This window comes from Gopherus flavomarginatus, chromosome 3 (genome assembly GCF_025201925.1).
Source record: "Gopherus flavomarginatus isolate rGopFla2 chromosome 3, rGopFla2.mat.asm, whole genome shotgun sequence".
Classification (NCBI taxonomy): Eukaryota; Metazoa; Chordata; order Testudines; family Testudinidae; genus Gopherus; species Gopherus flavomarginatus.
The window spans coordinates 187462384-187534472 of NC_066619.1; the positions used below are offsets into that span (position 1 = coordinate 187462384).

Here is a 72089-nt window from a genome sequence, read left to right on the forward strand (position 1 = left end):
GATTTAGAAGATTTAGTATAACTGAGGAAATGACTTCTTTCTAAGGTAGGTGGGAAGATAGGAATGAGTTCATTTTTGCTTTACTTGTTAACTGCCAAACAGCCTTCCGTTAACTTTATAACTAGAAGTAATGTCTAACATTGATGCCTTAATACTGGGAGGTGTCCTAAACGACTCAATATCCAAAGAATTATTTTTAAACTTGTAGTGGATTTTAGAAGTTGATGTAACTTCAAGTCCATTAAAATTTTCAGTCATGTTACCTTGTGAATCTGAATAGAACAATTATGAACACACATGCACTTGTAAATGAGTATATAGCAGTGGCCTTCCTAGTAGTTAGAGTAATTTCAATACACAATTGAACCTTTTAGAAGTAACCTATTTTCAAATGAAAATAGGAACTAGCATAATAGGAATTGATGCAAATGAATATTTTAAATAGCATCTTTTCAATGTACTAGTCATACATCTCAGAGCTATGTTTGATCTATGCCTCTTTCTATCCATGAAAATGATGCAAATGTAAATTTGGATTGAAACTGTATATACAAGTAATAGACTTAGAATATTTACTTTCACTTCTTTTTCATTGAATGAAATGTGTGCATATATTTAGCATTCAGTGTGTGTAATTTGTGGTATATCTTTTCAAATTTTATAAAAATATCAAAAAACTCCAATTGTGTTTGTGATCTGTAAAAATGTACATGTATGAACTTTACTTTTATAGGTGAGTGAAGGTATTTGTTATGGAATTTAATCTTGTTAAAATTAGGAATGGCTTGACTCTCCAATTCATAACCAGTTTTCTGCAATTTTAATAGAATCATTTTCATATAATCCTGTTCTTGGTTTAAAACAGAGGCAGGTAAAGAATGCTAACCATGGCCCTAAGCAAAAGACAGTAATCTTCTTTGATATGGATTAGCTTATTTTTCCCTCAGAAACAAATACAACTCCTTCCTGCAACCATCTGTAACCGCAGCGCCATGTCTCTCCCCATAATTCCTTCTGAGTATCCAGTATCTTATTAAATATCCAGCATATACACAGTCACCCGTACTAGATAATTCCCAAAATTGGAAATAATTCTTAGTTTAAAAGTATTGCATATATATTGGTGGAATTCCATGATTTAAAGTTTTTTTTTCCTGGAGAACTGGAGGAAATGTGTGAATAGTAAGAAAGCAATATTGCACAAGTGGATATGATTTTTTTGTAAGTAGCAAGCAACACAACATGATCTTTTGATAATCAGTAATGTGTACACCTACTTTTCTTGAGGTGGAAGATGTAGCTTACTGTCTTCAACATGAGATTGACTGACTGTACCTTGAAGTATGGAGTGTTTATAAAATTCCAAAAAATGTAGGAATCCAAATAGTTAAATTGTTTAGACAAATGTGCCGTGTATCTTTACAAATCCCTCTGTAAATAATCTTAAAATTTAGTATACATACCTGGGATCTTCCAGCTCTTAGAATATTGTGAGTTGAATGAATCATATGTAATTGATGAAAAGCTTCAAACTCTGCCTCTTCATTTGAAAGAAAAGTTTCTCTAACTAATTCAACAGCAATCTGCCTTTCAGCCTAGATGTTATCTTTTGGCTCATGCTGCTTTTTGGGGCTTAATGCTGTAATTAAACTAGTCCAAAATGTCTACTTAGCTCAATTTGCAGCACTTATTTTCAGAAAACTATTCCTGCTTGATTCTGTGCACTGAGTGGAAGCCTTTGAAGTTGTTGCAGCTCTGATGTACAAGATCAATAACTTTTAAAAATCCAGTTTACTATTCAATATTTATGTAGTGACATAAGTTTCACTAGTGCTGTACAGAACTAATTCACAGTCACTGCTCAAAGGCCTTTCATTTATATTAGACAAGTGCAGGAAATGATATCACACAGTAAGGATAAGAGAGAACAAATAAGAAAAAGAAAACAGGAGGGGGAGCATTCATATCTGAATTTTTAAGATTTTTTTTTGTGAACATGGCAACGGTAAAATAGATGTGCAAAATCAGGCAAAGGGGAATAGGTTTTAAAGGGTGGATTTTAAATCCCTTGGATGCATCAACTGGAGTCTTGAGTAGGAGAAGGGGCTATTTTACCTCTGTATTTGGCACTGGTTGCTACCACTGCTGGAATACTGTATCTAATTCTGATGTCCACAACTTAGGAAGGATATTGGTAAATTGGAGCAGATTCAGGGAGAAAAGCCATGAAAATGATGTAAGGATTAAAAAACATGCCTTAGTGATAGACTCAAAGAGCTCAATCTGTTTAGTTTAACAAAGAGCAGGTTAAGAGGTGACCTGATTTCAGTCTAAGTATCTACATGAGGGGACAAATATTTAATGGGCTCTTCAGTCTCGCACAGAAAGGTGTATCATGGTCCAGTGTGACTGGAAGTTGAAGCTAGATACATTCAGACGAAGTAAGGTGTAAATTACAAACAGTAAAAGTAATTAACTATTGGAACAATTTACCAAGGATTGTGATGGATTCTCCATCACTGGCAATTTTTAAATCAAGATTGGATGTTTTTCTAAAAGATGCTCTAGAAATTTATATTGGGGAAGTTCTATAGCCTGTGTTATACAGGTCAGATTAGTTCATCACAATGGTCTCTTCTGTCCTAGGACTCTATTTGAAGAGGAAAAGGAGGTTATTCCAGTCAAAAGGCAGTTTGAAAAGAGCACCAGGATCCAAGTGGGAGGGGATAAAGGAGTATCTAAGCAAGAAGAGTGACTATAAGTCCTGAAGTGGGAAGTTTCTCAAAGAGGTGTGCAAGCATAGTGTTGGAACTTTGAAAATGAAGATGAGGAATTCAAACTTTATGCAGAGAAACAAGGGTTTTGAGGAAGGGGGAAAACTAGAAATCTTTTAGCATCTAGTACAATTGTAGATACATTTGTTTTTCCTTTTGTTGTTACTCAGATTACTTTGACCTGCATCAGTTTCAAGGATCCCATTCCCTGCATAGAATGGAGCTGCAATGGCACGTTGAATAGAATGAGTTGGATAAGCAGTTAAAATGCGGGCAGTCTATAATCAAATGATGGATGCATGGAGTGTACAAGGGCTATTAACTAAATAGTGATTGAATTAATTCAGATGTGTACCCTGGGCCCAAATTCACAGCTGGGGAAAAGAAAACTTTATTCACGTCATTTAGTCCAGCAGTTAATTTGGCCGATCATGGAGAAACTTGTTCTGAAATTTGTTAGAAATGTAAAAAGAAAATTCATAAAAAATCAGCTCATTCCAGTGCCTGCATGAATATTGTTCAGAAGGCATGTAAAACATTTTGGGATGGGAAAGAGACCATAGCATTGTTTGATAAACAAAGGAGACTAATCTTCTGCACAGAGTAAATCTGCAAATCAACCCTCAAGTGTTGTCTTTAAATCTTAATTTGCCCATGTGCCTTGGGTAAGAAATTTTCAGCTGCAATGCCTGTTCGGTCCCCACACACCCTAGCTATTCTCAGGCCCCATACGAAGGGCATAAAGGGCTACGACAGATGAACCATCCCCAGTTCTTTTTCAACCATCTATGCCTGAGACAGAGCATTCAGTAGTGCTCACTTGCTTTGCTAGCTATCTGTTTTAGTTTATTTAATCTTTACTTTAATCTCTAGTAATCCTAACAGACTAGTTTAAAAGTTTTATTTTTAATAGGTTTAGTTTAGTTAAAGGAGGCTTTTAGCCTCCCTCCTTTTCAGGGGAACTCTCCTTTACTGAAGACCTTTTTTCCTTGGGGTATGCCTAAATTTCCAGGATTTAAGCATTGCCTCAGTTGGTAGGAGTCCATCCCAGTTAGTGATGGCCACTTGCACCATATCCACTGTTCAGAGGATACTCGTGTGCTTTCGAAGTGCAAGATTTGCTCAGTATTCAAGAGTCATTACAAGACAAGACAGGGACATATGGAGCAATCCCTCCAACCTGCATTAGATCCAAGCCCAGATACCCCACTGTGTATCAGTTTAAGCGACCACAACACACTATTTCTGCAGTTCTATCGCCTTCCTGACTATTGTGCAAGAGAGATTTGTGGGTGATAGTATCAAATCTTCTGCCAAAAGGCACGCCAAACCAGCTCAGGAAGGACTTGGCCACAAGAAACTTGCGGTATGGGAGAACTTGCTTCTCACAAACAGTACTGCTGATGCTCCAAATCATCTCGGTATTGAAGGTTCATTCACATCTAAATCCCGTGGACACTATTGATCCTGTACTGAGGAAACATCACTGCCACCTCCACTTCTTCAGAGAGTCTTACAGTACCCAGATCTACCAGTCAATCTGTACCAACACACTCTCTATTATTCTCAGTACCACAGGCTTCTGCTGCAGACACTCATTGGGTTTCTGTGTAGATCTGCCAAGTACTGCAGGAATTCAGATTCATGGTACTGTAGTCTTTCATCCCCAGTACCAGCTGGTTCCCATGCGAGCTGTCAGATAATCTGCTCCTCCACCTTTGTCTATGGCCGCCCCCTTTTCTGCATTGTGGAGACAACAGCTCTTCTCATTCAAAATATTCTATCCAAGGTTCTTTTGATCATCTACCTCAGCCTGACTTTCCTGGAGCTTTCTCCTCAAGGGACACTACAAGACACAAGGATAGTAACACTCACAGCTATCATACCATCTCTAGATCCTAGGGATTGGTTCAGAACCCTTAAGCTACAAGATACATATTTTCATATCGTGAGCCATCCTTCTCACAAGAGGTTCCTGTGATCTGTCATCAGTCAAAGGCACTTTCAGTATTGAGTGCTTTCCTTCAGGCTCTCTACTGCCCCAGGGATGTTTGCAAAGGTTATGGCAATTGTCGCCACCCTACTTCATCGCTGGGAAGTCAGTCTTCCCTTACCTCAATGATTGACTGCTTAAAGGATGCTCTTGCACTGAGGTCCATGTTGCCATCAAGAGAGCTTCAACCCTGTTCACCATGCTAGGACTTCAGTTCAACATTGAGAAGTCCTCTCTTATCTGCTCAGCAAATACAACATCTAGATCTTACCTACTGGAAGACAGATTTCTTATTCTGACACATTTGATTACTCATGTCCCATTGAGCCTTGGCAGCTCCTTAAGTCACATGGTGGCATCTGTCTTCATCATGCTACATGCCCACTTGCACTTCTGCTGTTTCCAGGCTTGGATCAGGACATTTATACCCCAACAGACACAGTTTGAAAGTTGCTCTGCATTCCTCAGCCTGTGCTAGTCTCTCTCACCTGGTAGAAAAATCCACAGATCTGCTAAGGGGTCCCCTTCACCTATCCATTCCCTCTCATCCCATAGTTTCAAATTCCTCCCTTCTAGGATGGTGAGCTCCCCTACAGGACCATACTGTTGAGGGCAGATGTTCTGCCCACAATCTACTCTTCATATCAACTTTCTGATGCTCATGGCAATCCGATACGCTTGCTTCTAGATTTATTATAGGGCTATCTATCCTGTTTCCAAATATCAAGGAACTCACCCCCACCTGGGATTTGAACTTAATTGTCACCTCTCTGATGAAGCCTGCCTTTGAAACACTGGCTATGTCTTCACTTTTACACCTATCCCTGAAAACCACTTTCTTTGTGGCTATATCGTTTCTGATTTGAGAGCTAGTAAGTTAAGTACTTTGAGAGCTAACCACCACCCTCTGTGCTCTCTTCTTTAAAGACAAGGTATCCCTCTCCCCACATCCTGGGTTCTTACCTAACATCACATCAAATTTTCGTATCAGACTATCTTCTGGGGTTTCACCCTCAACCTCATCAGTCTGAGGATGCAGTCCTTCACACCTTGGATATTTGGAGGGTTTTAGCCTTCTGTTTGGACAGGAGCTATTTGATTTTTTTTTTTCTGTTGTGGACATGATTAAAGGTACACCTGTGTCCACAGAGTCTAAACGGGTTTCCAGTTGTATTCTGTCCTGCTAAAAAGTTGCTAGTGTCCTACAGCCTGCCAGTGAAAACTGTTACTAACCTTTCTGTAGCTGTTGCTCTTCAAGATGTATTGCACGTGTTAATTCCAGTGTAGGTGTCTGTGCACCCTGAGCACAGTTGGTGGAATTTTTCCCTGAGTGACATCTGTCAGGTCAGCTCCAGCGCTGTCTGGTGCCACATGCTCATAGTGCTGGTATAAACAGCCTTGCCAACACTGTGCCCCCTCAGTCACATGAATGTGCTTGTGTGTAGGCATCAAGTTAAATAGCAAAAGATGCAGTTGCACTGCACATGGCAAGAGTGGTAGCTGTACTGTGTGCAAGAGCCTAGCTGAATTGTTTTTGCCATTGTGCAGGGTTAGACAACACTGATACACTCTACGGCATCCATTCCTGGAGCCAAATTCACAGAAGCACTGGTGCAAGAAATCACAGGGTTTTCCACATGATAGGGTAATGGGCTCCACTGGGGTGTGATTTCTAAAGTCTAACAGACTCCACTAATTAGTCTTATTAAACATTAGTTATGCAGGGTCTATATGGACCAATTAATGTGCAGCATGTAGGTGCTCTTTAGAAATCATACCCCTATAGAGCACATTACCCCCACCATGTAGGGAAGCCTCTACTGTAGACCCTCTGGCATAGGTAGATGTCCTTTGTAACAATTGCAAGTTCTCTCTCCTGTTTCCATTCTGTGTGTGGGGTGATGTGGCTTGATTCATTAGTATGTGCAAAATGAAATGCTGTAAGTGAAACCATACAAACCATTCTATTGTATCCTCTTGTACACCACCAATGTAACTTTTATTTAGATGAAACTTTTTTGGCATGACAAACTGTACAAGCATTGCCAAAGTATTTTAAAAAAAATTGAAGTACCTGTCAGAGGGATGTCTGATCCACCTAGTATTAGGTTACACACTTTGAGCCTACCCAATCTTGTTCCTCTAGGCACAAGTTAATTAAAACCATTTCTGGTGGTTCTCATTCATGTAAGGTAACACAACAGTCTTTATACAGTCAATTATAGACCAATATTTTTGGTGTTTAGTGCCTAAAGCACTGATTAAGGAGTTTTCCTATAATGTAAATATGGATTTGACTAATTTAAATAAGATGTTTAATAGTGCTAATGTACTGTATAAGTCTAGCGCTCTAGTCAAGTGAAAAAGAAATCGAAGAGCCATGAAAGTTACTGTAATACAACTGGTGTTTAACAGCCACTAACTAAAAAAAAAGTTCTCTTTCGTGTGATAAACTAAACTTCTGAAGTTTGTTAGTGTTTAGGCTTGTGGTCAAGTGAGTTTAAAGGGAGAGTTTTTAGGAGCAGAATTCCATAGAAGGGGTTCAGGTATTTGTTTTATCTGCCTGAGTGATGTATTCTCTCAATTGTACAGTAATAAAGTGTGATGTTGGAATTTGCCACACTACCTTTACCTGCATTTTAGACAAATTGATTGTGCTACATCAACAGGCTTCTACAAATGATTTGTAGAGTCGTTAGTGTCTGTACTCAAGGTGCTGGCCATGAACTCCCTTTAACAGCATCTAGTTTTATAACTGTTCTGGTCCTGAAGAGTGCTACAGAGAGCTCTGGATTAATGAACTCTAATCCCCCTTAGAGTAGCCCTACTGAATACTATTTGTGATTAGTGTAAAATATTCTAACTACAACATATTTAACTGAAATCAGTGGATTTAACACACCTTGCTGATTTCTTTCAATGAGACTGCATAATTTTAATTACTAGAGTGGGAAAAGTAACTGGCTTAAAAATGGAAGGCTAAGTGATTATTTCTAATTTCTACAAAGAACAAGTATCTCACAAAAAATGGGAAAGTGAGACTGAAAACATTCACATCCATCCTTAGTACAGGACAACTCTAACCCATGCTGTTGCACAAAAGAATATACCTGTTGGTGTATAAGGTTCTGGTAGACACAGTAAAGTAACAACTGATTAGGGTTTACTTGTTCCAAATGTTGTGTAATCTATTATGTCTCCTTTGTAACTCCTCTCCCCCTTCATAGGCTCTACTACTGCCATATCACTTTAATCAGTAAAGCAAGACAAGCCTTCATAAAATTAAACACCTTTAAGTGGATTGTAGTTTTAGTGCAACCTGACTCTGACTGGATAACAAAGCAGCTATGCAATTACTATGTTGAAAGAATGGATTAAACAATGAAATTTCTTCAACAGTTAGTTCAGTCATTTCAGCTAACAGTGGACAGAGCCTGTTAACTTAGTGTGTATTATACCAATTCCCGGGAATGCTTCATTTGTGTCACTACCTTTATATTCTTGAACCATTATGGTTTACATTTATTTAAACCAAACCTTACCTGAACAAATCTCATTTAAGATTCCTCATGAATGAGGGTGTAACAGAAAAACAACAGACCTAGATAGTTTTATTCAATGGCAGTGCAAAAATATTTAATGTCCTAGGTTTTTTTCCTCTTGTTCTACATGCATATGGCAATCCTGGGCATTCTGTTCCAATGTACTGACTAATAGCTTACATACAATCTGACAGCACATTTGGTATTGTACATGCTTTATTAAAATGGTATTTGTATTTACAGTATCTGCAGAAACAATTCTTCCCATGTCTTGCAGTCAGACACGCACACACCCTCACTACAGCGTTCTGAAGGCTAGGTTCCCAAATATTAGGCAGCTCCTGGGGGCATGGTGGGGTGGTTTATTTAAAAGGAAGCATGAGGGAATGCATTTGGCCATCACAATGCTAATTATGTATATTAACATATGGCAGTAACACTGAGTAGTCCTTTTCCATTCTATATACAGAATGACAGCAAGGTTTGCTAGTCAACAGAACATTTTAATTTCAGTCTCAATGGTGCTTACTGTAACTTTGAAACCACATACTGGGGGCTTTCCCTTAAAACAATTCAAGTCTATGTAAGTGAAATAAGGCACAATTAATATTGATTTGATTTAGGGGAAGGGTAAAAGGCAGGCTTCAGCTGATAGTAGTTGCAAAGAAATTAGTTTTGCCAGATCCTTTTGAGAAAAAGATCATGTCTATGTCCTTCAAATCTGCAATGATGTCTCAAAACTGAAGTTTTTCTGCCAGGGCTACTACTGCCCACATACAAAATAAAATTTGGAAATTCATATTTTAACATTAGTTGCAGTGGCCCAGACTTCTAGTATTGATGTACATGAGTAAATATTTTTAATGCAGAAGGAGAAAACATGTGAAACAAAACAACCTGTCCTTTTCTTAAAAAACTTGCTTAGAGAGCTGTAAGTATGGACTATGTGAATGCTTCATCTTACTTTTAAAAAGTAGGTTGTTTTTTTTTAACCTTTTACATCCCTGGCCCCTCCTCATAAATGAAGCCTTACCACACATTACAAAAACTGCAACAAAAAGTTTTGCAGCACAAATAATGCCTAGTATTCAAATCTTCATTGTTTTTTCTTTGTACAAAATCTGAATTTTTTTTGCAGCAGATGAACTGTACCCAAAGATGCAGGACATTGTGATGGGGGAATAAGAGGTTGCAGTTCTGAAGGCCCCAACTTTGGTTTTTACAAAGTTCAATCCTGTTTAGTGTGATCCTTGATATCCTCCTCATCTGTATATTCTGATGGTTCTTCCCCAGGTTTTAGGAGTCTACCTACGTAGTCATATTTTTCTGGAAAAGACATTTATGTATCAATTACTATCAAACACAGCTACTTCCACTTAATCTCTTCCCTGTAACTAATGTGCATTAGAGATCAGGTGTTCCCCCTTTTTCACGCTAAGGTTCTGATTCCACATCACTGCAGTTAAAGGAATTTAAACACTGACAGCAAGATCAGAGCTTGAAATATCTTTGTAGGGATTTTCCACTTGCCTATTCTTTGACTACAACTGATCCAACAGTTGGTGAAAATTCTATCCTTATACCTTTGCAACCCCATTGATTAGCCTGTTTTTAGTGTGGTTTGAAGAGTGACTAACCTCCTGTGCCTTTTGAAAATAATGCAACTTTTAAGACCAAACAGATCAGTATTACACCCAAGAAAGATTAAATAGAATCTACACTGAACATTTTATGATTATAAGGTGCCATATTCTATATTAGTCAGTAACTCCGAGGCTTGTTACAGCAGTGGAGTGAAATTCTATACTTCAACACATCAAGTCTGAAACATACTTCCTATTTACTATTTATATAAACAAAAGTAATTAAATACACACATTATTGTGGGCACTATTAAAATTCCTTTTAAAGTTAACTCAGTAAGTCAGAATTCCCTTTCCAAGAAGATAAAAATATCGCCACAACTTCTACACAGTGAGCAAGAAACATATTTAAAAAGCCTCCACCCATCTGTCATTGACAGATCCAGTAGTATAAGTAAACAATAACATTTTGCTAGTTTAAAAAGTTACCTTTAAATTGCATTTCCCATTCTCTAACACTTTCCATTTGTACAGCATTTAAGTCCGATAGGTCATCATATTCATCTCTGAGTGCATCTTTATCTAGACAGAAAGTTGCTAGTCCCCTGGAGGCATCTCTGCCAGCAAATATTCCATATGGACCCTCTGAAAATAGAAAACAAAACTGATATTTTCAAAGTTTACAGTGATTGACCTCAACACTTGAGTAACGTGTGTGGCAGAAACAGCAGGGAAAACAAAACTTTACATCATCCCATATTTCTGGAGGAGGAGTTGGGAACAGCAACATTGTAATGTTGAAGCATTTAATGGCACTACATCTCCACAATGGGCATCACTCTAAGACAGACAAGGAAGACTGACAAGAGAAGCAAAGGCAGGAAAAATAAATATTTTACAAGCTACCTGACAAGACCAAATCAAAAGTCAAACTGTCATCCTTATGTGAGAGTCATTTCAAGTCCTCCTGCATTCTGAGGTTGAAGGCACATGAAAACAGAATGAGAAAGGAAAAAAACTTTTCTACTAGGAAATAGTACATACGTACAGAAGAAACCATTTAAGTTTGACTCAGCCCTCAAGTCCTGGCAACATCTTAGAATAGAAATTATTATAGACATGCAACTTAAGTTCCCATATGTTACATCACTGAATTCAATTGTGATACCAAGGGTGGAAGAACAGTTTTTTTAATGTAAAACCGGGGTATTGGTCCAACCATTTCACACAGTTCTTTTAAAGAAATGCTTTATGAACCATCAAATTCAGAGTATTCTTATAAAGTTGCCCTAACACAATGAAATGGGAAATGAAGCAATTACACTGATTTGATTCCAAGTTATTCTATAATGAAGGTCTGGACTGCAAGATGTCTAAGGTTGGTAGTGTAAATCAGTTAACCATTTAGTCCTAACTTGAAGGCTAATAACCAGCTTACTGTACGATGGAGTCAGGGTCAAGGTCACAGCATGTTAGTGTTTAAAAGGGCATACAACTGTTTAATATAGGTAAGAATGCTTGTTTATTTTAAAGTTTACTAGTTTTCTAATCCAGTTTAATTTATAAATTTATATTGTTTACTTTTTCCTTTCTCAGGCAGAGCAATGAAAGCTGATTTAAGTCCATTTTATTTTCAGGTTCTCCATTCTACCACATTTGGGTTTCAAACACCGCAGTAGTGTCTTAAATTTTTTCCCCATTTACAGCTATTTATTCCCAGTCATGGAAGCTGATCTACTGGCCTTATTTGTAAAAACAAATCAAAGTCTGAGACTAAAACTGAGCTGAGAACAATGACAGTTACTTTTCCAAAAACAAAAGTAACAAGTTTTTCCAACTGCCAATTTCGTCTTAGGTTTTATAAGCACACTTGAAGGCAGCAGTTACCTGCCTCTGACCCTTTTATTATTTCTGTGGAGATTACCAGGCACCTTAGTCTCCACACCTATTTCAGAATAACAGACCAACATTCATTAACATCTTGCCTCTACTTTTAATAGTTTATCCAACTGCACATAAGAGGAATTTGACAGGCAAACAGTTACCCAATCTGGAGTTTGACCAGAACAAACATGGATATAACCTTTTCCCTACAGAAAGCTAGTTGATACACTTGCATGAAAGCAGTTAAATCAGGCTCCAGCATAGCAGTGCAGGTAATTACCACTTAGTGCAGTAGATGACCTGAGGAACCATACAACTGTGCTAATGAAACTTCAAACTATCAAATAGAGGGTTACTGTATGGAAAGCAAGTCTGACTCTCTGATGGATTATTTCCGGTTGAGGTTGGTACATAGCTTTCCAGAATTTCTTAACTCATTACACTTTTAAAATTCTGTTTTTGCCCTCATCAATAAAATTCCATTAAAAAGTTTTCTTCACAGAGAGAGAAGTAACCCAAATGTTGCATGATTACATATTTAAAAAAAAAAAAACAAATACAGTTATACAAACACTTTGATGGCAATTTGTTTAGTGTTAAGTGGCCAAGTTCCTCAACCACAACACACTTAACATAACCTTTGGAGCTGTAGAAACCAACAAACAGTTACATACTACAGTTTGAAGCACCAACTCTAATGTGTAGCAAACAAAAAAACCTACAAACCAAAATGTAAAGTTATTCATTCAATATATTTTTCATAGAAGCTAACTGACATTACTTGGTCTAGTATAGCTATGTGGTATACTGAAGAGCTCATCTATTAGTGTACTGTCATATGTAGAATACAAACATTTTTAAGATGTATAAACCAGACTTGCCAGCTTATCCCCTCCACTAAGGTTCTTATATGCACTCATCATGCTGGTTCTGAGCTCCTACCATTCAGTTATGAGCCTGCTAATATGTTAGCAGCAAGTACTGTACAATATACAGTAAAAGCTGTATTATCTGGCACTTCATCAACTAGAAAGTGCTATTAACCGCCATTTCTGATCTGTCCCAATACAAATATTCAATTTAGTAACCAGGACTAGTATACTGCCCAGAAGGTTATGCAGTGGCACATTCTGCATTCTACTTATATACAAAAGAGGCAGAAGACAAACAAGCAAACTGATATCAGGGATTTATTCAGAAAAGCAGCTTCCAGTGTGTTTCATAGGGTTATTACAGATTCAGCCCAATGTCCTACACCTTTGACATCTATGTTAATTGACATTAATAATAATGATCCTGAGGCACTGCAAGATCCTGAAGTGCCTTCTAAATCAAAGATTAAACTATGTTCAGTTGTTTTAGTGTTAAGTGTATTTTTAGTGATATGAGTGTATGCCATGCGCTGCCCATAGTAATATGTAGTGTCATAAAATAACCTAACGTATAGAAAACTTTACCTGTATACACCCAAGTGCTTCAAGAAACCAACTACTCTGCAGCGCAGTACTACTACTGGATTGGTGAATACCTGTGTACTGTACTACAGTATTTTATACTTTATTCATTATATTCTAATACTTTGAAAATTGGTACTCCACTGGTAAATATAACTTAGTTAACCAGAATATTTGATTAACCAGCACCCTCCCATCCCCCCAACATTCCAGATAATGACGTTTTTACTCTACATTGTTAGAAATTTATGCCCGTTCCCAGGCACCAAGAGTGGAGGGGAAAATATGATTGGACTACTCTACCCAATATCTGCCTACAGTTCCAAAAATTGCTGGATGTTTCTGTTAAATAGATCAGCAATAAAACATTCATATTTAAATCACAGGGCTGTTCACACCACTCCGATCTCATTTCTGTCAATCTGAAGACATAGCAGTGACGTCAGTTCATATTCACACTGTTCTCTTCACACACAACAACAAGAAACTTAAATTTATGTGAAAGCTTAGATTCTTCAAAAACTGGTAATGCTGCTAGATAAATGCTGGTACTGCATTACCACATACCAGTTCAAACAAACCTTTCTGCACCAAGGTATTTGAAAGGGGGAACACCACAGCTAGTTAGCTACCAATCATGTAGCTAAAAAAAAACACAAGTGTTTGAACCAGATATTCAGTGTTCTTTCATCTAATACTTCTTTGTGGAAGTATGAGCACTTTGATGGAATACTAAGACTGATTAGAGAGAGACCCAACTAGTTCAGCCCTTATTTAATCTTAACTAATAAATGCTAATAGGCAAATGGCAATAAGTAACTAATCTAAACCCTAAAACATGGGCTTTGAATTGTTTATAATCCCACACTACTAGAACACTGGAGAATAGAAGACAGAAGAAGTTGAATATGAATGGAGGAGTGTGATCATGAAACTCTACATGCAAAGCTCATACTTTATTAAAGTCACATAGCCTATTAAACTAACTCCTGTTATGTATGCAGTACCGTATGTACTGATTGCCTGAAGCTTATGAATCTCAGCACAGAAGTTACTCAGGGAGCTTTGCCTAAACTATTATGACTAACTATACACAAAAAGCATTACAAGCATTTAGTAAGCCAGAATGGGAAAAAACCACCACCAACTTCTTGTATGGTACAAAGGAAAACAGAGTGCTTTTAAAATAAAGATTTCAGTGTGAAATAAAACAATTACTCCAAATACATTCCAGAATCAATGTATTTTAAATTGTTCCCTGGAAAAAACAATTCAACATGCACGATCACCATTTTCTTTTCAACAGTCAATTTAGACTTAACACTGAAACAAATGATTGAAATGGCTAAAAACTGAATGATTAATATTTTGCAGGCTACCCAAGAAGTATGCAGAACTCAATATATCTATTAATAGCCTTTAGCCTATTGCAGCATTTTAAGTATTAGTCTGTAAATAGAGCTGAAGTTATGGTGACTATCTTTTTGGAGTATGACGATTGATAGTAACTTAAAATGCCAAAGCAAAAAGGGGAAGGCCCCATGTCACTGAAGCAGGAGCATTTTCTTTAAAGACAATCATCCTGAAGTCAATCTGCAGTACTTCAATACACCTACTTAGAACATCACCTAGTCCTTGAAGTTCTGAATTAGAGTACAAAAAAAAAAAAAAACCCACACATTAGAAAAACATAAGCGACTATACTACACAAACTTCATTCCTTGTCTCATACGATATGGTGTCATAACTCCCTAGAAAAAGCAATTACTAACTACAGCCTATAGAATGGAATGACATTTCAGATTTTTCTTTCCCAAAGCACTTAAAACGTTTTTCCCTACTGAATGTTTCAATGAATGCATTACCTACTTAAGTAACTTAGGCTTTCAGTATAAAGTCAATGTCTTCTAATGCGAATGTGTGGACTGACGCGTCTAAGCAAAAGTTTCTCAGAAAGGCTTTTCCTCCATGTATCTAGAGTAAAAACTTACCAAGATTTTACAAGCTTTACAGCTGTTTCTTTAAATTAGGAAGTTGTATGGTTCTTTGGAAAGCTCTTTGCCCCATTTCCCTTATCTGTAAAGCAGAGATGATAATCCATCCCTTCTCTCACGCTTTGTCTCTCCTGTCTATTTAGACTGTAAATTATTCAGGGCAGGGGGAAAGGGTTTGAACATCACAAAAGAGGGCTATAAGCAACTAGAGGTTCCATTGGACATACTGTAATATGAACAAACAGAAGAATGTTGAAGGAGCTATTTCCAATACCTAGCTCTTACATAGCACTTTTCATGGAATGTACTTTTCAGTACTATTTCACTGAAATAACTTCCTTGTTTGTGAGAGGGTAACATCAAGCCAACATTGCAAAGGTACGTGTATTTCCACATCATCACCTCCTCCAATCCCAAAAAGGCTTCTCTTAAATACAGTATATTAACAACAACCGTGCTCTATTTCGATACTCAGTAATCCTAAATCAGGAATGATATGAAAAAGAAAGAGTATATAAGGACATTTGTGACATGATCTACACAAAAATATTGAATCAGATTAACCACTGTTGTGTTTCTCATAAACACAAGAGGTACAACACTGAGCATGCTCCAACAGCCAAAAGCTCATTAAGACTTGAGCATCAAATTGGGCACTGAAACTTGACACATACAAAGTGGATGAGTAGCATATTACAACCTGAATATCCTTTCCTGTAAAATATGAACTTGCATACAAAATCCAATTCATTCAAAACATGCTCTCACTCTCTCTCAGAAAGTTATATGCCAATCACAAACCAATCATCTCAGCAAAAGTTTGTATACTACTTTTGAGTCCTTTGCAATGTAATCTGGTATAGAAGAGTACAAAAACATGTGCTTGACATCCTGGTGAAGAGTTGAGTACAAGAAAAAAAAAACACTAAGATTTCCTACAAAAAACAAAGCAAATATAGCTAAGAGTCTTAAGAAGCTAATTTCTAAAAAAACAAAACAAGATAAAGGGTCACAAGTGATGTAGACTATTTTGCAAAGGGCACCTACCTTACTATAAACACTAGGGCCAAAACATTTAAATGTGTTCATTAATTTTAGATGCCCAGCTTGAAATAAGTAGGGCTGAGCACCCATAGCTCCATCTGGACTTATTTTGGATTTGACAGTGTTCAGCACCTCTGAAAATAATCAGCACTCAAAATCAATCATATTTTCTTTTATATTTGGGCCTACTGCCAATATGACCCCAGGAACATTGGCCATATTTGAACAACTCACAGTTGTAACTAGTTTTAATCTTTTCATCTTGTGAATTAACTGTATAACAACTTGTACATGGAAAGCAGACAAGACACCAGCAATGCTGGGCATTTGGTCCAAAAATAATTGGTAAAATTAGTCAAATATTGTTAAATAAGTGAAAAATAGTCATATTTTAAAGCACTAGTTATTAGAATAACAGTAACAAAAAAGAGCAACAGTTTATCGTATGCAATGGGCTTAGCCTTACATAATTATACCCAATTATGAAAAAGTTACACTGAGTTATTTTAACTCAGAAAAATGTGAAAATTAAATGGAGTTCTAAAAACAAAAGAAATATTGTTTTTGGCAGTATTAGGTTAGCATTTAAATATGAATGTTATTCAAGACTGAACAGTTACAGAAGTAAAACAAAACAGAAATAAACTAAACAGCAAAACAAAAGAAAAGTCATTTTTAAATACACTTATTGTAGGGTAGGCAGCAGAACAAGTCTTAAAGCAACTTAACAGCTGTATATATTTTCTGTTTGGGTTTGGGAGGTTAAATGATTGAACCTTCTTCTCTCTCCCCTGACCTTCCTGAGTTAACTTCTGTATATTTGTCTACTTAGTTTAGATTTTCAGCTCTTCAAGGCAAGTGAGTCAACTCATTTAACATGCTTTATAAGCCAACATGTACGCTGATGGCCTGGTATACAAACAAAGATATACATATGCTTGTTCTAGAACAGTGGTTCCCACAGGTCTAAAGCTCTAAGCCCATGGGTGGAGTTCAGGGTACAGGGGGCATTGCCCCCCGCCCCCAACTTCAGGACCTTACCCAGAGTGGGGCAGCGCAGGAGGCAGTTCCATATGCACCCCTACACGTCCTTCTCTCCCCCAGCCCAGTTAGAGGCTGAAAGTTGGAGTGGGGAAGTGTGGGGCAGCTCCTGTTCTGGCTGGTGCCATGGAGCAGGCAGGTGCGCTATTCCCCCATCTCCTGCTGTTGGTGCCCAGGGATGCAGCTGCTCCTCACCTTCCAGATCCCTTTGATTGCTCATGCAGCTGCCACCCGGGTGGAACCCAGCTCGAGGGCCAGCCAGCAGCAACGATGTTGGGGGGGCGGCTCCCATCACACAACCCCTAGATACCCCTCTCCCTGCACCACCCCTTGCTTCACTGAGCTGCTAGCTAACCCCTGCCTGCACCTTGAGCAGTTTTCAAACTTTTTGAGCTGAGCCCCTCCACTCCGCAGGCACCCACATAATGCTCTCCCTCAGCCCCTCCAAACAACTCCTTCCTCACTATACTGCCAAGCCCCCAAACTCCAAGCATCATGGCTGGACCCCCAAATTTCCCCCACCCCTTATCCTCTGCCCACATGGGCTGAGTGAGGGGGCTGTGTTTTGTGGATGGTGTCTTGGCTCACTGCCACTCCCCCAAGTTGTTCACATCTGGCAAGGGTGTCTAGAATCCTAGCTCCAAACCCCCCTCCCCTAAACCCCTGTGGAGGCAGAAGAGAGGTGAACTGAGTCTGAGGATGTCTCCAAACCAAGGGGTGGGGGGAGGAGAAGGTCTCTAGATCACGACAGGCCATCAAGGGTTACAGATAGGTCCTACGCCCTTGACTTAATGTAACAATGCACTAGACTACTGCTCCTAGACCATTGATGTGGACCAGCCCTTTAGGTGTAACCTTGGATTGTTCCAACTAGCAATACAGGAAGTGGTACAGCTAAGGTATAAACATCCATACCAGCAATTGCTGGAGTGCTGTTACCAATCATCATGGAGGAAGTTACAAGTTGTGTTAAATTTTAATCACAATTTACATTCTTCCATTTTTCTGTGAAGCTTTGTTTAGCTAAAACATTGGTAGCCAAAAATTCCAGATTGAAAATACTCTTGGTATTTAGACGTATACAGCCACTTGAAATAGCCTTATCTAGGACTGAGGCTAAGAAATTTGAGAGGATGGAATTCCTTAATGAAATGCTGACAAGTCAGACGGAAGAATAATCAGGTTGTAAGATAGGCTACCGCATCACTACTACATGTAGAACATGTTATATTTCTTTTAATCAAGAGATGATAATATAGGGTTATAGTAAGGGAGCAAATGAGCAACTGCCAAATAAAATGAATTTAGCTGTCATATTAGAATTTCCTCTATTACAGTTGTAATTTGCTTTTATTCCAAACCAGAATTTGAGGATCCCTCCTAAAAAAGTTTTCCACCTGAACTTTCTCATATAGTGACTATAATAAAGATTTTTGGGGATAAGCTTCAAATTAGACAAAGTCTTGTTGAGATGAGACTTTAAAAACAGCCAATTTCCGTTTTCAAGTTTACCACCACAGATGGACCAAGTGGACTTGTAGGCTCTAAAGTTTTGTTTTGTTTTGTTATTTAGAGCAGTTATGTAACAAACAAAAAAAATCTACATTTGTAAGTTGTACTTTCACAATAAAAAGTTGCTCTACAATACGTGTAAGGTGAATTGAAAAATACTATTTCTTTTTCTTATTTTTACAGTGCAAATATTTGTAATAAAAATTTAAGTGAAATGTGTTATTGAAATCAATATAGTTGAAAATGTAGACAAAATATTTAATAAATTTCAACTGGTATTCTATTATTGTTTAACAGTGTGATTAAAACTGTGATTAATCGCAATTAATAAACAGTCCTACTTTCTTCCTCTCTCTTAATATCTTAGTTGCCAGTCATTACATTTGTAAGTAACTTTTTCTGACAAGTGTGATTAAATTGATGTTTCCTTAAAAAAGTTTTCATGGTGTATTTATATGGCCATAAATAGCTATGCATCTTGTCTTCCTATATTGAAATCTCTTCACTCTGAGTGTTTGAACTTCTATGATTTTCTCTAACCTCATTTATTTAAGATTCAGCATGTGCCAAATGCTCCTGCCTGCCCTCTACCACCTAAAAAGTAGTATGATCACCCACATTCATTTTAGAATCCAGTTTAAAAAAAAAAAAATCACCCTTTTAAATAAATTTACTTAAGAACATAAGAATGGCCATACGGGTCAGACCAAAGATCCATCTAGCCCAGTATCCTGTCTTCTGACAGTGGCTAATGCCAGGTGCTCCAGAGGGAATAACAGAACAGGTCATCATCATGTGATCCATCCCGTCGCCCATTCCCAGCTTCTGGCAAACACAGGCTAGGGACACCATCCCTGCCCATCCTGGTTAATAGCCATTGATGGACCTTTCCATATAGTCTTGGCTTTCACAACATCCTCTGGCAAGGTGTTCCACAGGCTGCCTGTGCATTTTGTGGGGAGGGAAAAAAATAAAAAATACTTCCTTTTGTTTTAAACCTGCTGCCTATTAATTTCATTTGGTAACCCCCCGTTCTTGTGTTACGAGATGGAACAAACAACACTGCCTTATTTACTTTCTCCATACCAGTCATTATTTCATAGCCCTCTATCAAATCATGCCTTTAGTCGTCTCTTTTCCAAGCTGAAAAGTCCCAGTCTGATTGATCTCTTCTCATATGGAAGCTATTCCATACCCCTAATCATTTTTGTTGCCCTTTTCTGAACCTTTTCCAATTCCACTATATCTTTTCTGAGACTGAGAGACCAGATCAGCACATAGTATTCAAGATGTGGGCGTACAATGGATTTATATAGAGGCAATATGATACTTTGTCTTATTATCTATCCTTTTCTTCATGATTCCAACACTGTGTTAGCTTTTTGACTGCCACTGCACATTGAGTGGATGTTTTCAGAGAACTATCCACAATGACTTCAAGATCTCTTTCTTAAGTGGTAACAGCTAATTTAAACCCCATCATTTCATATGTATAGTTGGGATTATGTTTTCCAATCCCAACTATATATATAAAATGTAAACCAAAACAAAAATCCATGACCTTGCTCCAGCCTTCCATAGATCTCTCTCTATTCCCAAACAAATTGAGGGAGTTTGAGAATTAGCCTGTCCTCTTCACATTCAGCAGTGAATACTACTTTCTCTGTAGCTCCTGTTGTCAGGAGCTGGTTTCCTGTATCTCCCAAGTTCAGTTCCAGTGTTAAATGAAAATTTAAACTAGTAGGCAAGACAAGTTAACAGGCATAGGTAAGAAGAAAATTCAGTGGTGTACATAAAATCGATATCTTACTGGTATGGGGGGGGGGGGGGCGTGACCTCCCCATGTGACTCCTCACTGCCCAGCCCAGCGCCCCCACGCTCTCCCTCCCCACATCATCCCATGTTACCAGTGGGGTGGAGAGGAGGGGACCTCTATCCTTCTCCTGCTGTGCCAGAGACTGGGCTGAGGAGGCGAGGCTAGGGGCCAGTGGTACAATCAATAGAGGAGCTGCCAGCGTTCTCATTTCCATGCTGCTCCTCCCAGCAGGGAGAGGAGCAGAACCCTCAGCCCTGCCCCCCGGCCCTCTCCTCCAGCAGGGTTGCTGCTGTGTCTTTCCGGTACACTGTACCGGCTATAAACAGCTTGTTGGTATGGCATACTGGAGTGTACCGGCCTACTTGCACTGCTGAGAGAAATTAACAGAGTATTTTCAGATACAGTTTATAGGAAAGATGCTATACAAAAGAAGTTGCCTCAGTTAAATTTAACTCTTTCCTTGGAAGCATTCTGTTTCTGGCAATGGATATTTTTCTGCTCCAACAAAGTAATAGTTTAAAAAAAAAAAGATGACATGCAAAATTCCAACCTTTTTGTTGCTTTTGATTTTTTTCTTGAACATGACCAACCACAAATTCTAAGATACAAGATGAAATTTTGGAAATTTTATACAAATTGGTAACTTATCAGAGAAGATACTCTAGTGTCAGTCTTAGAATTTCCTGACACTAATTATTTTTAAATTGGCATATTTAAAAAAAGTATATGGAAATGCAATAGTTGGGGTACTTCACCTTATTCAGAACCTAACCCTACCAGTTTGTACACTACCTATGTATGCAATTATTTCAATTAACTGAAATATTAAGTCTTGGACCTTAGTGGTTTGTCCCCTCAAACTCTGACTATAGACTGAAGTCCTAATTTGAGCTGGCAACAAATACCTAAATTAAAATAAGTAATTAGTATGCACAGAATGACAGTGGACAGTAGCAGTTTGTTGCAAGAGGTCAAATGGGATGCTGTGTTTGCCAACAGGAAGCTTATGTTACAGTTGTAACTGTTTGACTAACATTCAATTAGAATAAGTTGGTACACAAGGAAAGTATTTTATGTTGCACAGATTTCAGCAAGTTCCACTGATAGCTTCATGTCAACCTGGGTCTGGTCATTCCACCAGATGCTGAGAGTGCAGTCTGCAAATTCTGATGCTGTTTTCACCTCATTGTACAACACAGTACATAGTCAGAAATACAATACCATCCTCACTGACTCTGTATATCTGATTAGTGAAATACATATCCCTGAAAAGCAAGGTAACTCCCAAGCTTGTGTGGTTAGGCACCTTGAATGGCATAAAAGCCATAATAAATAAATAACAACAGGGCAAAGCTTTTACTCCTGGGGGGAATTCCGCACAATTAAAAATTATGTGCTAAAAAAGTTAAAAATTCTGCACAATTTTTAAAAAAAAAAAGTCTGCAAATTTTATTTGTCAAAATAATCCAATAGAATCACACCAGTTCCAATTGTTTTGGTAAGTTATTTAAACTACAATAGAGAAAAAAAAAGTCACAATAACTGTTCAGCATTTCCCAAACACATGAAAAAGTTAAGTTACAAATACTTGGTAACTAATACCCTGCATTCCAGTTATAATCCTGGATTTTCATTTAAATTACATTACAGAACACCAAACAGGAAAAAAAAATAGAATGTCATTTTAAATTGCTCAGACTTTCACATATGAAAGTCATACAGTTTTGCTAATCATTGTCCTGGACCTATGTGGGTACTCTGGTAAGTGTTTGGTTCTGAATGTCCAGACATTTTATTGACTGCTTGGTAAATGTTGACCATGTGAATTTGCCTTTTAAATGGGTAAGTAAAAATCTAACCCCACTGTGCCACTTTGGCACAGGAAAAAAGTGAGAAAGCACATAGATCTTCCTAACCGATTCCCTTACTGTCATTTATAAGGTTTTATATATCTCTGGCAATGCAGGGGCCTTAAAACTTTTACAGGTTTTTATGCTCCCAGGGGAACTGACTGAGAATGTGAACAGTTAGCTAACAATAGAATAACAATTTTACTATGCACACAGGTTGCTACATTTCTGCCTCAGAGAATGAGATCAATTAACCATCAACAGCAACGTTAACAACGTGGGGGCTTTTTACAAAAGCTATTTTCTTTAACTTAAAAACAAATGATTTTCAGTAATATGATACTAATATTAATAAAGTGTTTTTTTCAATTCTCAAGTAGTTCCATTTTACTAGGCAGGCAGGCAGCTACCTACATTTCTGCCTCAGGGACAGAGCCTTCCTCCTGCATAACAAAAAGACCTACCCTCCTCCACGCCCCTTGAGCCGCAGTATCAAGACAGAGGCGTGTCTTGCTTGTTGGCCAGCCCCTCCCCCTGACAGTGATCAATGCCTCCCCAGCAGGCACACCCACCCAGCTCCCCTTCCCCCGCAGTGATTTGCATCTCTGAAGCTGCTCCAGGGGTTCAGACGCATGTCTCCCCCGCAGATTTCTTTTGCATTTTTCTGCACAGGGGGGGCACAGAAATATGCAGGCCATATGAATTCTGCACCTCCCGCATGAGCACAGAATTCTGTGTACAAGTTTTATTTAGAATAAACTCTATGTAAACAGTACAAGTGTCAGAAATCTCCTGTACAGACAGCTTCGAGACTCGGATGCCATCAGACTGTGACGTTGAGGACAAAAACGCTGCACCGTCCTGCACCAGTGGATGAGAGTGCCTTGGGGAAATCTGTGCTAACGCTATAGTGATAAAAAATGTAATCAATTTTTTTTTTTGCACCAGAGCCACATCAGCAAGGTACTAATATCAGTGGGAGTCAGGTGACTTGGGTTTTACTGACAGCTAATTAATGACAGAGCTGCATGATTGTGCAAATTACTTCTCACCTCAGTTACCCCATATGCAAAAAAGGTGATAATGCTTACCCATATTGGGAAAGTAATCACAGACCTATTGATGAAAAATTACATATACGTGCTAAATATTTGACTTGCTCTACTCTGAAGGTTTCAAGGTACAAGTTACCAGGCTGAAAGCTCTCAGCACTGAAACACCCATTTCAGGGAACATCTTTGTACTAAAACTACATATCAGTAAGGCCTGCCTTTATCTCAGACACACTTTTTTTAGTTTTCACCAAAAAGGTTATTAGCAATTGGATGTCTAACATTGTGAATGCCAGGGAAAACGAGGTAGAATCAGAAAATAAAATAGGGAAAGAACAAATTAAAAATTACTTAGACAAGGAACACATCTTCAAGTCACCCAGGGCCTGATCAAATACATCCTAGAATACTCAAGGAGCTGACTGAGGAGATATCTGAGCCATTAGCCAGATCTTCAAAAAGTCATGGAAGACAGGTGAGATTCTAGAGGACTGGAAAAGGGCAAATATAGTGCCCATCTATAGAAAGGGAAATAAAGATAACCTGGGGAATTACAAACCAGTCAGCTTAACTTCAGTACCTAGAAAGATAATGGAGCAAATAATTTGCAGACACCTAGAAGATATTAAAGTGAAACAGTCAGCATGGATTTGTCACGAACAAATCGTATCAAAACAATATAACAGCTTTCTTAGATAGGCTAACAAGCCTTATGGGGGGAGTGGTAAATGTGGTCTATCTTAACTTTAATAAGGCTTTTGATACTGTCTCAAATGACCTCCTCATAAACAAACTAGGGAAATACAACCTAGATGGAGCTTGGAAAAGGTGGTGCATAACTGGTTGGAAAACCATTCTCAGAGAGTAGTTATCAGTGGTTTACAGTCAAGCTGGAAGGGCATATCAAGTGGGGGGTCCCGCGGGGATCAGTCTGCGGTCCGGTTCTGTTCAATATCATTATCAATTATTTAGATAGTGACATAGAGAGTACACTTATAAAGTTTGCAGAGGATACCAACCTGGGAGGGGTTGCAAGTGCTTTGGAGGATAGAATTAAAATTAAAAGTGATCTGGACAAACTGGAGATATGGTCTGAAGTCAACAGGATAAAATTCAGTAAAGACAAATGCAAAGTACTCCATTTAGGAAGGATCAATCAGTTGCACACATACAAAATGGGAAATGACTTCCTAGGAAGGAGTACTGTACTGCAGAAAGGGATCGGGGTCACAGTGGGTCACAAGCTAATTCTGAGTCAACTGTTTATCACGGTTGTGAAAAAGCAAACGTCATTTTGGGATGTATTAGCAGGAATATTGCAACCAAGACACGAGAAGTAATTCTTCTGCTCTACTCAGGCCTCAGCTGGAGTAGTGTGTCCAGTTCTGGGTGCCACATTTCAGGAAAGATGGACAAAGAGAGGAAATCAGCATGTACCAAACTTTGGTTTCACTGGGAGGGAGTCACTGCAATTTCTGCATTGAAGCTTTTGTCCAGCAGGCGTACAAACAAGATCATAACTTCTCTAGATAGGAGACCTGGAAATCTTAGAACCAGGTGTTTCTGAAGTATTCTGAGCCATCTCACTTAGAGGCCTCAAAAACAATCTGCTTCCAATCACAGACTATATTCAGAACTGGGAAATACCCCAGATCATCTTCCAAAGTCTTTTCAGTCAAATCTACGGAAAAAATAGGAGTACGACAATGCATTCCGACAACCTGTATGTCACTAGAGGCAAAAGAGTACTCAGCATGATTCAACAGATAATCAACACTTTTTAAGGAAACAGATAGGATGATAACCCTTCACAGATAAGCACTGAAGCAACTCCTAAGAGCAATCTTGAAGTTAGACCACCGCCAACAGGACATGGTTCAGAGTGCTAAGGCACGTACTGGAACAGGACAAATTAGTCAAAAGATACAGTACCATCCTAAACAAGACTTGAGTTCACAAATCCAGCAGAGAGCTAGAACTGGCCAAAATGGTGAAGCTTTAACAAGGAAAAGGGTCACAAAAGAATTACAGTAAAATAAAACTGGCGGAACATCTGTGCTCAAGACACACTTATTCAATGAGCCTGAGGCTATGTCTACACTACCACGGTAAGTCAACCTACGCTATGCAACTCCTGCTATGTTAGTAACATAGCTGGAGTCGACATACTGCAGGTTCTACACCGTGGGGGAGGTCAACGAGAAACTTACCTTACTCTTCTCATTGGGGGTAGAGTACAGGAGTCAACTGGAGAGCGATCTGCTGTCGATCTGGCAGGTCTTCACTAGACCTGCTAAATCGACCACAGGTGGATCGACCTCAGAGCCTCGATCCCAGCTGTAATGTAGACCTGCCCTGAGAGTGAAGAAGTTCCAGCTTGTCTTTAACTAGAAGCACAACACTCAAGAGCAGGAACCCAGTCAATATAGTACCTTTAGAGAAAGACAGTTACAACCTTAATTGAGACAAACCAAAGCTGTGACCTTAACTGTTACAAATTTACTGTCTTTCCATAGTATTAAGATGAAAATTCAAGTGAAGCATGACTCCTGTTTTTGTTATTCACAGAAGCACCATCCCAGACCGAATAAAACAAATGCTAGAGAAGCCAGTCAACTCACTTTGAGTGTACTAATTTGACTGAGCATTAAAATAAAGTACAACACCAAGCTTTCACCATCTGCCCCTTCTCAGATATCATTAGGAGCTCCCATGTAAGTGAATTATTGTTTAAGCATAGGAAAAATACACTGCCCCAACCACAATTAAGCCTGTTTCACAAATATGGTAAAATTGATTTATTTACCCTTGAGGTATATAATATTTTAGCAAAAAGAACTGGAGTACTTGTGGCACCTTAGAGACTAACAAATTTATTTGAGCATAAGCTGTCGTGGGCTACAGCCAACTTCTTCGGAGAAGTGCGCTGTAGCCCAAGAAAGCTTATGCTCAAATAAATTTGTTAGTCTCCAAGGTGCCACAAGTACTCCTGTTCTTTTTGCGAATACAGACTAACACGGCTGCTACTCTGAAATGTAGTATTTTAGCTGACTGTAATAAATTATCATTTTGTTCATGAGTAGCACAATCTGAAACTTGCATGCTATGTAAACAGGATACCCTATCAAAACAACAAGTTTAGTGTTCATTATTTCTGTACGTATAATTGGAACAAAGTCTGTTCACCAAAGAAAGATGACCATGTGAATTAACTATCTAAAATTCATTCCTGTAACCTTCAAATCATTTTCACCAGCAGTTAAGTCACCTTTTGACCCACGGTTATGCTCTCAATTTATTCAGTAGAAAAAGAGATAGTTTGACATCCTTTAACTTATCTCTAGTTTGAAAGTGGACTACTACTGTCCCCAGTAGTCTCCCTGAACCAATGCCATTAGAGGTCTGACAACTACCATGATGGACAAAAAAGTGTTCAGCACCATTAGAGAGTGACAGATTTCTGTAACAGTGCTAAAAATGGTTTGGTCCATCTACAATAGGAATTAATCCACTATCAGCACTAGTTCAGGGACAATGGCTGCTGACAAGGGTCAGAAAACAGTTCAATTTCCCAGAAAGATAGGGTTTTACTTCCCCCCACACTATTAATAGAGATTCATGGCCTGGACTAATCATATTACACCTCTACCTCAATATAACGCAGTCCTCAAGAGCCAAAAAAAGTCTCACCGCCTTGTAGGTGAGACCATGTTATATCGGGTTTGGTCCTGTACGGCATACCAGCAAGAGCCAATACACCATGCCGGACTGGACCGGCTTCCCTGGCAGCGATTTAAAGGACCTGGGGCTCCCCGCAACAGCTGGAGCCCCAAACCCTTTAAATCCCCACTAGGGCTCTGGCAGCAGGGCTCAGACCGTGATTTAAAGGGCCCAGGGCACCACACAAATTTGGAAATAACGTGGTAAAGCAGCAGGGCTCGGGTGGTGCTTTAAAGGTCCTGTGGCTTCCCACTGCTTTACCGCATTATATCCAAGTTCCTGTTATATTGGGTCGCATTCTATCAGGATAAAGGTGTACTTATGTTAAACAATTTTAAGATGGAAGATTATCTTAAAATTACTACATGGAGTTATTCTGATCACAGAACACTACCTAACTTTTCAGCATGTAGATTCTATGCCAGGGGTGGCCAAACTTATTGGCCCGAGGGCCACATCGGCGTTGCAAAACTATATGGAGGGCTGGGTAGGGAAGGCTGTGCCTCCCCATACAGCCTGGCCCCCCACCCCCTCCCTGTCCCCCTCAGAACCTCTGACCCATCCAAGCCCCCCGCTCTTGTCCCCTGACGACCCCCTTGCAGGACCCCCACCCCAACCACCCCCAGGTACCCCACCCCCTACTCCCTGTCCCCTGACTGCCCCGACCCTTATCCACACCACTTCTCCCAGACAGCTCCCCCCTCCCTCCTATCCAAGCCCCCTGCTCCCTGACCCTATCCACACCCCCAAGCTCTGATAGCCCCCAACTCCCTGGAGATTCCCACACTTATCCAATACCCCCTGTTCCCAGTCCCCTGACTGCCCCCCCCCGAACCTCCACCCCACCCAACCATCCCGTCCCCCAGAACCTCCCACCCCCTTACTAGCACTGCTCAGAGCAGCAGGAGCTCACAGCCCTGTCGCCTGGCCAGAGCTAGCCACCCTGCTCGGGCTGCCCAACACGAGCAGCAGGCCAAAGCATTCGCAGCATGGGAGGGGCCGAGGGCTAGCCTCCCTAGCCAGGAGCTATGGGGCCAGGCAGGATGGTCCTGTGGGCTGGATGTGGCCCACGGGCCGTAGTTTGCCCACCTCTGTTCTACGCACATATGTGCTATATTTAACTGCCCATGCTGTCAGTTTAAAAAAAACACAAAGAAATACATAAAAATAAATCTATTAAGCTGTGACAAAAACAGAAGAAAGAAAAATAATATATCTATGACATAATGTACTAAGATTTCTTCATTTTGTTTACTGCACATTAGACAGAGGACATCAGGTAGTACAGGCCCAGAATTTGTGAGGATTTTACAATACGCAGTAATAAAAATGTTTTAATATACTTGAAGTATATTAAAGAGGTTTGGATGTATACAATATACAACAGTATTTGCAGCATAGACTTTATATATTACTACTAGCAGATAAGAACCAGAAAGTGAAGCTGACTAGTCCAGTTTCATTATTTGGTCTCAAATTCAAGAGTAGACATCAGGAATGCTGAAAAGGAACATTAGACTTTTAAAATTTGTTTATCAGATTAGTAGTAAAAGAGCTAACAAGGTTTGTTTTCTTAAATAATTACACATTGTTTAACCTGACATTGTCCCTTTTGAAGAAAATGGGCATCTCTCCCATCTCTTCACACGGAGAAAAGAGGTGTCATACCTACTTTAAAAAAATTCTCAAGGTGCTGAGTTGGCCCAGGTTTTCCAACATACCATTGTTTACCGATGATTTTCTTGATTGATTACAACTATACATTCCTTCAGCATAGTTTGAATTGCCTTGTGTACAATGTTAAAAGTTACCCACTTCACTGGCAAAAAAAGGTATGAAAGCACAGGATGTGTTTATAAAACAAGCTTCAATGTAAATATAGAAATTCAACACTAACTTTTTAGGGCGATTTACAGCACTGCAACTTTCTTGCTCGGGGTGTGAAAAAACACATCCCTGAGTGCAGCAAGTTTCAGGGCTGTAAAGTGCCAGTGTATACAGCTGTGCTCCCAGTGCTGGTAGCTACACCTCTCACGGAAGTGGGTTTTTTAGAGCGCTGGGAGAGCTCTCTCCCATGACTACACAATCCACGTTAAAGTGCTGCCGTGGCAGCGTTTTAGCGTTGCCTGTGTAGACTAGCCCTTAGAGACACAAGGTGGGTGAGGTAATATAGGCAGTATTTAGTCCTGCCCTGAGCGTAAGGGACTGGACTCGATGACCTCTCGAGATCCCACTCCTAGGGTATGGCTACATTTGAAATTTCAAAGCGCGCCATGGCAGCGCTTTGAAGTGTGAGTGTGGTCGGAGCGCCAGCGCTGGGAGAGAGCTCTCCCAGCACTCCACAAAAACCACATCCTCTACGGGTGTAGCTTGCAGCGCTGGGAGCCGTGCTCCCAGCGCTGCGGCACTGATTACACTGAGGCTTTACAGCTCTGTATCTTGCAGCGCTCAGGGGGGTGTTTTTTCACACCCCTGAGAGCGAAAGTTGCAGCGCTGTAAAGTGCCAGTGTAGCCAAGGCCCTAGAGTCTATGAATATCTTTTGTTGAAGCAACTTCTGTTGGAGAGAGAAACAAGTATTCAAGGTAGAGTGGCCCCTCATTATCACGTACTACCCCATACTGAAACCCATAGGTGTATCATCATCAACAACTCATACTCCATCCTGAAAGAAATTGTTCCTGAACCCCCTCTTCTGGCCTTTAAACCCCCAACCTTTCCAAGCTCAGCATCAGAGCCAAGCTCCCCACAGAACAGGGCACACCAAATCAAAGCAACATCAGACCCTTCCAGAGCAACAGATTCAAAATCTGAAGAGATATCTTCACTGCTACAATGATCTAAGCCACTCCACCTCCAAGCACACCCTTCAAGAGCCGTGGATCCTACATATGCCTATCACAACATATGGTATACATCATCCAGTGTACTAAATGCCCCCAAAACAACTACGTGGGGGAAAACAAACAATCACTACACTTTCAAGTGAACTCCCACAAGAAAATGATAAAAGATTAAAAATACCCTATCACCTGTGAGTGAACACTTTTCACAAAGCCATCAGTCCTCATCCTCAAAGGAAATCCACAGAACACTTTCAAAAGATAAGCCTGGGAGCTTAAATTCCTAACTCTGTTAGGCCTTGGCTACACTCACACTTTACAGCGCTGCAACTGGGGTGTGAAAAAACACCCCCCTGAGCGCTGCAAGATACAGCGCTGTAAAGCGTCAGTGTAATCAGGGCAGCAGCGCTGGGAGCGCGGCTCCCAGCACTGCATGCTACACCTGTAAGGGATGTGGTTTACATGCAGCGCTGAGAGAGCTCTCTCCCAGCGCTGCCGCTCTGACTACACTCACACTTCAAAGCGCTGCCGCGGCAGCGCTCCCGCAGCGCTGCCGGGGCAGCGCTTTGAAATTCCAAATGTAGCCATACCCTGAGACATAAAAATCATGGATTGACTGGAGACATTGGATTTATGCCTCATTACAATAGTTTGTAACCCACTAATCCCTTCTTTTTGTCACAGAGATGTTAACAGGCCAGTATACTTTGAATGGTCCCTAGAATATGTGCTAACTACTTATGCTAAACAACCTGTTCCACCTTGCATTTAGCTGTCAGGCTCAGAGTATCATTCCCAGAACTGAAGAAGAGTTGTGCGCTCAAAAGCATGTCTCTCTCACCAACAAAAGCTGTTCCAATAAGAGAATATTTAAATAAAGATGATACAAAGAGTTCAAAGTGTCAGTTGTTGGTCATTGGGGGCAACATACAGAGTATAGGGGGACGCTGCTTTTTGGGAATTGGTTAGCACATAACATATACAGTCTGTAAGGTCCCTCAATGCGGGGTGTATGGTGGGAGGGATCAAGAAGCAGTAAGCAAGCAGTGAGGGTACATCGCTCATACAGTGGGTTACACGCAGTCATGGGTATAAGTAAGCGGGCCAGGTAATGGGGACAGGATGACCCTCACATGGTGGAATCTAGTTCGGTGTATTACTTCACCCACCTTGTCTCTCTAAATATCCTGGCACCAACTCAGCTACACCTCTACGTTTAAGTTCATAGGTTTTTTTGCTCCTGAGAAGTAAACTTTACAAGCAATCTCTACCCCCCAGAGATTAAAAGTTTAAACTTTTAAAGGCTACATAAGTAGTGCTGATACCTGAAGTCTCTTACAAGCCAATTATCCTGAGGTTAAGATTTGCAGTGTTAAGAACAGAAGAGGTCATTTGCACCATGAAATAAGTAAATCTTCCATGCGTTTTCCAGCTGTTAAAGCTAGAATGAAGTCAATAAGACACCATCAACTTTCACTTTGACCCACCTTCCATTAGGACAGATTGAGAAACAAAGTACTACACGCCTACACTAAAGTAAACACGAACAGAGACGGTTAGTCCCAGGTCCTCTCAGAATTTCAACTAGCTCACAGACGCCCCTTTACATTTTAGTCAGCTCAGTGTTAACAGCCAGGATTGTAGCTGCAAGGCCAGGAAGGGGGAGAGAGCAGGGTCTGCAAGAACCTTTCACATGTGGGCGTTCCAAAACAGCACTGGGCTATTTTAAAAGCACGCAGCCCACGGGCGGGCGGCTGGCTGAGATGAGAAGCATGAGCTGTAGTTTCAGTTTGGAACAGCGACCCCCCCGGCCCCCATGGATACTCGCACAGCGCCCCCGCTAGCCTCACAGCGAGCAACCTGCCAGCCAAAGACAGCCGAGGGGGAGCACACGGAGCGCCTGCTCCCCGCCGGGAAGGGGAGTTTGGACAGAGCCTGAGCTCCCCCGCTTGAGGGGAGGGATCGTGCTGCGCTTGGGGGCACGATCCCACGCCAGCCGAAGAGCAGCTGTAGGGGGGAGGCGAAGCCGCGCCCGCAGCCCCCGCCGGCTCCTCACCAGGCCCGTAGAACTTGCTGCCTTTGGTCACGTCGAAGACTTTGCCGTTGACGGCCAGCAGGATGCGAGGGGTGCGGGCCCCGTCGTACTCGTGCAGCTGCTCCAACGTGAAGTCCCGCCGCTTCATGCGGGGCAGGGAGGCGGCCTGGCTCTGCTGGGCCGCGCCCCCCGGGCCGCTCCGTTTCCCCCAGCGCAGGTAGAGCCGATAGGCCGCCAGCAGCACCAGCGCCAGCAGCCCCACGTTCAGCAGCATCTCGCCGCCCACAGCCCAGCCTCCCGCCGCGGGCGGCTCCTCTGCGCCCCCGCCCCCCAGGCCGCCACCGCTGCCACCCTCAGTTCTTAGTTTCCCATCTCCATCGTCCGCCATCACTACCAGGCCAGCGCCGGCTCCGCCCAATACGGGCACGAGGGGAGAGCGAGGGGGCGAGGCACATTCTGCCACCTCCTCTGCTCTCTCCGATTGGTCACTGGTAGGACACGTCACCCTCACAAGCTCGCGCCAAACTCACGGTTAAGACTCAGACACGCCCAGTTGCTAAACCGCCGTGGCTCGAGAATCCTGCGCAAGGCGCGAGGACGCGCACGAGGCACGTAGCCGGCCAAGCAGGCGGGCGCGCGCGAGAGAGAGAGAGAGCGGCATTGCTCTGTGCCCGAGCTAAACTCGCACAGCTCGCTGGGGCGCGTGCGAGATTCTGAGCCACTGCGCGAGCCATAGGGCAATCACAGGGGAGCGAGCGAAACGTCGACTTAATGCGCGAGCCGCAGGGGGGTAATAAACTCGCATCCTCGCTCAGAATTTGCCCCCTCCCTGGACTCTTAAGGTGGATTACCTGCTACACTGAGCCCGCCATTTAAGGGTGTATTGCAGTCATTCACTCACCCCATCCGTTATAATAAAGGTGTAGGGTAGCTTTTCTGATCTGGATATCGGCTCCCTAGCCCTAGGGTGGCTTGGTGAATCTCCCTTTGACGGCTCCAGAGGCTGGGCTAATGCTCCAGACTAGCACGCTGCTGAGGGCAGCAAGGTGGTGCAGGGTTTGGGGAGTTTTATATGGCAGCACTAGGTGAGGACTTTGCAAGATGTAGTCATATCTATCTCCACTGTTCTGATGATTAACACTGCCCATAAGACACCTTTCAGGGTCCATGGATCCGACACATGTGGGATACATTGTCCAGTGCACTAAATGCCCCAATAACAACTACGTGGATTAAACCAGGCAATCATTACACTCACATGAACTCACACAGAAAAATGATAAATGACAAAAAACACCATATCGAGTCTGGGTGAACACTCGTAACAAAGCATTCACAGTATATCTGACGTCTCAGTCCCCGTTCTCAAAGGAAACCTGCACAATGCCTTCAAAAGATAAGCCTGTGAGCTTAAATTTATAGCTTTTCTAGACACTAAAAATCATGGCCTGAACAGAGACGCTGGATTTATGGCTTTTTAAAACAATCTATAATTCAACCTTCCCTCCCCACAGATTATTCTTTCCCCCCCTGACTGGAGAGTATCCAGTCATGGGGGAAACTGGCCACTTCACTTTGAATGGCCCCTTGAAATATGTGTTAATTACTTATGCTAACCTATCCCTCTTTCAGAGTAGCAGCCGTGTTAGTCTGTATCCGCAAAAAGAACAGGAGTACTTGTGGCACCTTAGGCCACGTCCAGACTACCCGCCGTATCGGCGGGTTAAAATCGATTGCTCGGGGATCGATATATCGCGTCAATATATCGATCCCTGAGCGCGCTTATATCGATTCTGGAACTCCATCAACCCCAACGGAGTTCCGGAATCGACAGGGAGAGCCGCGAACATCGATCCCGCGCGGTGTGGACGGGTGAGTAATCCAATCTTAGATATTCGACTTCAGCTATGTTATTCACGTAGCTGAAGTTGCGTATCTAAGATCGATTCCCCCCCCCCCCCCCCGTAGTGTGGACCAGCCCTTAGAGACTAAGACATTTATTTCAGCATGAGCTTTCGTGAGCTACAGCTCACTTCTTTGGATGCATAGAATGGAACACATAGACAGGAGATATTTATACATACAGAGAACATGAAAAGGTGGAAGTATGCATCTCAATTGATTAGACTCTTCCTGTTGGTATGCATACTTCCACCTTTTCATGTTCTCTGTATGTATAAATATCTCCTGTCTGTGTGTTCCATTCTATGCATCCAAAGAAGTGAGCTGTAGCTCACGAAAGCTCATGCTGAAATAAATTTCTTAGTCTCTAAGGTGCCACAAGTACTCCTGTTCTATCCCTGTTTAACCTTGTATTGTGACACTCTGAGTACATTTCCCAGACCTGAAGAAGAGCTCACACAAGCGGTCCATTTCCTGGACACTACTGTCACATAAATACTACCCTATGCCGGAAACCTACTGACCGCTATACATACCTACATGCCTCCAGCTTTCACCCAGGACACACCACATGATCCATTGTCTACAGCCAAGCTCTAAGATACAACCGCATTTGTTCCAATCCCTCAGACAGAGACAAGCACCTACAAGATCTCTATCAAGCATTCTTAAAACTACAATACCCACCTGCTAAAGTGAAAAAACAGATTGACAGAGCCAGACGAGTACTCAGAAGTCACCTCCTACAAGACAGGCCCAACAAAGAAAATAACAGAACACCACTAGCTGTCACCTTCAGCCCCCAACTAAAACCTATCCAGCACATCATCAAAGATCTACAACCTACCCTGAAAGATGATCCCTCACTCTCACAGATCTTGGGGGACAGACCTGTCCTCACTTACAGTCAACCCCCTAACCTGAAGCAAATACTCACCAACAATCACACATCACTGAACAAAAACACTAACCCAGGAACTTATCCTTGCAACAAAGCCCGATGCCAGCTCTGTCCACTTATCTATTCAACTGACATCATCATAGGACCTAATCATATCAGCCATACCATCAGGGGCTCATTCACCTGCACATCTACCAACATGATATATGATATTATGTGCCAGCAATGCCCCTCTGCCATGTACATTGGCCAAACTGGACAGTCTCTACGCAAAAGAATTAATGGACACGAATCTGACATCAGGAATCATAACACTCAAAAACCAGTAGGAGAACACTTTAACCTGTCTGCTCATTCAATGATAGACCTGCGGGTGGCAATTTTGCAACAGAAAAGCTTCAAAAAGAGACTCCAACAAGAAACTGCTGAGCTGGAATTGATATGCAAACTAGATACAATCAACTTAGGTTTGAAGAGGGACTGGGAATGGCTGAGCCATTACAAACATTTAATCTATCTCCCCTTGTAAATATTCTCACACTTCTTATCAAACTGTCTGTACTGGGCTATCTTGATTATCACTTCAGAAGTTTTTTTCTTACTTAATTGGCCTCTCAGAGTTGGTAAAACAACTCCCACTTTTTCATGCTCTCTGTATGTGTATATATATCTCCTCAATATATGTTCCATTCTATGCATCCGAAGAAGTGGGCTGTAGCCCACGGAAGCTTATGCTCAAACAAATTTGTTAGTCTCTAAGGTGCCACAAGTACTCCGGTTCTTTTTGCGGATACAGACTAACACGGCTGCCACTCTGAAACCTGTGTATGCTTGAAAGTTTGTCTCTCTCACCAACAGAATTTGGTCCAATACAAGATATCTCACCAACTTGTCTTACTGAAGTTAGTGAGTTTTGGATCATGCCTGAGGCTCTGATGCTCCTTTCATGAATCAATGGAGTTATACCTATGCAAGTGATACGAGCCTTTTCTTGTGGAAAGAACTTCAGTGTCTTTATAAATTCAGAAATTAATTTGCGTCTACTTTTACAGGATTGAAAAAATGGTAAACAAAGTGAGAATGCTTTACAGGAAGATCTTAATGAGCTTCTAAATTACATACATAATAGAATAATACAATATCTTTAATTACATATGTTATTGCTGAGCAGCTTTTTTACTTTGATGATTACTTCATTTTGCAGACATTCATTAAGCTTTGCAGATTTACTGTTACATTCACATCAAAACATGTCTTTAGTTACTATTCTCCCATTGCTGGGGGTTAGTGGACATGAACATCCGTGACAATTTCTTTCATCTGTGAAAGGCCCTGCCATCCCTGACATGAATAATTTGTAGGGGGCAGGAGAAAACCAGTGTCATAGGGTAGGTAGCTCTTGTAATTGAAGTAGGTCCAGTGCTCCTGTACCAGAACAAGTGTTCTCAATTGGCCCAATTAAGGGGGCGGAGTTCTACTTGGGGCTATAAAGGATCAGAGAGTGAGCAAGCCCTTCAGTCAGAGTTGGCTGAGGAAGCACTGACTGAGTAAGGAAGTTTGTGAATTAGGGTTTATTGGTCAGTTAGGAAAGGTAGTTGAAAGGTGACAGAGATCAGGGGAGTGGAGGTGGCCTTGGCTCCTGAGGGAAGTAGAAGGTGTTTCCTGGAGGAATGCTAAGGGTAAGGATAACTGTATCAAAAGAGGCTTGTTGGCTAACTTCTGCCAAGCTAGAGACCATTGGTGGGAAATGGCTGCCTGAAAGCAGCTGTAGCAGTAGAGCTAGTTGCCTACTTATTCTAAATTGGTAAGCCAGGGCTGAAGGCAGGAGAGTAGCAGAGGGGCTCATCCACTGATATCTCTACTGCTAGAGAACTGAATGTAGAGGAAGAGTGGGAGAGCCTGGGGGTGTGAGGGATGCTCCCCTGTTTAAGATAGCCTCCCTACAGAGAGGCTGTGGGGATTCCACTTTAATGGGGAATTGCACTTCAGTTGGATGGCTGTCCTGGCAAAGGCACAAAAGAGGACTGAAGAGCAGCAGAAGTGTGGTGGAAAATGCTAGCAAGTGGCTCATCATGGAATGGGATTTTAAGGATTATATGCACTGTGTGATATGGACTATTTAGGACTCTTAGTTATGGACTGACTTGTACTACCTTGATGATAAACTGGCCCCAAAGAAAGATGTTGAGACAAAGCTTGTGTGTGTTTGTGTTTGGGCAGCTCTGAAGGAGGGGATACTGAAACAAGTGTGCCTGGCATGCTGAGAACTGCCACAGGAGGGTGCTCCAGGTAAGGCTAGCTTGTTACAAGTAATCTCTCCTTATATCTTTAGATATTCAAAATCTCTCCTGAAAGATACATATTTTCTTCTGAGATACAGCTTTCTCTGTTCTAAATTATAGTATGCTACATATATTATGACACTCTAGTTATGTCACTTCCATCACCTTCCTATAAGACTTTGATTAATCAATACTTGCTTTGGCTGTATTTACAATAATTCTCTTAATGCTTTTAAAGAGAAGATACCAGAATTTCTGGGAGGTTTCCACCAGCAAATAAGTGTGTTAACTATAATATGTTCATCCTCAGTTCTCATGTATGAGCATGCCGGTTGTGGCAACTCTCTGAAGATTTAATTAAGTGGAAGCAGGGTCAGCCCCTAACTTTGTAAACAGAACTCAAGCACTGATGAATGTGTAACCTATGTAACAGGAAAGTAAGTTTATTTACTCAACAATTCTGTGCTACAGAGTCTGAAGCCTGAACCAAAGTACTTCCAGGCATTTCTAAGCAAAAGCTGGGCTGTGAGCCAGAGACAGGCCCCATTCACAGAAGTTAGTGAGAAGAGGGTTGCTAGAAGCAGATGCATCTTAAAGACTAGGTCAAAAGGACAGCATGATCAAAGGGGGACACAGCCCTCAATGAGTCAAGGGGCTGTACTTCCCAATGTCAGTAGGGATGAGTAATCAGTAACTGTATCAAAAGAGGTCCTGGAGTGGACATCTGTCTGGCCTAGGGGACAATGGAAAGTCCTGTCACTGACTGAGCCGGTCCATTGCCACGAGGCACAAATTCGTAGTATGTCTTGTAGAGTCTACAGGAAATTCTTACTGTGTTTTGTTTGGCAATAAACCTGGCTAGAGTTCCTTCGTACCTTAAGAGAGTCTGTGGTCTTTGGGAGTTCTATCGGGGGTCTGCTGTGTCAGCTATCTGTGCAGAGCTGGGGCAGCACACAGAAGGAACACGCACAAGGCAGACTTATCATCGAATGAGAGCAAAGCACCACACTGGTAGCTACTTAAAACATAGCCCTAAAAGATTTCTGCATCTTTGAGCTACCCAATGGCATAGAAGTGGCAGAACCAGATATGGGGGAGACGAAGTGGTCTCAGGGGAACAGTTAGTGCCTGGGGAAAATCTGTGCTGCTATTTCTTCAAAGGCCCAGGAAAAAGCCTTGAAGAGAGGGCAGAGTGAAGCTCCCCCTCACAACTAGAATGCCTTCTGAGAAAGAAGGCTATGTATATGTATAATTTTTTTTGCCTCTTCCTTCAAAGGGGGACACCAACAGGAAGGTTACTATCTGCTGAGCTCTTATCACTGATGGAGAAAGGGGCCACGAGGCCCACCGCGGGCTGCCCCCCCCGATGGCCACAGGCCCGCCAATTCTGTTATAAACAAATTTTTAAATCTTTTCTCTTCAAAAGCAGAGCTATATTTCCTGTCTTTAACTGACAGTACATCACACTATAGGATGCTCTCTTCTGTTTTTTATTTTTGATAGGCACCATATTTAGTGGGCTGGTGGTTTTTTTAATATATATACTGTTCTTGGCAGTTATGGGGATTAGAATATCCTTCATGTCACATAGCAGTTTCAGTTCATTACATTTGCATTTCTTCTGGCATTCCTATTAAACCACCTAATAACCATGTGGCTCTGTCAGAGAGTTGATCTTCTTTCTAGTCTTAAAAAGAGAGGAACTCACTTATTCTGGTTGACATGACTTGCTGTAGAGAGAGGAATAACCTACACAAGATGGTTGTAAATTCCTTGTTAATTCTTTATGGCAAGTAGAGCACAAACCAGTCTGTCTTCTCTTGGATGGCATCAAGGACCCAAATTGTCAAGACCACACCCAATTCCTCTGCAAACTAGAATATTCAAGTATAGCTTAGTTGTTACAGATAACAACCAGCATTGCAGTTGGTCATAGATGACATTTTTCCAATGTGCCCTAACATCACACAGATAGATATGTATACTTAGGGCCCTACCAAGTTCACAGTCCATTTTGGTCAATTTCACAGAGGATTTAAAAAAATAGTTAAATCTCTTAAATCTCAAATTTCACAGTAACTGAATTTTACAGTAACTGTAGGGTCCCGACCCAAATGAGGGTAAGGGGGGATGGAGTGTAAAGTTAATAGAGGTATCGCAGTATTGCCAACCTTACTTCTGCTCTGCCTTCAAGAGTGGTAGCTGCTGGACTGAGGCCCAGCTCTGAAGACAGCACTGCCACCAGCAGCACAGAAGTAAGGGTGGCATGGTATGGTATTGCCCCCCTTACTTTTGTGCTGTTGCCTTCAGAGCTGGGTGCCTCGCCAGCAGCCACAGCTCCATAGCCCACCCAGCTCTGAAGGCATCACAGAAGTAAGGGGGGCAATACCACAACCCTAAAATACCCTTGTGACACTCCCTCACATACAACCACCTTTTGCGTTGGGGACCCCCAGTTTGAGAAACATTGGTCTCCTCCATGAAATCTTTATAGTGTAGGTAAAAGGACACCAAAAGGGTAGATTACACAGGGGAGACCAGCTTTCATGGTCTGTGACACATTTTTCATGGCTGTGAATTTAGTAGGACCCTAATAATTACAATGTTATAAAATGAGCAATTATAAAATGGTAACACCAACCCCTTTTTTAGATCTTGCTAGGTTACCATCTTTTATTGGTAACTCCTTTTTTGGCACTCTGCAGTATGTTCAGATCACTTGGAAAAGATTCCAGACAATTTGTCACTGTTTCATCTCTACTATGGAGGATTTACCAAATAAGAGTGCAATTGTCCTGGAACAGGATAACTCACAACAGACTCAAGGGTCAGCTGAGGTGGGGTCAGGCTCTATTCTAAAAATGGAACTTAGCACGTAAGGTGCCAGGTAGCTATTGCTTTGAGCTGACAGACTTGCACTTGTTGTGTTCTCTTATAGAGGGTGTGGGCAGTGACCAGTGGGGGGGTGGTGGGGGGTAAGCTATACTAATTCAGTTACACACCCTACACCAGCTGCATGAGTTTCTTACATCAATGCCTTTTGTTGTTTTTTTCACACTACACAAATGATTGTAATATTAGAAGGAAAATATATAACTACTCCTGGATTCTAACCTTGCATGCAGCATACTCAATGATTTATTTGTGAAATTTCTACATATGGGGACTGATACCACACAAAGGTCTTCAAGCTATGAATAGAAGTAGAATGCTATGTCATAGTTCCTGATCAAAACCCTACTGAGCTCAGTGGGAATATTTCCATGCCATCCACTAGGAGTTGGATGGCATCCCTAATTAGCAAACGATGATACAAACCACAATATGTTTATAGAGAAGGAGAAACTACATGCCTAATCTGTGAAGTAATTTTCATGTTTAGTGCCTTTCGTACCAGGATCTCTAAGTGCTCCTCAGAAGTAAGGAAATTGATTCACAGAGAGGTTACATTATTATCAAATGATTTTTCCCAAGGTCACACAGCATAGTTTAGAGGAGGTGGTGCTGGTGAAATTCTCTGCCATCACCTCCTTGAAATCTATCACTGAGCAGACATATATTTTGACAGATTGTCATGTTGGTTGGCTGCACAGTTAACAATTCAGTATCATAGCAATTTAATACTATTGTGCAAGTAAACATGTTTTCTTTGCTGAACTGTTTGGATACTTATTGAAGTTTTGGCCCCAGGATTAGTCAATGGCTGCATACCTGCCTATTAGGATCAGATGGTTTTCCTTAATGGAAATTCCTGGAGATCTGCTCTTTGAAATCCAGTGTTTCCCCAAGTTAATCTCTTACTCTTCCTTTTGCTCTCATTTTGTAATCTGAGAAAGTACTGATCACTTTTTGGGATGGATTTTCATCTTAAACCTGAAGGTTAATCATGCAAATAAATATAGTGGTCTCAGTGATTTCTGCTTCTTCAGTCCTGCCTTTGAGCCACAAAGTTTAGATACATAATCATTCTTTACATTGGCATTTACGGAATTTTGCCTCCTACATGCCTAAATCCCTTTAGAAAATGAGATCTAGATTCATAAATCAGTTAGGCATTGCAGCGCTGAGTGCAGCAATGCCTAGACACATTTTTAAAAATCAAGGCTTTAGGCTTTACTGTACTAGTGAATGATACTACACCTTCACTGGCAGTTTGTCTGTAGGTATCAATATTTGGATACAGTTTCTATTAGATAAATTTACGTGACACTCTTTTTATTCAAGAATCCAGGGATTTCTAAACACCACTCAGAAGGGCCATTTCAGGGGGCTACTTAGTGCTATTTGAACAATGAGATTCACAGTTTAGACTGGGCTGCTTTATCATTTTTCACTTCTCTAGATGTGGTTGTGAAGCTTCTTTTGATGTAATCCTGGGACCCGTCCTAAAACCTTAATTTGTGAGAATGGTCTTCCCCCTCCCCCCTCTCTCTCTCAAATAATCCCATTGGTGTCAACAGGGCTACTCATGTGAATAAGGCTTATTTTCAGGAGCAAGGTTTTTCAAAATCACCACCCTATTCCTGAGTTTGTCTAAGTTCAACATGGACAGCATCACTCTTCCCACTTGCGTTTTGCCTGTATGTGACGTTCCTTCTGTTTTCCATGGGCAGTGTCTTGTTCTGTTTATCTTCTATCCCTAGGCAATAGTTTTGCCCCTATCAATATATGGAATAACATTATCTGAAGTGCAGTTATTTTTCCACAGGAAGACCAGGGCCTCAATAAATGATCCCAGATCATATATGCCAAGAAAAATATTATTGGAAAATGAATACAAAGCTCACATATCACAGTAGGGCCAAATATTGAATAATGCTGTGCTTGACCCTCTCTCAAATCTTATTTTTCACCAAGAACTTTCTTTATGAATGAAAGCAGTAAGGTTTGCAGCATTTTGTGGCATGCCACAGGCAAATCTAGTGAGCAGATAGGCATGCCATGAACAGCAATTATGTATTTTTAATGGAAAATGCTCTGAGACATGCCTTTCACTCTAGGGATATCCGTGATCTCACTTGCCTCAGTACAATTTATAGTAGTAAGAGCATCTGAGACATAAGCCCTTGTATCAGAGGCCTGAGACCTGGGCTAAAGTAGTCAAAACTTTGCTGATGTAAAGCAAAGTTAAGCTATGTCTCAGACTGTCTTCCTATTACACAGCTCATGAGTTAATCTGAAGTTATTCCATTGTAAAAGCAGTGTAATGAAAATCGGAATCTGGCTCTTGTAACCTAAGGCTGTAAGAACCATAAGAACTGTCAAGTAACTGAGGAGATTCTCAAGGAACTAAAAACTAGCACAGCAGCAGTTGTGGTAGTTTCTAATCAAGCATTGCTTAAGGAATTAAGAGTTGACCCTGTCTCTAAAACTCAGACTGGCATTGGAATTGTGTGTGTGTGAGGAGGAAAGACTTCTGGTACCATCTTCTAATGACGGAAGTTGATTGTGCCTGAACAAAAACATATTCCAGGGTAAAAGGATTATGAATATCCAGATTCCTGTAAATGCAAATTATTCTTCTTCTTTCCAACTACTTTATAGGTATTGAAGTTGCATTCCTTGTGTGGACACTTGCTTTTAACGAACAAAGGCTATGTGAATGCTACCAGAAGTTAAATCTTAAAGCCAGTAGAAATAGGTTATAGGACATACAGAATCATGGTCCAATAGTTTTTATGCTTTTAAAAATTTGATTTGTAATCTGCACTCTGAAATGTCAGGAGATAAGAAATATCTATTGGCATGAGCGCATTCAAACACATTGAATGCGGAAAATAACTTGGCATTAGCTTTACAAATTTCAGCTGTCTTGGCTGAGCAACTTGAGTACCATATTCTTATTGCTCCTTCAGAACAGTACAGTGGAATAAAACTGATTTTTGCTGAGTTTTGAAAGCATGTTGAATTTTATTTAACAGGCTAAGGAAAATACCTTCACTTCATTAGCGTGCATGTATCTCATATACACCCGCCCCCCAATATAACGCCCCCCAATATAACGCCCCCCAATATAACGCCCCCCAATATAACGCCCCCCAATATAACGCCCCCCAATATAACGCCCCCCAATATAACGCCCCCCAATATAACGCCCCCCAATATAACGCCCCCCAATATAACGCCCCCCAATATAACGCCCCCCAATATAACATGAATACAGATATAATGCAGTAAAGCAGTGATCGGGGGTGGCAGGGCTCCTGAGGACAGCATTGTATCAAGGTAGAGGTGTACTTGTCATATGTCACCCACACTTGCCATGCTCATGTGGTGCTTCACCTGGGCTATAATACAATCTAGCAGTGACATTGCACAGTGGCAGCCCATAGGTTGTAAGGAAGTATGTGACAATCCTTTCACTCTGGACGCACATTCAATCTGACAGTGGGATAGCAGTATATGCATTAGAATTTGGGGAAATGGACAGTGTACATATAAGGGAAAAGGCATATACAGTGAGGGAATTATTACAATCTGTATCAGTACTTTATTCTGGAAACTAGGGGAATGAACAGTGGGGTTAATGAGATAGGCAAAGGTGAGAAACTTTAATGTAAGTGAACATTTACAAAGAAATACAGCAATACCTCCTATATCAATTTTTAATACATTTGAATTCAAATGTATTAAACAAATGTACACACTGCAAGACATCTCTTTCCCTCAGGCATTTGAAAGTGGGGGTGGAATTGTAGTTTAATGGGAAGGAGAATTTAATGGGAGTTATTTTAAAGTATTGTATTTAGGTTGCATTTTACAGTGTATCAAGGATGCCAGGAGCATATGGATAGGTGCCCTTTTAGCACTATTAAAAATTTAAATAAATGAACAAATGTGACTGGGCAATAAACATGTATAAATACTTATGTCCCTTTCCAGTATAAATCTTTTAATGTAGAGATTTTTATGTATGCTTCATAGTGGCCCTGACAAAGGTGGGCATGGTGAGCAGGGAATGCTGGGATTCTGGACATAGCCGGCAAGGAATTCTGTGGTTGTGGTTGTGTGGTGTTTGTTTTTTTTATTAGTATAGCCAGTAAATTCTGAAGCGCACAACATGAGGATGATTTTCCTCCCCATTTGACCTTGATAAGGTAACGAACACTTGCCAGCCTTTTGATTTTTGCTATTTATATTTTGCTTCAATATTGCAGGTGTAATGCAATCTAAATTTACAACAGGAACAGATTGGTAATAGTATTGTAAATTCTCCTAGCATCTTACCAAGGCCAACCCCCCCCAGCTGCCTGTAAATCTTTGTTTGAAGCTAGACTTCAAAGCTTTATACTGACTACTTGTGTACCCAGCAACAAATTGCCTGATACTTTATACCCTAAATATAAAACATTTACTTGCATGTCTTTCCTATCCTTAGAACAGGCTGAGAAATGAGACATAGCAGCAGGATAGTAAGGTTGTTCTGCAACTCCTCTGGAAACTAGTTTTTAATTGAGCTTAACAAAAATACTAATTATAAGGGGCTGCAAATTCTTGTTCAACAGGCTGTGTTGAATAGTTACCTACATGTTCTGCCTAAAAGAGGACCACTCCTAAATACAATATGTCTCTTTGAGTAACTGAATTTGTACACCTCAAGCATAATCTTTCCACACTATATGGATCATGAGTTATATTTTAAAGAAGCCATCTTATTTATGTGTGCAAGAGGCTTTATAGATATATAAATCACCCCTCTTCTTACCTGAGCTGGTTGTCACATTAGACATTATATAGAGCAGTGGTTCTCAAACTTTTTTATTGGCGACCACTGTCACACAGCAAGCCTCTAAGTGTGGACCCCCCTTATATATTAAAAACACACATTTAATATTATAAATTCCGGAGGCAAAGTGGGGTTTAGGCTGGAGGCTGACAGCGCGTGACCCCCCCATGTAATACACTCATGACCCCCTGAGGGGTCCTTACCCTCAGTTTGAGAACCCCTCATATAGAGAAAGGAGACCAAGGCCGTGTCTACATTAAAGAAATATGTACTGGTGTAGATATAGCTACACCAATGTGAATTTTCTTAATGAAAACAGGGGGAAAGGATGGAGGATGCAGGACCTGATTCTCCACACATTTGCATATTGCTCAGTCACTTACACTTGTGCAGAGTGACCCATTTTTAGGCCCTGATTCAGCACAGTATGTGCATAACTTTTAAATATACGAGTAGTCCCACTGACTACTCATGCTTAAAATTACACATGTGCTTGGGTATCTTGCTGAGCTGGGGCTCTTGTTTAGTAATGTTTTTATAGTGAGTTTGCACAGGTGTGAATGCCTGCTTTTTTTATTGATTAAAATATACAGCATATTGTAGAAAGCAGCAAAAGCTGTGGATATATTCTAAAATTGTGGATCTGATATTTTTGGAAGTTTTTTATCTGGAGTTCTTGATGTTAAGGTAGGAGGATTTGCAGGGAGGGGAGTGGGTTTTGGCAGTGCATGTTTGTCACATGTTCACAATGTCTCTCCCCTATGTTGTGACTGTAGAGGTCTGAGAGCAACAGTCTTTGACTGTGTGGGCCAGATCAAACCTCCCTGCTCCACCCACAGAGATGGCCTTTGATTAGATTTCACTCATTCTTTGAAGTGGCCTCAATCACTGCCATAGCAACACACCTTGCCCCTCAATATCCAGGGCTCTATACAGCACACCAGTTCCAGATATAAAATAAACATGGTGACATTGACACCAATGGGTGGAGCCCACTTATGGATCTGTTACTTAGATGCTATGTTAATATAAGGCAAGAGCATAAAGTTGAAGTATACAGGGGAACCTCCACAGCATCTGTCAATTGTGGATAGAAGGTTTGTTCCAGCTCCCAGTAATATGGCACATTGGGGCGGGGGGGCTCTTGACAGTGGGATATACCCAACCTCAGGATCCAGCCTCTAGACTGGAACAGCAGCCCTAGAAGGGCTGTGTTATGCCTCTCAATTCTACCTGCTGCGTATGAATTCCATTCCAAATCCTAATTTCCCCACAGCAAGGCTATTTACTTTGACTTTGTGTGAGTGTTGAATTTAGTGGCTAGTCCCTCATATAACTGGTATCATTCACATCTCTTAGTAACAAGAGTGTAACACAGGATAGAGTATCACTGTTGCGAACACTGAAATAGTGGCTGTTCTTAAAAATCAGAAATACTACCATACTAAATGCCAAGTACTATTGCAAGCCAGAATTGGGGTTGGTGGGGGAAGGTTTAATTTTTTTAAATTTACTTAGTGTGTTTTTTTATATTGTATACAGCATTCCCATTTTTTTGTTTCTTGTGGCAGAGAAATTTACAGTATTTAGAACAAACAGTCCTATAACTTGTGCTTACAGTATATAACAATTTAAAGATTGGTAAATATTCCTTTTAAAAATCAAACAGGACTTTAATTGTGGTCTGTCTGTTTCCAAACATTATCAACAAAGTAACTATTGTGACTTGATTACCTGCATAACTCAATGAACTACTTCTTAATTATTAGTAATTCTACCTTTAGAACTTTAGCACTCCATACTAAATATATTCTCCATTCTACTGCTAAATCACAGGTTTATTTTCTTCCTACAAAATCCTTTTCTATACTACAACTATTTGCTTTCTTTTCACAGTACAGTATTCAAACTGCATAGAATGTGTAGAGTTCTAGTAAGTCTTAAAAATTAGAAACTAAAATCTCTTCCTCTCCCTTGATCTCTAAGTTCAGATATTTTCTTCAAAAAATGTCTTCTGTTGTCCAGAATACAATGTCTCATTCAGGTGCTTACATACTTCAATCTTGGCTACTATCTGGAGGAAAAAAAAAAACTTCGTTTCTCAAGCTCCACCCAGTGGCTATGAGAGGGAATTGCATTTCCCCAAGGAATAAATCGATTCCTTACCAATTACTGCTAAATTTTAAAATTTAATATTTCTTTTTTAAGAAAGAGGCACAAACCATGACCCAGAATCTGAACACTCCAAAATTTTGATGTTGAGGTCTGGATTCAACTTCAGCTTTAAAAAGTTACTGCAGTAATGAGGGAGGAAGTTAATAGAAAATTTAATAACATATTAGCCTTTGAATTTACTATCTATTTATAATTTTATAAATTATAGGTTATAGTTTATTTTGAACCTGTAATTGCCACAATTAAGGCTAGTGTCTGACTGATCGGGACTGCCACCTGATCTGCTTTTGATTACTTCAGAGTCTATTTTCCCTGCCAGCTTAGGACTTAAGTGCCCTGCCTGGTTTGAGCCAGACACACTTGCCTGTTACAAAACCAGACCCAGGTCAGAACTACATCCCCTAAAAGCTGCAGGCTTAACTGAAAACAGCTTAGGAAGTGTTCCTGTCTCTAACACTCAGATGCCCAGCTCCCAATGGGGTCCAAACACTAAATAAATCAGTTATACCCTGTATAAAGCTTATACAGAAACTCAATACAACAACCATTTAAGTGGTTAACAACTCAATAAACTCATAAATTGTTTGATCTCTGTAACACTGATAGAGATGCACAGCTTTTTGCACACCCTCATCTTGAATTTGCAACCTAAATAACTTGTAATGTAGATTTTTAAATTAAAATCCTATGGAGCTGGATGCTTTATAAATACATGAGACAGTGCCTGATAAAATTAGAGCAGCTGTACAATAGTAGCTACATTTTCTGTGTATAGTTTTTATAGATTACACTGCTCTACAGCCAAAATGCTTCTGAAACAAATGTAGTCCAACTTTACTAATTCTGGGTCACTGAGAACGAAAATGATGCTTAAAATTGTTGATTGGCTCTAGTTTTCAATTTATGCTATTGGGTCTGTATATACGACCCTTGACTTGGGAATGGCGGAGGATAAGTGAGTTATAAAGGGAAGGGATCTCAGTTTAAACCAGAAATGACTAAAAAATACATCTTTGACTGGATCTATGAATAAATCTATGACTGGGTTTGGACAGTACTTGCTTTTTAGGCAAAAAATGAATGATGCAATCTGAAGCTGGTATTGCATCATACATGATATGAATTGCATCATGTTCTTCCTAGAAGTCATGGATGATGCAATCATAACGAAGCTGACATCACTCTGCTGAACAAAATTGCCCTATATCAGCTCTAGAAATCATACAGTGTCGTGCTCTCATTTGTCAGTGTTTGATTTTGCAAAGGGACACATTTCTGTTTGGCCAAAGTGAGCAGAGATGCCTCATACTTGTGTGAACAGTGCAGATAACTTCTGCTATGTTTGTGGTGAAGTGACTTATGCATCACAAAAGCTCAGTATAACCACTATGGTTAAGAGAGCCTATCACCTTTCTTTTGGCTGCAAAATTGGAGATCAAGACAAGAGGTGGGCCCCACACATGCTGCAACACTTGTGCAACAAATCTTGGCCAGTGGTTGAACAGGAAAAGGAGATCTATGCCTTTTGCAGTGCCAATGATTTGGAGAGAGCCAACAGATCATACCAGCAATTGTTACTTCTGCATGGTGCCTCCAGTTGGGAAAGGTGTCAAAGAAGAAAAAGTGGACTGTGCATTATCCAAACATTCCATCAGCTATACGCCCAGTACCCCACGGAGAAGGACTGCCGGTTCCTGAGGCACCAGAATCATTCTCACTTGAGTCAGATGAGGAAGAGGACGAAACATCTGGTCCTGAACCATCAATGTCACAGGACCCACACTTTTTCTCCCATCCTCCTCCTCTGAACCACACCTCATAACACAAGGTGAACTGAATGACCTTGTCAGGGATTTTGAACTACCCAAGAGTAAGGCCGAGCTGTTGGGCTCCAGACTACAGCAGCAGAATCTCCTGGCAGGCTATCAGGGCAAATGGAGCCCATCAATGCTTGCAGCCTATTGCTGGACAGTGACAAGAGATGTTCCATTTAATGAATACAAGAGAAGCCAAGAAGCGCCGAGTAGACACTGAATAGGACTAAACTATGTACATAATAGTTTTTTGCCTTTTGTTTCATAATAAATTTTATTTATATAACTCTTTTGCTGATTTTTAAAGTGTTACATAAACAGGACAGGTGAAATATCATGTAAAGCAACCATAAACACACAAAAAGACCTAGGTTTACAATTTATGATTAAAACTCTATCTACACAATATACATAGACATAAAATGTAAAAACTTAAATATTTTAGAAACAGTAGCCAATCAGTTGTTTTAATTGTCATATTTGAATTCAGCACATCAAAATACATAATAAATAGCACATTTGATCTCTGAAGCAGACAACTTCTCAAATTGTAGACCAGTGTTACCAGTCTTCGTTTTATTGTCAGTCTGGAACTGCCATCACTGATGTCATTGTGGTTGCAACCTCTTGCAATGTTTCTCTCCATGATATATATTTTTAACAATATCTTTATTTATAATATTGTATTTCTCTCCTGCTACAGTGGTTACTATAAAAATGGTGAGACACTATTTTAGTGCCTAAAATAGGATCCTCAGCTCCACTGTTCTTTTTTGTGGGGATTTTTTACAAGTGTAGTCATAGTTTTGCAGTTAATTACAGTAATCCTAACCTTATTTGGTAGACTGAGTATTGTGAAAATGAACATTCCAGTCTGCACACTTAAAAAAACATGAATCTTGCATGTAAAAAGTTGCAAAGGAACAAACAAATATTGCCATAGGTAATATAGGAACATTCTGAAATAAACGAACAAAGCAGAAAAAATCAGACCCTCTCCAGCTATTTTCCACTACTCCAGCATAGCAAAGCTGACCTAAAGCTGATGGAAGCAGTTCTCTGAAGTTTCCCCCTGCAATGGTAAATATTTGTGTGGCCTTGAGCCAATGAAGTATCTCCTACCCAGCTCTCCCAATGCAGGAAGAGGGGCTGGAGCAGGGGGAGCATAGCCTAAGTATCCCCAGAGTTGCTTTAATTTATGTCAGGGACTTTATCAGCCCTTTGTAGGCCTCCAGATTGTAAAACCACCTTTGTCCTGTTCTCCTTCCTCTGGTCTTTACTTTTTTTTTTATATTAAAAGTAGCTGCTCACAATATAGTCATAGAAAAATAGGACTAGAAGGGACCAACAGGTCATCTAGTCCAGTCCCCTGCACTGCCTATCACAAGATGTGGCATATCTCATTCAGTGCCTTAATACCAATACAACTATGTTGGTGAAACCAGACAATTGCTATGCTCTCAAATGAACTTTCATAGAAAAATGATAAAGACAAAAGCTCCCTATCAACCTTGAGTGAACACTTTTCACCGTATTATCAACTCTATATTGGACCTCTAAGTCCTTCTCCTATTAGGAAACCTGAACACAACCTTCAAAAGATGAGCCTGGGAGCTTAAATTGCAAAACATTAAAAATCACAGACTCAGGCCAGGTCTATGCTATACATTTACTTCGATATAACTATGTCACTCAAGGGAGTGTCAAATCCACACACCTGAGTGACAGTTATACCAGTGCAAATATTTATAATAAAAAATAGTGAGCACTGTACACTTCGTATTCTGTGTAATTGAAATCAATATATTTAAAAATGTAGAAAATATGCAAAAAATATTTAAATAAATGATATTCTATTCAACAGCGTGATTAATCATGATCAATTTTTTTATTGCCCAATTAATCGCTTGACAGCCCTAATTAAAACATCAAACGAGATTTAAATAAGAAAACAAGATAAATTTTTCATGTTACTTGTTAGAGTAGTGGCTGTTTTAGTAATTTTAAAATAACATAATACACAAAGATAAAAAATTTAAAATGTCAAAATAAAAACTTTTGGTCTAGAAAAATCAAAGTGACTGGCTGTCTAAACAATTTTTCAAAATCTTAATTCTGTGGGAAATTCTAAAAAAAATCCATCTTCTGAAACAGAAGAAAAGGTTTTTCCAAAATGTTGGAATTTCCTTGTGGAATGGGAAGTTTGGGTTTCTACCAGCTTTACCTCTAATTTCCCATCTTCAAAGGCACATTTTGGTGGCTGTCTTTCTTGATAACTCAATTCCTTTTTCTTCCAAGCCTACTGAAACTATTCCTGAACCAGCTGCCGTAGGTAGCAACATATACCACTCCTTTTCTCTGTGACACAAGAAGCACTTGTTCATAGCAACAATGGACAAAATCAAGGACCCACATTTTAATCTTCAATCTCTTGAATAGCAGCATATGGTAACGATAGATTATCAGGTCAGATAACACACCAAGATTAATATATATTTACCTTTTTATTCTTCAATACAACATAATGATCCACTTTCCCAAATCGAAGTCCCATGCAAACTACTTCAAGTTCTGTGTATCCATCGTCTGGTACATTACAAAGATGCACAAACTGATTATATAAAGTTCCTGTATTTATCTGTGGCTTAGTGGGATTCAGGAGAATTTGGGTTCTATTCTTGTCTGTCACTAGCCTGCTCAGTGACCGTGGCTGGTTACTTTCCCCTTGCGTGCCTCAGTTTCCCTATCTGTAACAATTTTGACGTGCTTTCTCCAACATGTTGAGATCTCCTCATAAAAAGTGGCATAAAAGAGCTTGGTGGTATTACTATTATGCTAAGCATAACTGATCAGTGGTTCCATATTGGGATCTATTAATCCAGATTTTTATGGAAGAGGATGAATATTTTGGCCATAAAGTTGCTGTTAAATTCCTGCATTCAGAGTAGGACACTTTGTATGTATACTTTGCATTTTTCCTTGTTGAATTTCATCTTGTTTACTTCAGATCACTTCTCCAGTTTGTCCCAATCATTTTGAATTTTAAGCCTATTCTCCAAAACACTTGCAACCCCTCCCAGCTTAGTATCATCTGCAAACTTTATAAGTGTAGTGTGAAGATATTGAACAGAACTGGACCAAGAACTAATCCCTGCAGGACCCATTTGATATTACCTTCCAGCTTGACTGTGAACCACTGACAATGATTCTCTGGGAATGGTTTTCCAACCAGTTATGCACCACCTTATAGTAGCTCCATCTAGGCTGTATTTCCTTAGTTTGTTTATGAAACAGTCATGTGAGACAGTATCAAAAGACTGACTAAAGTCAAGATATACCACATCTACTTTTACCTTGTCAAAAAGGGCTATTAGGTTGGTTTGACATGATTTTGTTCTTGACACATCCATGATGATGGTTACTTATCACCTTATCTTCTAGGTGTCTGCAAATTGCTTAATTTGCTCCATTATCTTTCTGGATGCTGAAATTAAGAAGACTGGTCTGTAATTCTCTGAGCTTTCCTTATTCTTTTTTTATTTTTTTTCTTCAAATAGATGGGTACTATATTTGCCCTTTTCCAGTCCTCTAGAATCTCACCCGCCTTCCATGACTTTCAAAGATAATTGCTAATGGCTCAGATATCTCCTCAGTCAGCTCCTTGTGTATTCTAGGATGTATTTCATCAGGTTCTGGTGACCTGAAGACATCTAATTTGTCTAATGAACTTTCTTCTGTTAGCCTTTTTCTACCTCATTTTCACTGGCGTTCATTGTTAGGTGTCCAGTTGCTACTAAACTTTTTGGTGAAAATTGAAACAAAGGTCATTTAGCACATCTGCCACTTTCACACTTTCTGTTATTGTTTCTGTCCTGTCTCTTCCCCCTCCCCCATTGAGTAACTGACACAGAGTAGTAAACCACCAGTGGGCCTGTCAATTTTCAGTGATAAAAGGCTGAGGACACCATATTTGTGTAAAATGTTAGTGTCTTTGGGACTAACTTGAATGATATCTCTTGAGGTGAGGGCCATTTGAGAGGTACAGTCTGTTAACCCATGTAATTATACTGTGGTTCAGTTTCTGCTCCCATTGTTATTAATGATCAAACCTCTTTGACTTCAGCTGGAGTAGGGTTGGACTCTACAGTTAGTGTGTTTTATAATATATATCCTTAATTAGTTTAAGGCTTAAATTTGAGCTATTTGAAGATTACACATTTTAATCTCCTCTCAAACTATATATTGAGAAATAATTTTGAAAATCTACTCTTGATTCCTGGTAATATATTATATGGCCAAGCAACAATATTATAGTTGAATTATAGAGCCATCAGATCACCGACCATATTATACTATTGATAATGGTCACGTGCAAAGGGAAGTACATATAGGAGTCATATTAGCTTATGCACTAAAAGAGGTTTTTTTACAAACTAACCAGACTTATTTTTAAGTGGAAACTATTGGAAGGGAAAATTACAAGTACAAAACAAATAAAAATATTTAATAAAAACTGTCACATGTTTTAAGGCCATATATTTTCCTCCCAAGCCCATCCCCATCTTGAAGCCCTTTGATATTCCTTTATCTACTATATTTGTTACTGTATAATGTGGTCATCCAACTCCTGTTTATAAGTGGTGCAGGTAGTGAAGTCTATTGTTAAGAGTACCTCACATTTTTCAGTATAATACCCACTTTTCAGTTGCTTAACTTTATCAGCTAGTCTTACATTGCTAGAAAGCAAAAACAGAGCACTTCCACACCCTGTCTATAGAGTGACTAGATAGAAAGCATGAAAAATGGGAATAGGGAATTATAGGAGCCTTTATATGAAAGTCCTAAATATCAGTACTGTTCCTATAAAATCATGAAATCTGGTCACCCTGCCTGTCTAGGTCATTATCTCAGCTGTGTAGTAAATAGATGTGGAACATTCTGTGCTCCAAGTCATCCCCTCCTTCTGTCTCCTCAGCAACCGCTTACAAAATGCCTTCCTGAAGGGAAACATAATTTGCCATAGCTTCTAGGCCTTCCTCCTTATATTATCTGGTAGTGCTAGAGGTGCTCATCCGGGTGTCAGGGATGTCTTTTTTTAGTATCCTTTGACAATCTTCCCCAGTTTGGGCCAACTTATAAATTTTTGAAATCTGTTTGGCAGCTAAATTCTCAGATTACATTTTCACTGATCATGCTCCCTCCCCGTGGTTGCAGAGGTTGAAGTGGACTTTCCCAGCAACTGATGATCTCACAGTCAGGGGCTGCTGTGATTCCAGGCACAGGACCTGAGAATAGGAAGATTGTCTCTCCTGAGCTCTCAATGCGCTCTCTGTTGCTGGGCCCGCTAATCAGGCAGCTTCCTCCTCCTTCTCCATGCTGCGTGGCAGAGTACAGAGGGGTGAGGAGCTGGGCCTTGGTGTGGTGATAACAGAGGAGATTGGGACAAGGGGCCAAATGGGAGCAAGGGACTGGGATGAAGGGGAAGGAAATGAAAACTGGGACAGAGCTGAGGGAGATGCAGTAGGTGGTTGGGACTGAGACATGGAGTTGACTCAGGTGTGTGGGGGGGGGAGAGTTTGCTATGAGAGCTGAAGGGGCCTGGGGTAAAAAGCTCTGACCACTGGAAACAATCCTGTTAGAACTTGGAATAGAACCAGATTCTTGAGTCTCAACAACCCTCTGCTGTTAGCAAATACCTGTGAAACTCCCTGGAAAAATGTGTGCCTCATTCCTCCCTAGTGGCTGGCTCACATAGAGGACAATAACCTACTGCTATCAGTTACTGCATTAGCCCCAAATGTGCTGTGTATCTAAGGGTGTTCTAAGATCCCTTTAGGAATTATAAGGGAGTCAATGTAGTTCCAAATGATGGAATTTGTGTGTAATTTCCAAGGCTCCTAAAACAAAAACCCTGAAAACAAAGTTAGGGTTCCAAGTGTACAGGATGGACAGTATTCAGGACATCAGAGTTGTGTAGCTAATAAGGCAATAGCTGTAGGACTCCTTTAATTTGTTGCAGAAGTTGGAAAGTGCATAGTGAAGAAGACTGAGAATAGTTTTGTGGTTTATGTAACTGAATATCAGTGAGAAGTGAATTTTATCCTGTCTTTGCCACTGAATTTCTGTGTGGTGCTCAGCAAGTTACTTAAACCAAATTTTATAGATGCGACTAATTGTTCCCCACTTTCTGGGTGCCCAACCTCAGTTGCCTGGGATCTGCAGAGGCATCAGTGCCATCTGATCAATCTCTGGCTAGGTCCATAAGGTGGTCTGGCTGGATATTCAGTTTATATCTATTACTGGCAATCTTATCTTGCCACCAAAGTTTTTTTGGCACCCATGTGATTGGTGTACCAGCATTCCTTGGAAAACATGCTTCATTGGTCTTTCTTTCTAATATGTCCTTACCAATAAAGTCACCAAAACAAACAGTGTTGATGGAGACAGTTGCTGGGTTTGGCTTTGAATATCCTCATATCTAATCTTTTTCTGTCACTTACTATAAAGCAACTGATGAAGACCATGAGAATTAAAAATGTCTTTCTGGCTATTTATTTTGCACAGGGAACCTTGACTCTGGCATTCCTTACTTTTTTGAGTGCTTGACTTTGTAAACTTAATGTTCTTTTAATGTATCTTTTTGTATGCAACATTTATGCAGACGGTTACATTCCACTATTTGTTCTAAAAGTGAATCTACTCTTGTACTTTGTATACATTATGGTCCTGAGTTTGTAAAGATTATGCACATGCTTAACTCTGTTCATGTGGTACCATTGATTTCATGGGATTGCTCATGTATAAAGATAAGCATGTGCATAAGTCTTTGCAAGTTTAGAAATTAAATTATTACTTTGGGATTGAACAGTAAATCCTGAAGAAGGCAGTCACAAGCAGGCACTTCTAAATGTCAAGTATCAGAGGGGTAGCCATGTTAGTCTGGATCTGTAAAAGCAGCAAAGAATCCTGTGGCACCTTATAGACTAACAGACGTTTTGGAGCATGAGCTTTCGTGGGTGAATACCCACTTCCTCAGATGCATGTAGTGGAAATTTCCAGGGGCAGGTATATATATGCTAGCAAGCAAGCTAGAGATAACGAGGTCAGTTCAATCAGGGAGGATGAGGCCCTGTTCTAGCAGTTGAGGTGTGAAAACCAAGAGAGGAGAAACTGGTTCTGTAGTTGGCAAGCCATTCACAGTCTTTGTTCAATCCTGAGCTGATGGTGTCAAATTTTGCAGATGAACTGAAGCTCAGCAGTTTCTCTTTGAAGTCTGGTCCTGAAGTTTTTTTTTCTGCAGGATGGCCACCTTCAACCTCCCTGGCCACACTATAGCAGACCTCAGGATTGAACAAAGACTGTGAATGGCTTGCCAACTACAGAACCAGTTTCTCCTCTCTTGGTTTTCACACCTCAACTGCTAGAACAGGGCCTCATCCTCCCTGATTGAACTGACCTCGTTATCTCTAGCTTGCTTGCTAGCACATATATACCTGCCCCTGGAAATTTCCACTACATGCATCTGAGGAAGTGGGTATTCACCCATGAAAGCTCAGGCTCCAAAACATCTGTTAGTCTATAAGGTGCCACAGGATTCTTTACTTCTAAATGTATGGCTCATGTGAGGATCTACTCTAGTTTGGACTCTATTCCATAATGGATTGCAAGTTGCTGTGCATGTGTGTTTTTTTTTTTGTTCTGGATCTTAATAACAAGCAAGAAATACTGTCTCAATGAAAGTTCTGAATGGCCTGCTTCACAGTCATCATAGTATATTTTATGTTTCCTCTTTTCTTTAATATCTGCCATCTCTCAGTGCTGTTTCCTGTAGGCAGTACTTCTCTCATTTGACATGGAAAATACTCTCCACATCTCCTGCCCTGTCTGTCAAAGCTTATTACAAATGACATAGTCACTATCCTTGAGTAATGGATGATAGTGGGACTTTGGCCACTGCAGTTTAAGGATTGTGGGGAATTATAGTTTAGCTGTCTGAAAATAATATAGGATTTTCAACAGTGAAATAAGTGTTTGAAATTCTAATTTCAATTACAATATGATGGGGGCTAATTTAGCTACGACGAGTCAGGAAAAAGATCTTGGCGTCATCATGGATAGTTCTCTGAAGATGTCCACAGTGTGCAGAGGCGGTCAAAAAAAGCAAGCAAGATGTTAGGAATCATTAAAAAGGGGGTAGAGAATAAGACAGAATATATTATTGCCCTTATATAAATCCATGGTACACCCACAACTCAAATACTGTGTACAGATGTGGTCTTCTTACCTCAAAAAATATTCTAGCACTAGAAAAGGTTTGGAAAAGGGCAACTAAAATGATTAGGGGTTTGGAGAGGGTCCCATATGAGGAGAGATTAAAGAGGCTAGCTCTCTTCAGCATGGAAAAGAGGAGACTAAGGGGGGGATATGATAGAGGTATATGAAATCATGAGTGATGTGGAGGAAGTGGATAAGGATAAGTTATTTACTTATTCCTATAATACAAGAACTAGGGGTCACCAAATGGAATTAATAGGTAGCAGGTTTAAAACAAATAAAAGGAAGTTCTTCTTCATGCAGCACACAGTCAACTTGTGGAACTCCTTACCTGAGGAGGTTTTGAAGGCTGGGACTATAACAGTGTTTAAAAGGGAACTGGATAAATTCATGGTGGCTAGGTCCATAAATGGCTATTAGCCAAGAAAGGTAAAGAATGGTGTCCCTAGCCTCTGTTCATCAGAGGATGGAGATGGATGGCAGGAGAGAGATCATTTGATCATTGCCTGTTAGCTTCACTCCCTCTGGGGCACCTGGCATTGGCCACTGTCGGTAGACAGATACTGGGCTAGAGGGACCTTTGGTCTGACCTGGTACGGCCATTCTTATAAATGGATACTTCAAAAACTATTTGATATTTAATCACACCAAAAAAAACTTACACAAGTTGCTGAGACTTTTGGTTATGGTGTCCATATTTATTCCACCAGCACAAAAAAGAAATGATCATTACTTAGTGAAGAAAGGAATCATCTTTTTCTTTTTGCTTTATGTTTAAATTCTAGAATATTTTTATGAAAAGGAAGATGAAGGTAGGGGTCAATGATAGATTTAGTCCAGAGGTAGCCAAAATGTGGCTTGTGGGATAGAGTCTACAGCAGGCTAGCAGCCTGTCTCTTTAATGTAGATGTGTGACCAATAAATATCGCAGATTCCAATATAAATCTGCATCTTGAATCAAGTGACCAAGCCTCTCTGCTCAAGGGTGAGCACTGAGTGTTGGGGTCTGCATGAGCTATGGATTGCTTTTCAGCACTGTTGCTGTGTTGGCTGCACTTACGTATCACAGAGGGGAGCTATTGTAGTCTGCTTGTTTTTATGGAAATTAGGTTTGGTCCATAAGCTTCTGGCAAGTTACCTGTGTGGTCCTTGATTGGTCAGTTTGTGTTCTTATGTTCCTCCTGCCGCTGCACTAGACTCTGATGTAATTTAATCTTTATCTTAATCCCAGCAGGTAAAATCCTGGTCTCCTTGAAGTCAATTTCAAAATTCCCAATGGCTTCATTGTGGCTAGAATTTCATCTTTTTCTTATAGGCTCCTATTACCCCCCCCCACACACACCGTCTCCCGATTTTTCACATTTGCTGTCTGGTCACCCTACCTCTACCACATTTTTGTCAACTGAATCAGAACATCTAAAGGCTAGTCCACTTTACCACATTTTTGTCAGAGTTAGGCTGACCAGACAGCAAATGTGAAAAATCAGGACAGGAGGTAGGGAGTAATAGGAGCCTAGATAAGAGACCCAAATCAGGACTGTCCCATAAAATTGAACATCTGGTCACCCTATGTAGAGTACTAACTAGGAGCTGGTTGGATACTCTAAATAGCAGATTGGCTTTCAAGTTGGGGAGAACTTGCACTTGTATTTGATTTAAGACATCACTCTCTTTATCTTGACACACTGGAGATATTTTCACTGAATGAGAGCTGCTGCTTTGAGTAGTGTCCCTATGGGTGCTCCATTATAGGTATGTGTGCACTCCTGTGCCTCTAATTGGAGATTTATGGTAGCAGTGTCCATTGAGCCTGTGCATGTGCTCTCCTTTCACTGTGTCTGCCTCTAGCACTGTGCTGGCAAACCCCCCTCACTGCCTTTGGCTTCCAAGGGAGGGAGCAGTCTTCCCTTCTTTATCTGTCATTAGCATAAGTAGTCTTTTTTGATTTTCCTTAATAAACAAAATCACCATTAACTAACTCATATGGGATGAAGAAAAATCTTTAGTTTTCCTGCCCTGTCTGGGGGCAACCCTCTTCCCCCACCCCCAGGCATTTAGTTGACTCTAAGTTTTTTCAGTAGGCAGAAATTTATTTTTTCTCATTGTCAGAGGACACTAGCCCCCTGCCTAGGGGCAGTCCTGGCTCTCCCTGCACCAGGCAGTGCTTCTCCTGCATGGAGTAGATTCCTGTAAGGCCCAGACATGCTCACTGTGCCTGGGGGAGTCTCACAAAAATGCTTCACCTGCCATAGCTCAAACTGCAGCAGTCTCACAAAAACTAAGAGCTGAAGTTAAAACTCCCCCTTATGGAGAAGGTCCTTCAGTCTCCAGGGGACTCCAGTGACCCTAGATCATCCCCAGAGCCTTTAACCTCACAGGGGGTAGAGTCATGGGGGAAAAACCAGCAGCCTCTTCCTGTAAAGACTCATAAAAAGGGCTCCAAGTAGTTGGCCAGCCAGAGAGGCTCCCCAGTGTGGTTACCTGGGTACTGACAGCACCAGAAGCAGGGTACTCAGAAGGGGGCCTCAGCTGTGAGCTCTGCTCTGCACCACACTGCCTGGAGAAGCCAGGGCTCCAGCAATCAGGCTGTGAGGCAATGGGGCTGCCCGTAATGAGACAGACAATTACTGTACCATCTCTAAGAGAGCATCACAGAGAAACCCTTCGGTACCGTGTGACAAAACGCCCATCTAGGGAGTGCTCTGCCCCTTCCCAACCATCAATACTGACAACGTACCACAGACACTCATCTGCAGTACCAATCATGCAGTACCTGATTTCTGGTACCCTGGAGCATAGGCGCTGACTCTGTGGATGCTCTGGGGCTGGAGCACTCACCAGCAGCCAATTTCCCCTTGCCTTGCCTCCTCCCCCCTCCCAAGTTTACTGTGTCCCCACTCCTCCCCACCAGCTGTCTAACAGCTGTTGGGTGCGTAGGAGTTTCTGGAAGGGAGAGGAGGAGGAGGAGTAGGGATGCAGCATGCTCAGGGGAGGAGGCAGTAAAGAGGCATGGCAGAGGCAGGGACTTTGGGGAAGGGGTGGAATGGGGGCAGGGCAAGGGCCGTGCAGGGGTGGGAAGAGACTGGGCAGGGAAGGATCAAGCACTCACCAGGCAGAGGGGAAGTCAGTGCCTATGCCCTGGAGACCTGTGGCCCTGGTACTGGGGGGTGGAGGGGACAATTACCGTATCATCTCTAAAAGAGTAGCACTAACAACTTTCTGAACTAGACACAACAAAACTCTCACCTAAGGTGTGCTCTGCACTTTCTCAACTATCAGGGCTGATACAGTACCATGGACACTCCTCCTTGGTTCAGAGTGAGCCCAGGGTACTTCATGGTCTCTGGTACCCTGGAGATCTCATGGTTGGGGAAGAACCACAATCCCCATTACTCAGCACCAGGGTCCCGATACCAAGCACATCCTGGCAATTGGAATCGCTCTTGGCAGCAGGTCATGTACCACCAATACCCAGTCAGTGCTGCCTTTACCCAGTGACGAGTCTGACAGTGGCCAGGAGGAAGTCATTTCCTGGCTTCTCATCGTGGCCCACCATCACAATACAAGGGTCCTCCCCAATTCCACTGAATCAACCCACAAATTGGGGTAAGCCCATCACCCATGCCCACCCTCCCCCACCATGTCCGTATTGCAATCCTTCGGCAACGTATACATGTGTCATGGCCATCCAGTGCTTCTCAGAGGGTCCACCTGATGGTCTTCTACAGCCTGGCTGCCCAGAGCTGCTAAGCCAGGGGAGGAAGAGGAAGCTTTTTCAGAACAGAAGCTACCCCTCCAGCACACTTCTCCTTATCTCCACCAGATGAGACTGTACTTCGCCCCCCCCGCCCCCCAATCACTGAGTGGTGATTTTGAGAACTTTCTGGATCTTACCAAGAGGGTGGCAGATGTGATGTGTATGTGCTACCTCCTGTAGGGGAATATTCTGCACACCACCTCCTCATCCAGAATTGCCCTCCCAATTAATGAGGTGATTCTAGATGCCACCAAAGTCATCTGGCGGACACCAGTCTCCATCGCACCAAGCAGCAACAGAGCCTAAAAAAAATACTACATCCCTCCCTGACAGCGTTCCCTCCCCACTCTGAACTCTGGGGTACAGATGTGCAGACTCACATGAAAGACCACTTAAGCTTATATTTCACCAGCTTAGGTTAAAAACTTTCCCAAGGCACAAATTCCTTGTCCTTGGATGATATTGCTGCCACCACCAAGTGATTTTGATTTAAACAAAAATTCAAGGAGGGGCCACTTGGAGTCCTATCCCCCCTCAAGCCCTTTCACCTCCTTTCCTAGGGGGGCTTGAGAATAATATACCACCTAATAAGTTAACAACGTGAGCACGGACCAAATCCCTGGTTTTTAGGACACTGAAAATCAATCAGGTTCTTAAAAGAAAAATTTTATTTAAAATAAATAAAAGAATCACACCTGCAAAATCAGGATGGAAGATAACTTTACAGGGTAAATAAAAAATTTAAAACACAGGATTCCCCTGTGACTCTGTTTCCCAGTTACAAAACAGGAATAAAATTACCTTTTAGCATAGGGAAAATTCACAAGCTAAAACAAAAGATAATCTAACACAGGGGTTTTCAAAGTGGTGGTCATGAGAATATTACATGGGGGGTGGGTCATGAGCTGTTGGCCTCCATCCCAAACTTTGCTTCACCTCCAACATTTATAATGGTGTTAAGTATATATTAAAATTTTTAATTTATAAGGGGAGGGGATCACACTCAGAGGCTTGCTATGTGAAAGGGGTCACCAGTACAAAAGTTTGAGAATCACTGTTGCATTTCCTTGCTATTACTTACATCTAAAGTTACAGAAATTGTATCCTTTCAGGATCTTGTTAGGAACTGGTTTACCTGCTTGGCCTCTCTTTGTCTTGAGAGGGAACCAACCAAAAAAACACCAACAAAAACTTTAAAATCTGAGGGGAGAGGGGAAAGGATCTTCTTTTCCCCATTGGTCCTTCTGGTCAGATGCCAGGTAGGTTAATTGAACTGATTTTGTACCTCTGACCAGGAGGGATTTTATGTTACTGCATACATAAAGATTGTTACCCTTCCCTTTATGTTTATGACACTCCCAAAGAGGCAGACTTTGTTTCAACATCCGCAACCCATCTCCATCATAGTGGATGTGGTTAATGCACAAAGCAAGCAATGTAACGCCAAGTCAACCACATACAATCAGGCTTGACAAGATGGCGTATTTGTCAGTGACATCACCATTTAGAGTTACAAATTACCAAACTGTCATGGCCAAATACAATTTCATTAATTATGGGAAACTCAGTGTGTTTCTAGAACACTTACTGGAGACACAAAAGGAACAGACCATTCTTAGAGAGGGTCAGTTAATAGCCAGACTGGGGCTAGAGACAGCACTGGATGTAGCTGATACAGCTGCCTGCCCAGTCTCCATGACAGTGGTACTGAGGCAGGCTTCTTGGCTACACCTTTCTAGATTGCCCAAAGAACTGCAGAAGACTTCTAGTTTGAAGGGCCCATATTCTTCCTGGAGAAGACAAATTATTCTCTCCACATCCTGAAGGATTCCCAGACCATAATACACTTCCTAGGAATCTACACTGCAGGACAGAAGAGAAGATATACCTCTCAGCCACAGCACAGGTCACAATCTCTTCAATACCCACCATCTCAGGGCTGTTATGAGCCATGGTGTAAGAGGCCTAAGGCTCAAAAATGGAAGTAGTCCACAACCCCTCTCAAAATGCCTCCTCTGAGCATATTTGATGGGCTGGTCGAGAGCATGAACAATTATATCTGGCAACATCAGCTGCCACCTACACACTTGTCGCTCCCCTTCAGAAGTCACCTGGCCCTACTCCACAGCAGTTAGGTCCTGAAGATAATTTCGAAGAGTTACACCATTCAATTAATGTCCCTCCCCACCATTCCAACCCTCCTTCCCCGTCCCCCTTCAGGAAATATATCATTTGTTATGCCTACAGGCCATTGAACCAGTCCCCATGCAACTCAGGAACAAGGGGTTTTACTCTCATTATTTCCTGATTCCCCAAGGCAAAGGGAGGTTGGAGGCCCATTCTAGATCTAAGGGTATTAAACACATACATCACAGATGTTCAAGATGGTCACACTAGCAGCCATTATTTATCAACATTGAATTTCATCTGCCATTTTGTTGCCCAGTCACCCAGTTTTGAGAAATCCTTTGTAGCTCTTTGCAGTCTGCCTGGGACTTAACTATCTTGAAGTTTTGTATCATCTGCAAATTTTGCTACCTCACTGTTTTACCCCTTTTTCCAGATCATTTATGAATATGTTGAATAGTATGGTCCCAGTACCGTCCTCTGGGGGCACCACTATTTACCTCTCTCTATTCTGAAAACTGACCATTTATTCCTACCCTTTGTTTCTTATCCTAACCAGTTACCAATCAATGAGAGGACCTTCCCTCTTATCCCATGACAACTTACTTTGCTTAAGAGCCTTTGGTGGGGGACACTACCAACTAACAACATCTATAATTAGTCTGTAATTTCAGAGGTTTTCTGAAAATCTAAATACACAAATATCCACTGGATCCCCATTATCCACATGTTTGTTGACCTCCCTCAAAGAATTCTAGCAGTTTGAGGCATGATTTCCCTTTACAGAAAAAATTGACTTGACCCCAACAATATTAGTGCTGTCAATTCCACAGTTTGGTGCCTTTTTAAAACACAAGCAAATTTTTTTGCTGCAATTAAGTGCTGCATGTTAAGCGGTATGGAACATATCTTTTTGTCCTATATTTGCTTATGAACAGTATTTATTAATGTGAAATAAGAAGTGCTTGGAGGCCCTGTTCTGGATTCTGACCTCATTGTGCTGGGTGCTATACAAACACAGAAGATAAATTTAAGCTATTTGTGGCAGTGGTTAACACTTTTACCGCAGTAGAACCCATAGACTGCAATCACAATTGTGCTAAGTGCTGTAAAATCACATAAAGAGAGACCGGCTCTACACAAGGAAGTTACAGACTACTTATAGATGTTAGTTGGTAGTGTTCAACAAATTCTGCTTTTTAACTGCTTGTGCTGTGTAGGGATGTAATTAAATTTTCAGAGGTGTGGGTTTTTTTTGAATAACTTAGAAAGGGAATGTTTACTGTAATCATACTGGACAGGGCTAGAGAATCAGTAAAAGTGGGTTGATATCTGAACCGAAAGGAAGGCTTCAGGTTTCCATGAGTGTGAGCAAAATGTAGTTCCTAGTGTTAACTGTTCACTCCAACTTGAGAGAGCCTTTTTTAAACTTCTACACTGCAGTTTGGACAAAAATGAAAAATAGACAAGAAATAGTGTTAACAAAAAAGATCGGTCATTTGACTGTACAGCAATAGAGGAGTTAAGTGGAAGTTGCAGTCTTGTCATGCATTTTTCATAAACATTCCACTTCATCCCTCACAGTTAACAAACAAACAGATTTGAATTAGTGACTGTAGACAGAACATCAACGGCTCTATATGTGGCAGTGCTGTTGTAATATTGGCCAATAATCACAGCCCATGTTAATTCCAAAAAACTACATACAAATATTTCTTGGCTACATTTTCAAAGCAGTCTTAGGAAGTTATGTGCACTAATCCTGTAACAATAACAGGATTTGTGTTTTGAACACCACAAGCAAAGCTTTGAAAATATAACTCAAGGGTCTAATGCAGCAGTTAAAATAATCCCCTGCCTCCTATCCTCTGGGAAATATGGGCAACTTTTCAAATGTGATTGACACACTTTTTGGTGAATCCTGACATTAAAATCACCCATCCCCCCAGGGATTTGAGATCATAAATACAAAAGGAAGGTCAGATATTAAAATGGACTTTTGGTTCTTTCCTAGTGAGAGAATTTGTCCTGGAAACCCCCACAAAAGTGTTATTTGAGGTAAAGAGATGTGAGCATTTTCTTTGACTGTTGTATAATGAAAGGAAATGTGACAGCAACTGTACTCTGGCAGGATCTGATCATGCCAGGTGTTGTGCACCACCCCTCAGCTTCTATTTACTTCAGTGTGAGATGGAAACACCCAGTACCTGGAAGAATTAGGCCTTTTTGTTTCCCTTAGCTCACTGTTTCTCATATTGGAGGTCCTGCCCTCAAAAGGGATTTCAAGACTATTGTGTGGAGGAAGGAGGAATCATGAGATGGTATGGTATTGCCACCCTTAATTCTGTGTTGCTGCTGGTGGAGGTGCTGCCTTCAGAGCTGGGGGACTGGAGAGTGACGGCTGCTGGCAGGTCACCCAGCTCTGAAGGCAGCGCCTCCACCAGCAGCAGTGCAGAAGTGAGGGTGGTATGGTATGAAATTGCTGTATTTTCCCCCTCCTCCAGCAGTGTCCTTTATTTGGAAACTTGAAATATGATCATGCTACTTTATACTTTTTGAAAGGCTTCAGTGCTTTTGACTGCAAGAATAATGATTGTGCTTTATTTAAGTGCTCCTTTGAGTATGTATAGTAATTTGCTATAACTTTTGAGAATCGCTGTTTTTTCATATATTCATGCATTAAACAAAAATTGGAAGTGAATTCAGTAGTTTATATAGGAAAGTAGAAAATGTGAATCTGAAAACTTTCAACCAAATCTTTTCTCAAGTATAACTACAGTTTGACTTCAAAAGAAACCAAGATTTGGCCCCTACATTAAAGATTTGTAGAAGCCAATAGGAGTTGAGGGCCTTTAGTATCTTGCTAGAAGCTCTCTGAATCTCACAAGATATGGTTTCCAATTCTGAATTTAAAGCATTTCTTTGGCTAGTATTAGCTGTGTTTTTTAAAGACATTTTCAATAACTATGACCATAACAGATACATCTATAGATTTTAGTCAAATTTGTCATCTCAAGCATTGTTGACAAACTCGGTTATCACAATAGCCTAAATAAGCTCCTGTCAGTGTGTGAATATAAAACATAATAATACATTGCTCAAACCTGAAGCTTTCTGAGCACCATAAAAATTACAAATTTCAAACAAAAAATGACCTAATAAAACAAGTACATTAAAAGTCATTAAACCACTCTTCCCAAACAGATAAATAGCCCCTTCTCCCACAAAGTAAAGGAAACAGGGTGAGGGAGAGGGGAGGGAAGAGATTAAATTTGAGAGACTGAGGGAACAGTTTGCTAATGTCACATTGTTTCTTCTTCTTCTAAATAGCAAAGCTGCTTTTTACTGAAAATGACCAAAAGATGGCAATGCTCTATGCACTGTTTGTTTGCAAATGTCTCACTTTACAGTGCTTATCATCCATTCTTCTTCAAGTACATCCCAGAAAACTGTAAGCTTATATATATAAAAAAATCCCATTGTGGCTACATCTGTTTTTTCAAGAAGTGTGTTTAATATGTTTTAGCAGGCATTACCTTTGCTAAAATGCTTCTCTAAAACAGTGTTATTGCTTCATTGTGTACATCCGGCAAAAGACATATCTGGCTTCAAGATTAAGCTTGATAAGCTTGTGGAGAGGATGGTATAATGAGATTGGTCTTTGACTATTAGCAGTAAATATAACCAATGGCTTGTGATGGGATGTTAGATGGTGTGGGATCTGAATTACTTCAGAGAATTCTTTCCTGGGTGTCTGGCTGGTGAGTCTTGCCAACATGCTCAGGGTTTAGCTGATCGCCGTATTTGGGTCAGGAAGGAATTTTCCTCCAGGGCAGATTGGCAGAAGCCCTGGGGGTTTTTCACCTTCCTTTGCAGCGTGGGGCATGGGTCACTTGCTGGAAGATTCTCTACACCTTGAAGTCTTTAAACCATGATTTGGGGACTTCAATAGCTCAGACACAGGTTTGTTACAGGAGTGGGTGGGTGAGATTCTGTGGCCTGCATTGTGCAGGAGGTCAGACTAGATGATCATAATGGTCCCTTCTGACCTTAAAGTCTATGAGTCTGAGTCTCCTAGGGCAAGGGCCTGTACCTCTGAAGCCAGGCAGTTTTGCCACTGACTCAGTTGGCAGCAGCATTGGGCCCACAGTGCAGCTAATGAAGCTAAAACCTTCTTGATCTCTCCACACAGGCAAAATCCTGGACCCAGGGCTTAGTTCATGTAAAAGATCCATGCAGGGCATGGTGGCAAAGGTGAGTTTTTCCTATCTTGGCTGTCATGCAAGAATGGAAACATGCCTGCAGATGCTACTATAGCTATAGGTCTGTATTAGAGTTGCCAGGCATCTGGGTTTTGACCGGAACACCCAGTCAAAAAAGGACTCTGGTGGCTCCTGTTGGCACCACCGACCAGGCCATTGAAAGTCCAGTCAGCAGCACAGCAGGGTCCCGGGGCTAAGGCAGGCTCCCTGCCTGCCCTATCTCTGTATGGATCCCAAAGCAGCTGCCAGGTCCTTGCAGCCCCTAGGCACATGGGTAGCTAGGGAGACTCTGCACGGTACCCTTACCCCAGTGCTGGCTCTGCAGCTCTCATTGTTTGGGAACCATGACCAATGGGAGCTGTGGGGGTGGCTCCTGCAGGCACAGAGGGCATTGCGTGGAGCCTCCCTGGCTGCCCATGTGCCTAGGGGCTGCAGGGACCTGGCAGCTGCTTCCTGGGAGCCACGGTAAGCGCCGCTGGGACCCCACACTCTGAAACCTCTCCCACACCCCAAACCCCTGCCCCAGCCCGGAGTCCCCTCTTGCACCCAAACTCCCTCCCTGAGCTTGCACCCTGCACCTCCCCAACCCCCTGCCCCAGCCCAGAGCCCCCTTCTTCATCCCAAACCCCTCATCCCTGGTCTCACTCCCTTCCATAACACAACCCCTTGCCCCAGCCTGGTAACAGTGAGTGAGTGAGGATGGGAGAGAGTGAGTGATGAAGGGAGAGGGGGAATGGAGCAAGCAGGGCTGGGGTGGGGCAAGGGTAGGGCCAAGGCAGGGGTGCATGGGCACTGAAATTCACTACACAGCATGCAATCAGTGGACACTATGAAATCCCATACATGATAGTGCCCTGACTACCTACTGCCTGAAAAAGTGCAGGGCAGATGATCAGTATCCAGACTGAAACTTTTGGCTGATTAAGCAATAGAACTATCTGAGCCAGTGAAAACTGACCAATATTAATGGCTATAATCAACCTGGGGGTCTGATCCTGTTTCCATTGAATGGAAAGTGAACACAAAAGGAGTATGAATTTGGTAGATGCAAACTCATTTTAAAAAGCGTGTGAATATCTTTGGAAAGTTTTCCTGTATTTGCCCAGTTCTCTGTCTAGGTTCCTGTATGGGCTAATAACACCTTATTAAAACAACAAAACCAATTCTAACTATTTTTTATATTACTATGGATTCTGTCAATCTACTACTTGCATTTCTCATAACTTAGGTCATGAAGACTGGCTAGTCATTTTCACTTACAGTCCAGTTTCATTTTCAAATTCTCACTGACGAGCACCATACCATTACACTTAAGGTGTAAACACTGGGTGTGTTTGCTTTCAAAAAACTCTTTAGTTTGTATACACTTAACTGTAGCCCTCTTCCTACTATGTGCATGTTACTTTTTTTCTTAGATTGCAAAGTCTTTGGGGCAGGAACTATTTCTTTGTTTTCACAGCACTTAGCAAAGTGGGGCTTCAATCCTGAGTGGAACAGCAATATAAATATTACATAGCAATGATAGTCTTCAGAACTGTACACAGCCATTTTGGCTCAAATTTGATCTGGCAGTAGCCCTTTCATTAACCCACCATCAAAAAAGGAACATGTTCCCAGTCCAGGACCATTCTAGGGCAACAAAATTATTAGCTGTAATTCAAGCTTATCATGCTCTTTGGGTCTCACAGGAACTCTTCCCTTTTTCAGGATCAGCAACAGGGCCAGCCTAGTCAAGCCACTGTTAAAAAGAGAAACAAAACCACTCTCCCTAGTTATAGCTGGCTCATGTGAATGCGGCTAGGTTTTTTAAATCAACCACAGATGATTTTTGTGTTACTGGGCTGCCCTTGTGGGACACATTACATCCTAATCCTAGCACCTGAAGTGATTACTTGCTTGAGGAGCACTTTCCTCTCCCTTCTGTGTGGGAGATTTTAGTATCTTTACCACCATACACTACGTGCACCTATTATGCTTGGTTTACTCTGCCTCTTAGGCCTGTCTACACTTTCCTCCCTGATCCCCACTAGCGTAGCTATCCTAATGTAGCTGTGTCAGTGTGCAAATATAGATGTGCTTTACTGCTGTTTAAAGTGTTTGCACTGGCAGTTTGTCTCAGTTTATAGCCAGGTTACACTGAACCAGTGAAAGTTACTCTTTATACTGGAGCAGCATATTTACCTCAGGAGTTTGCACTGGCACATCTATATCTTAGTGGAAAACATCCTAGTGTGCACAAAACCATAGAAAAATATTTTTTTACAAAATTTAAAATAGTTTTCTCCTAATAAAACAATGGAAAAACTGTCACTGACTGGGAGCAAAATAAGGCCCAGATTAAATATTTAAATATATACACACACACACACCCAGAGAGACACTGGGAAAAAAGTGGAATTGATGTTACACAAAAGGCTTAAATTACAGAAATTATGAGCCCCCACAGCTACCATTGAACTCATGTGGGTGCTGAGGACTTCAGAAAATCAACTGCACAAAGTAAAAATAATTTATTTTTTTCCCTCTACTGTTGTAGTTAATCTTAGGTGTTACTTCGGGTAACAATGGTAGGTAAAAAAAAAAAAATTGTGATAATGTGATTTTTTTAAGATGGTGTTGTCCCTTTAAAAATGAGTTACGTTTGTTTACAATTATTTCAATGTTAATAATCTAAGCTCTTCCTTATTAGTGATGTTTGTTGAATTCCTAAATGCCTGCTATTCTGTGACTAGCAACAATTATTAATCAAGAAATTTATAATCAAGCATATAACAAAACAATGGGAAGTAGAAGATAAAAGTACATGTTATCACATAGAGGAGGAAGAGGGCAGTCATCAGCTCCAAACTGATCTTTTCCATGCATGCAGTGTGCAGCTTACTGTACTACTTTAAACAAAAAAGTAGCTTGTCAGCTTTTCTGCATGTTTAATAAAATTAGAAAAGCTCCCCAAAGGTGTGCTGTGATATTAAAGTCCATTTTATATGCTCTGTAGTTTTTTCCCTTATGCGCTTGTAGGCACATGCGTACTTGGGAAACCACTATGTGCTGATTCCTCTGAGTTATGTGTAGCTGACATGGCTGAAATCAGTTGCAGAACTGGGAAAAGCCTGGAGGATGTGTCATAAGAGCTGCTGCAAGCTGTGCTTATAAGTAAATAATATTAATCCCTTCAGAGCAGTGTATAACCAAATTATTAAAGCTGGTTCCTGAAGAAAGTTAGAACAGAACTTAATGAAAATGTCATGCTTGGTGAGTTATTAGTTCCTGCTTTAGTGTTGAGAATTGTGATACTTCTTTACCTATTATCTAAGGATTTGAATCCTGAGGGGAAACAAAGCTACCTTATAAGTAGGCTTGGCAGAATTTAATTCTTTTAAATTTTGACAGATAATATCTTTTCTTTTGAGCATTTTTTCAATTTTTATCTATGTAAATTTTCACTGTTATGGGAAATTATGGAGAGGGGGTGCTCAGATAAAGATGAGTAGATTTAGTAGATGTTGATATTCAAAGTTAAAACTTTATAACTGTTGAAACATGTATATTTTGACATGATGCTGATAAAGTAAATGGAACTTGGTTTATATTGGTTTAAGGATAAATTCTCAAACAGCATTTTTCTTATTTGCCTGGCTGTATATTTCTGTTATCAATAGAAATAATTTTTAATTGGTTTGTGTGTCAGATACCACAGAATATGTGAATATGCTCCGAAGAGAAAGTAGGGGATATACACCTTAACACAGTTAACACTCCCTTCGCGAAACAAGGACACTCCACCAGAGAAGTAGATTGCATCGGGGAATGGGCCACCCAAATACCCTAAGAAAACCTACTTCAATACAGAAATGAAACCCACTCCGACCACAACCCTACCACTCCATACTGGAACCTATGAACTCATATGGGGTATTATCAAACTACAACCCATACTCAGTGGGGACCCTGTCCAGAAAAATCTTTCCTGAACCCCCACTTCTGGCCTTCAAACAACCTCTCCAAGTTCATCATCAGAAGCAAGTTTCTCACCAACCAGGGACCACCAACTCAAAGTAGCATCAGACCCTGCCAGAACAACGCAAAACCTGCAGACATAGCTCCACTGCTACAATGATCAACCCCGCCCAAAACACACCTTTCAAAATCTATGGATCCTACACATGCCTACACATCCAACATATAGTATACCTCACCCAGTATACTAAATGCCCTAATAACTATGTGAGTGAAACCAGATAATCACTATGCTCTTGAATGAACTTACACAGGAAAATGATAAAAGACCAAAACACCCTATCACCTGTGGATGAACATTTTTTTTCACAAAGCAATCACTCTGTCTGACCTATCAGTCCACATCTTCAGAGGAAACATACACAACACCTTCAAAAGATGAGCTTGGGAATGGGAGGTTAAATTCATAGCTTTGCTAGATGCCAAAAATATTGGACTGAACAGAGACACTGGATTTATGGCTTCTTACAACAATCTGTAACCCACTAACCCCCTCTTTTTTTGTCCTATGACTGAAGAATTGTTAACAAGGTACTCTACCTTGAATGGTCCTTTAGAATGTGCTAATTTATGCTAAACAAACTGCTCCTTGATTTAGCTGTGATGCTGGAAATACCTTTCCCAGACATGAAGCAGAGCTTTCGTGGTTGAAAATCTTTTCTCTCTCACCAACAGAAATTGGTTCAATAAAAGATATTGCCCCACCCACCTTGTGCC

At 40.9% G+C, this 72089-nt stretch overlaps 1 protein-coding gene across 1 annotated transcript; it reads right to left on the reverse strand.

Annotated features, from left to right (window-relative positions):
* Positions 1-8507: 8507 nt before the first annotated feature.
* PGRMC2 (progesterone receptor membrane component 2) lies at positions 8508-32565 on the reverse strand. Its single transcript, XM_050946696.1, has 3 exons — positions 32157-32565; positions 10382-10537; positions 8508-9635 (listed from the first exon to the last, which is right to left on the reverse strand). Exons 1-3 carry the CDS (start codon positions 32521-32523, stop codon positions 9538-9540), a joined length of 621 nt encoding a protein of 206 aa, XP_050802653.1. The 5' UTR covers positions 32524-32565; the 3' UTR covers positions 8508-9537.
* Between the last annotated feature and the right edge of the window lie 39524 nt (positions 32566-72089).

Excerpts from the sequence above, each read along its gene's own strand:
- PGRMC2 (XM_050946696.1), bottom strand. The coding sequence starts at position 32,523 with ATGGCGGACGATGGAGATGGGAAACTAAGAACTGAGGGTGGCAGCGGT. Across the intron at positions 10,538-32,156 it reads CAGCAAGTTCTACGGGCCTG|AGGGTCCATATGGAATATTT; the intron begins GTGAGGAGCCGG and ends TTCTATTTTCAG. Across the intron at positions 9,636-10,381 it reads ATGGGAAATGCAATTTAAAG|AAAAATATGACTACGTAGGT; the intron begins GTAACTTTTTAA and ends TGTCTTTTCCAG.